The sequence below is a fragment of the Triticum dicoccoides genome, chromosome 5B, assembly GCF_002162155.2.
Source record: "Triticum dicoccoides isolate Atlit2015 ecotype Zavitan chromosome 5B, WEW_v2.0, whole genome shotgun sequence".
NCBI lineage: Eukaryota > Viridiplantae > Streptophyta > Magnoliopsida > Poales > Poaceae > Triticum > Triticum dicoccoides.
Window position 1 is genome coordinate 588,792,247 of NC_041389.1, and position 61,443 is coordinate 588,853,689.

Genomic DNA, 61,443 nt, shown 5'->3' on the forward strand with positions numbered 1-61,443 from the left:
GCATATTAAGATCTGATAAATTTGTTACAGTGGGAATTTTAGTTCATAATTTTTGGAGTCAGGGAAGTATTGATACTCTTGCATTCTTTACAGACTGTACTGTTTTGGTAGATTGCTGTTATGGTTGCATTGTTTGCATATGTTTGCTTGTTTAATGATTCTATTTGAGGATAGGAGTATTAAATATACACAGGCATTTAGTATGCAATGTTGAATAATAATTTTAGTGATTTGTTACAGTAGAAAATGATAAGGTTTTGCATTGGTTTATACTAACCTATCTCACGAGTCCTTGTTGAGTTTGTTGTGAATGAAGCTTTTGATAAAAAAGAAGAGAAACCATGATCTGAGAGGAATTAAGGAGACACAAAAGTTCAAGCTTGGGGATGCCCAAGGCACCCCAAGATAATATTTCAAGAAGTCTCAAGCATCTAAGCTTGGGGATGCCCCGGTAGGCATCCCACCTTTCTTCTTCAACAACTATCGGTTAGTATCAGTTGAGCCTAAGTTTTTGCTTCCTCACATGAGTTGTGCTATCCTTGCAATGTAGTTTTCTTTAGCTTTGCTTGTTGTTTGAATAAAGTGTCAAGATCTGAAATTATTAAATGGGAGAGTCTTCACATAGTTGCATAATTAGTCGACTACTCATTGATCTTCACTTATATCTTTTGGAGTAGTTTTTGTTATTGCTCATAGTGTTTCACTTATATCTTTTGAGCGTGATAATTTTTGCTCTAGTGCTTCACTTAGATATTTTAGAGCACTGTGGTAGATTTGTTTTAAAGAAACTATTGATCTCTCATTCTTCACTTAGATTATTTTGAGAGTCGTTAATAGCATGGTAATTTGCTTAAAATTAATATACTTGGTATTCAAGATATGTGAAACTTTCTTTTGAGTGCGTTGAATACTAAGATAAGTTTGATGCTTGATAATTGTTTTGAGATATGGAGGTGATAATATCAAAGTGATGCTAGTTGCACTACTAGGGAAAATCCTATACATAGAATCTTACCAGCAGCGCGCTTTTTATAAAATCAGGCGCTGCTGCTATGTAGCAGTAGCGCTCACTTTCAAAACTCGCTGCTGAAACAAGTTTATCACTAGCGCACACACTCTAGGACGCGCTACTGCTAAAATTCCCACGATGCTGCCGTGAGGCCAGTTATAGTAGCAGCGCGTTAATACAAAGAGTGCTACTGCTACGGATCGTAGCAGCAGCGCATTTACGCAATAATCGCTACTACTAAGGTTACTACAAAAATTTAGTCCCACCTCGCTCTGTGAAGAGAGTTTGTACCACCTTAAATATGTTACTTCTACAACTTTCACAAGCACTTGGTCTTCATTGAACTCTATGTGTAGGATTTGTGGCCGCAATAGGAATCCTCGCCTATTCTTAAACCAACCGTCGAGGATTCCTATTGACAAATCAGATTGTACACAAAAAGACAATTGATGATCAATGTATTTTTTATGTCTATGTCTAACATAGCAGTAGCGCGTTCTCGGCGAAAGGCGCTACTGGTAGGTCGTTTAGCAGTAGCGCATTTTGCTATAGCGCGCTACTGCTAAGCCATTCCATCTCCCCCCCCCCACTCACCTATCCGATCCAGATCACACTCACACACACACTCGATCTCCCCCTCAACCCCCGCGCCGCCAGTCCTCCCCTGTCGCCCCTCCTCCGATCTGCGCCGCCGTCACCTCATCCTCCTTGCTAGACTCGGTACCGGCCTCCTCCTCTGTCCTCCCTCCACTCTCCGTTGGCCGACCCCTCCTCGCTCCGCCTTCCTCCTCCATTCTCCCTCCACTCACCGCTGGCCAGCCCCTCCTCGCTCCGCCTTCCTCCTCCGTCCTACTCTCTTCTCCCTCCTCGAGTCGCCCCTCCTTCTCCCTCCTCCCTGCTACATTTTGATTTAGTAGGCGAGTTCATATGCAACATTCTGATTTAGTTGATATGCAACATTCTAATTTAGTTGATTTAGTGGAGTAGTTGATTTAGTTGATTTAGAACATTTTGATTTAGTTGATTTAGTAGGCTAGTTGATTTAGTTGATTTAGTAGGCTAGTTGATTTAGTTGATTTAGTAGGCTAGTTGATTTAGTTGATTTAGTAGGCTAGTTGATTTAGTTGATTTAGAACATTTTGATTTAGTTGATTTAGTATGCTAGTGGATTTAGTATGCTAGTTGATTTAGTTGATTTAGTATGCACCATTTTATTGTTATTTTTTCGGCAATAGGTGCCACCGAAATGCTTTGGTACGTGGTACCTTGTCATCTAATATGTCCATAAAATGGCGCCACCACCACTATGCTACTGTTTTTCTTTCCTGTGAAGTGAATCATTAATCCTTTGCTCATATTGCTTTAGGAAAATATCACATGCTACTGTTTTTCTTTCCTATGAAATGAATCATTAATCCTTTGCTCATATTGCTTTAGGAAAATGGCGCCACCACCACCACCACTATGTCGACTGTGCAAGTCAAGGTGCGCCAGCAGCCTTGCAACTGGCAAGCTGTTTGGCATCTACTTCCAGCCGAGTTTTCGTCATGCGGCGGTAAGAAATTAGATGAAATGTAACAACTATTTTATTTTTAGTGTTGGCATTACTGCATTGTGTCATTTTTCTTTTCTTACACAGACCGTCCCATGCAATGTGAGGTTGACATTCAACAAGCTGACAGGAGACACTGTGACATTTGAGGCTCCTGGGGGGTCATACACTATGGAGGTCGAGAAAGGACGCAATATGTCGCAGATTCGAGGAGATGGATGGGCCCGTTTCCTCACCCGCATGCGTCTTACTAGTGGTGAGTTGATCGGCTTCTCCTTCAGAGCAGAAAGACCCAAGCTGGATGTCATTTATCTCAACCTGGTGGAAGATGATGAAGATGACGAAGATGATGAAGATGACGAGGATGATGCAGATGAAGAAGATGATGAAGATAATGAGGACCCACTCTATGAAGATGATGAGAACCCACTTCATGAAGCCATCGTAGCTCAAAGAATGAGGCTGAGCAAGGAGGAGGTGTGCAACCTATGGGACATAATTCCACCACGTGCTGACTTTGTCGGGGTGCCGTTCGTGACCCTCCTGACAAGTACCATGGTCGATCGACATGATATGGTATGTTATACTTACAAATGCAAATTATCCGATGATATGCTTAGTGTATAGTTCAATGATATGTTATGTGGAATCTAGTCGTTGATATGCTTTAGTGTAGAGTCTGATCACATGCTTATTAGTGTAGAATCCAAGGAACTATTAATAGTGTAGATAATCCATATATACTTATTAGTAGAATTCATGATTAATTAGTACAAATGCATAGTACTGTGTCTTTTGATAGTGTAGAAATCTAGACTTAATAGAAATATATTTGCAAGAGTATGTGTGAGGCTATTTATTAATTGATATGTTTTTTTATTCAGAAATTGCCAAAGAACCTATCTGTGAGTTGTGGTATCGAGCCTGATGAAGAAGGCTCAGCTGGACTACGCCTTACCGCAAGGGGCTCCGTCACCACCTGTACTTACCGCATGGACACAGATGGTCGCACACACTTAAACTCGGTTGGGTGGAAGAGATTCCTCGTTGGCAAGAATCTTTGTGTTGGACAGGCCATCCTAATTACTATTAGGAACACCCACCACCCAGGCTTGAGGATGATGATCGTCGTCGATATCATCTAGAACTACATATGTGGGTGTGGCTATATCATCTAGAACTACATATGATGATCGTCGTCGATATCATGTAGAACTACATATGATGATCGTCGTCGATGTCATCTAGAACTAAATATGATGATCGTCGTCGATGTCACCTTGTACTGCTTGAGGATGCATGTTGAGTATATATGAAATTGTTATCTAGTACTCCCTCGGTTCCAAATTACTTGTCGTGGTTTTAGTTCAAATTAGAACTAAAACCACGACGAGTAATTTGGAACCGAGGGAGTACTACCTAGTACCTATAATGCTTTATGAAATTGATATCTAGTAGTACCTAGTATCTGGAAATTGCAGTTTATTGAAGCTGGAGTGGGGAAATGGTGAAAGATATAACAGTAGCGCGGGCTCAAGAAATTGCTACAGCTAACTAATAGTAGCGCGTTCCGAAAATGCGATGCTGATATAATCAATAGTAGTAGCACGGGTACAGACAGCGCTACTACTAACAGTTAGCTGTAGCACCTTATTGGTAGCGCGGGTGCCCGCGCTGCTGATAGCCTCAAAACCCGCGCTACTACTAGGGTTTTCCCTAGTAGTGTTGGGTGATTATGAATTTGAAGAATGCTTGTGTTGAATTTTGTGATTCCCGTAGCATGCACGTATGGTGAACCGCTTTGTGATGAAGTTGGAGCACAATTTTATTTATTGATTGTCTTCCTTATGAGTGGCGGTCGGGGACGAGCGATGGTCTTTTCCTACCAATCTATCCCCCTAGGAGCATGCGCGTAGTGCTATGGTTTTTGATGACTTCTAATTTTTTGCAACAAGTGCATGAGTTCTTTTGATTAATGTTGAGTCCATGGATTATACGCACCCTTTCACCCTTCCATTATTGCTAGCCTCTCTTGTGCCGCGCAACTTTCGCCCGTACCATACACCCACCATATACCTTCCTCAAAACAGCCACCATACCTACCTATTATGGCATTACCATAGCCATTCCGAGATATATTGCCATGCAACTTTCCACCGTTCCGTTCATATGACACACATTACTTTTGTCATATTGCTTTTTGCATGAACATGTAGTTGACATTGTATTTGTGGCAAGGCCACCCTCATAATTTTCATACATGTCGCTCTTGATTCATTGCATATCCCGGTACACCGCCGGAGGCATTCATTTAGAGTCATATTTTGTTCTAAGTATCGAGTTGTAATTGTTGTGTTGTAAGAAAAATAAAAGTGTGATGATCATCATTATTAGAGCATTGTCCCAGTGAGGAAAGGATGATGGAGACTATGATTCCCCCATAAGTCGGATGAGACTCCGGACGAAAAAAAAGAGTCCATAAAAAAGAGAAAAGGCCCAATGAAAAAAATAAGAGAAAAAGAGAGAAGGGACAATGTTACTATCCTTTTACCACACTTGTGCTTCAAAGTAGCACCATGATCTTCATAATAGAGAGTCTCATATGTTGTCACTTTCATATACTAGTGGGAATTTTTCATTATAGAGCTTGGCTTGTATATTCCAATGATGGGCTTCCTCAAAAGTGCCCTAGGTCTTCGTGAGCAAGCAAGTTGGATGCACACCCACTTAGTTTCTTTTGTTGAGCTTTCATATATTTATAGCTCTAGTGCATCCGTTGCATGGCAATCCCTACTCACTCACATTGATATCTATTAATGGGCATCTCCATAGCCCGTTGATACGCCTAGTTGATGTGAGACTATCTTCTCCTTTTTTGTCTTCTTCACAACCACCATTCTATTCCACATATAGTGTTATGTCCATGGCTCACGCTCATGTATTGCATGAAAGCTGAAAGAGTTTGAGATTATTAAAGTATGAAACAATTGCTTGGCTTGTGATCGGGTTGTGCATGATTAAATACTTTCTGTGATGAAGATAGAGCAACAGCCAGACTATATGATTTTGTAGGGATAACTTTCTTTAGCCATGTTATTTTGAGGAGACATGATTTGCTTTGATTAGTATGCTTGAAGTATTATTATTTTTATGTCAATATGAACTTTTGTCTTGAATCTTTCGAATCTGAATATTCATGCAATAATTAAGAAGATTTACATTGAAATTATGCCAAAGTATCACTCCGCATCAAAAATTCTCTTTTTATCATTTACCTACTCAAGGACAAGCAGGAATTAAGCTTGGGGATGCTTGATACGTCTCCAACGTATCTATAATTTTTTATTGCTCCATGCTACTTTATCTACTGTTTTAGGCAATATTGGGCTTTATTTTCCACTTTTATATTATTTTTGGGACTAACCTATTAACCGGAGGCCCGGCCCAGATTTGCTGTTTTATGCCTATTTCAGTGTTTCGAGGAAAAGGAATATCAGACGGAGTCAAAACAGAACGAAATCAACTGGAGAAGTTATTTTTGGAAGGAAACCCACCGGATAGACTTGGACTCTACGTCAGAAGATACGGGAGCTGGACACGAGGGTGGGGGCGTGCCCACCCCCCTAGGGCACGCCCCCCTGTCTCGTGGGGCCCCCGAAGCTCCACCGACGTACCCCTTGCACCCATATATACCTACGTAACCTAAAACTTCCAGAACAGAAGATAGATCGGGAGTTCCACCGCTGCAAGCCTCTGTAGCCACCAAAAACCTCTCGGGAGCCCGTTCCGGCACCCTGCCAGAGGGGGATCCCACCACCGGTGGCCATCTTCATCATCCCGGCGCTATCCATGACGAGGAGGGAGTAGTTCACCCTCGGGGCTGAGGGTATGTACTAGTAGTTATGTGTTTGATCTCTCTCTCTCGTGTTCTCTCTCATGTTCCCTCTATGGCACGATCTTGATGTATCCCGAGCTTTGCTATTGTAGTTGGATCTTATGATGTTTCTCCCCCTCTACTCTCTTGTGATGAATTGAGTTTCCCCTTTGAAGTTATTTTATCGGATTGAGTCTTTTATGAGAACACTTGATGTATGTCTTGCGTGCTTATCTGTGGTGACAATGGGTTATTCTAATGATCCACTTTATGTATGTTTTGGTGATCAACTTGCGGGTTTCGTGACATTGGGAACCTATGCATAGGGGTTGGCACATGTTCTTGACTCTCCGGTAGTAGCTTTGGGGCACTCTTTGAAGTACTTTTATGTTGGTTGGATGAATCTGAGATTGTGTGATGCATATCGTATAATCATGCCCACGGATACTTGAGGTGACAATGGAGTATCTAGGTGACATTAGGGTTTTGGTTGATTTGTGTCTTAAGGTGTTATTCTAGTATGAACTCTATGATGGATTCAGCGGATAGAATAGCTTTATGTTATTTTACTACGAACTCTTGAATAGATAGAACAGAAAGGATAACTTCGAGGTGGTTTCGTACCCTACCATAATCTCTTCGTTTGTTCTCCGCTATTAGTGGCTTTGGAGTGACTCTTTGTTGGATGTTGAGGGCTTGTTATATGATCTATCTATGTTATTATTGTTGAGAGAACTTGCACTAGTGAAAGTATGAACCCTAGGCCTTGTTTCCTATCATTGCAATACCGTTTACGCTCACTTTTATCATTAGTTACCTTGATGTTTTTATATTTTCAGATTACAAAAACCCATATCTACTATCTATTTTGCACTTGTATCTTCATCTCTTCGCCGAACTAGTGCACCTATACAATTTGCCATTGTATTGGGTGTGTTGGGGACACAAGAGACTCTTTGTTATTTGGTTGCAGGGTTGTTTGAGAGAGACCATCTTCATCGTACGCCTCCTACGGATTGATAAACCTTAGGTCATCCACTTGAGGGAAATTTGTTACTGTCCTACAAACATGTGCACTTGCAGGCCCAACAATGTCTACAAGAAGAAGGTTGTGTAGTAGACATCAACCCCCTCCTCCTTTGTTAGGTCGTCCGGAAAGAGCGTTTAGATTTGGCTGCGCCATTGCTCACCGCATCATGGATGTCGCTTAGGTTGTGGATGAACAGACAAAACTTCTAGTTCAGGGAGCAGTGCTGATAGCTGTGGTTCAGGCATGGATCATGTTGGTCCATAAGAGAGTTGTTCGTCGGAGTGATAAACCTCTCATCCGGTATGGTCCGATGTTAATTCGGGATCGGGAGAGGACAGCCAATCTGAAGTACATCTACAATTGCAACAACACTGAGGCTCTGTGAATGCTTTGAATGAAAAGAGCACCTTTTGCCAGGCTTGTCCAGACATTCAGGAGCATGGGACTGCTAGATGATAGTATCCACACCACTATGGAAGAACAAGTAGTCATGTTCCTCCATGTTGTTGGTCATAAACAGAGGTTCAGGGTTGTACACAACACCTTCAGAAGATCAATAGAGACCATCTCCAGGTACTTCAAGCAAGTGTTGTATGCTATTGGGGAACTCAGAGGAGAGATGATTGTGTCACCAACCAGCCAGACTCCTACCAAGATTCGCACTAGCCCAAGATGGCATCCATACTTCAAGGTGAGCACTGACAGTATGTAGTTCATGCATTTATGTGTTGTTATTGTTCTGTTGTAGCCATAATACCATCTTGTAGTGCCATTCTAGGATTGCATTGGTGTAATAGATGGTACTCATGTCACTACCAATATGCCGAGGTCACAAGCTGCAGCATATAGAGGGAGGAAGCACTACACAAGTCGGAATGTGCTTGTTGCTGTTGACTTTCATCTGAAGTTCACATGTGTGCTAGATGGATGGGAAGGATCGGCACATAATGCTAACACTCGCAGTGATAACATAGGTCGTCATGATGGCATCAATATCCCCGATGGCAAGTTCTACCTAGGATATGCTGGTTATGCATATCAGCCAGGTGTTCTTCCACCCTTTAGGAAAACCAAGTACCATCTGAACGAGTTCTCTGGTAGGAACTATCCTAGGACTCCTCGGGAACTGTTCAACCTCAGACACTCCAGCCTTAGGGTAATGGTTGAGAGGGCATTTGGAGCTCTGAAGAATAGGTTTAAGATCCTGGATCAGAAGCCATTCTACCCTTACCCTACCCAGGTCAAGATTGTTCTTGCATGTTACATCATTCACAACTGGACCCTGCAGTGGGGAATTGATGAACTCGTGTCGGAGGAGGAAGAGGCGACTCCTGATGAGGTGATCAACTCCAGCCATGGTGCGGAGGCGTTTGACAACGAAGCGTGGAGGAATAAAAAGTTGGAGTGGGCAGACAATGTGCGATAACAGAGGTCGGACAAGGATCTGGAGAAGAAGAAGAAGAAGAAGAAGAAGAAGAAGAAGCTGATGATGATGCTGATGATGATGATGATGATGATGATGATGATGATGATGATGATGATGATGATGAACTTCCACCTAGTTAGTATCGCTGAACTTTCCCCTATTCAACCATATTAGATCTTAATAACTTGACTGAGATTTGCTAGTACTCCCTCCATCCCAAAATTCTTGTCTTAGATTTGTCTAAATACGGATGTATCAATTCATGTCTTACTATTAGATTAATCTGTATCTAGACAAATTTAAGACAAGAATTTTGGGACGGAGGGAGTAATTAGGATAAACTGACATTTGTTTCCTAGCTAGGACAAGACAATGTTCAGTGTGCATGTGATGAGGTCATTGAGGGAGTCCTGGATTAAGGTATCCTCGGACAGCCGGACTATATGCGTATGCCAGACTGTTGGGCTATGAAGATACAAGATAGAAGACTTCGTCCCGTGTCCGGATGGGACTCTCCTTTGCGTGGAAGGCAAGCTTGGCGATTTAGATGTGAAGATTCCTTTTTCTGTAACCGACTCTGTGTAACCCTAGCCCCCTCTGGTGTCTATATAAACCGGAGGGTTTAGTCTGTAGGACAACAACAATCATAATCATAGGCTAGCTTCTAGGGTTTAGCCTCTACGATCTCGTGGTAGATCAACTCTTGTAATACTCATATCATCAAGATTAATCAAACAGGAAGTAGGGTATTACCTCCATCGAGAGGGCCCGAACCTGGGTAAACATTATGTCCCCCGCCTCCTGTTACCATTAGCCTTAGACGCACAGTTCGGGACCCCCTACCCGAGATCCACCAGTTTTGACACCGACATTGGTGCTTTCATTGAGAGTTCCACTGTGACGTCAAAGATAGGGTTGATGGCTCGCCTTGTTATCAAGGACAACATCACCTCCGGGGGAGCTCTGGCCTCAGGCCAAATCCTCCGGGTCGGCCGCTTCTTCTTGACCGCCCGTTCGGCCGTCGGGCCGACCATGACTTCTCAGGTCATCGAAAATCGTCTCCACGTCAGCTCGGAATACACTGAGCAGATGGATCCAATGGAGTTATTATCTCTAAACAGGCTCCTGGATCGCATCGCCACTCTAGGAGTCGCTTCGGACTATGATCGGATTGGGCTTAAACCCGATCAGAGAGAGATTGAATCTCCGCCAATCACCCATTAGATAGCGGTGGTGGAGGAGCGATGCAATAACTTTTCCCCCATATTGAGGACAAAATATGTCCAGACTTCCGAGCTCACCAAGTCGGATACATGCCCGCGGGAAGATGTGCCCCGAACTCCAAACTTAAAATCGGACTGTGGGCCAAAAAAATAGGTTTACATCCCGGAGTCCAAACTATTAAGCTCGGAAACTCCTCAAGATCTCGGCCACGAATCGGATCTGGGTTCGGACTTAAATCCACCCACCCACCAAGACTCAAGCGATCTTTCCCGCATCAGACAACAGTCCCAAGAGACGGTACATCACTCTTGGGCCAGATTCCTCATTGTTAAGGACAAGGTCAAAGACTGTTGCGATGAAGACGCAATCTCATTATTCTGCAAAAATTGCACGGACAAGGGAATCCTTAACGCCATAAATCACCGTCACATATCACGCTTCAATGACTTGGCGATCATAGTACAGAAGTACTGCGTGATGGAAAGCGCCTGGAAAACTCAGGCGGCCTTTTGGGGTCCACTGGCTCTCGCTAAACCCCTCGTCCGAACTAAAAGGGTGTACCCTCATAGGTCGCCCGATTCAATCACAAAGAAATCGAAGCCCACTGCAGGGTGCACAACTGTTTTGGAGGGGTGGCTCGATGGGCCATGGAAAATACACACCACACCGAATACCATACCAACACACAGCCTTAGAGCATGTTGGATACTTCGGCAGGTGGCCAAGAGCGGCGAGGATCTCCTCATAAAAAATACCTCAGAGCAACATCCCGCAAAACACAACACTACAGTATTGACAGTCTTCGAGACTTTCGCCTCGGGTAACAGGCGCAAGAGAGCACTTCGCGGCCTCGCCAAAGTTTGCCAAGTCGCAGCAATAAACCCCTGGAACGACACGGCCATAACTTGCCGTGCCAACGATGAACCGCAATTCAAAATAGTCCAGGCACCAGCCGCTTTGGTCCTCAGTCCAATCATGGATGGCTTCCGGCTTACCAAAGTACTCATGGACGACAGTAGCGGACTAAACCTCATTTACGAGGAAACTCTCAACAAAATGGAAATAGACAGGAGCCTCATTAAGCAAAGCAGCACAACCTTCTGAGGAATTATTCCCAGCCGGGAGGCATGATGTGCGGGAAAAATCACACTCGATGTGGTATTCGGCAGGCCGGAGAATTATTGGTCTGAAGAGATAACCTTTCAGGTGGCCCCTTTCTCTAGTGGATATCACGCCTTGTTAGGGCGGGATGCGTTTGCGAGCTTCCAAGACATACCCCATTATGGGTACATGAAGCTCAAGATGTCTGGGCCCAATGGAATTATCACTCTTGCCAGTGATCCGGACACAGCACTCCGTGCCGAAAATAAAATAGCCGCCTTGGCCCTCGAAGCATTGTCTGAAGCCCTCGCGGCCGAAGAATTAATGGCATTACGCTCCACAGTGGATAGGGACGACATGATACTCGATAAGCGATACAAGGCCACCTCCTTCAAACCAACGGATGAAATAGTCAAATTCCAAGTCCACCCAACGAACTCCTCGAAGACAGCATCCATCGGGGCACAGCTGGACCCCACAATCAACGCCGCACTGTGGGCCTACGCGAGAATTGGGATATCTTTGCCTGGCACCCTTCTGATATACCGGGGATCCCACGCAGGCTGGCCGAACATAACCTTAACATACTGAAGGGATACAAGCCGGTCAAGCAAACACTACGGCGCTTTTCAGAACCCAAATGACAAGCTATGGTAGAGAAACTAGCCAAGTTACTTGAGGCCGGATTCATCGGAGAAATAAAACACCCGGATTGGCTAGCAAACCTGGTGATGGTACCAAAGAAGGATAAATCCTGGCGCCTATGTGTCGATTTCAAAGACCTCAACAAGGCTTGCCCTAAGGATCCCTTCCCTCTCCCGTGCATTGATCAGATTATCGATGCTACCACGGGACACGACTCATTGTGTTTCCTCGACACATACTTCGGATACCATCAAATCAAGATGGCGGAGTCCGATCAAGCCGCAATGGCATTTATCACCCCATACGGGCCTTTCTGCTTCAACACTATGCCTTTCGGGCTCAAAAACGCTGGTGCCACCTACCAATGCATGATTCAAACATGCCTAGAGAAACAAATCGACAAAACAGTTGAAGCATACGTCGACGACGTAGTCATCAAGACCAGACATGCCAATTCTTTAATAGACGATCTAAGGCTCTCGTTCTATAACCTCCGATCATATGACATTAAGCTCAATTTGGAAAATTGTGTTTTCAGCATTCCCGCCGGAAAGCTGCTGGGCTTCATCGTTTCCAATAAAGGAATTGAAGCAAACCCAGCTAAAATCCGAGCTTTGTCACAGTTGCTACCCCAACAGATCTCAAACAAATCTAGAAACTAACTGGATGCATGGCAGCTTTAAGCTGCTTCATCTCCAGATTGGGAGAAAAGGCATTGCCACTTTATCGCCTTCTTCGACAAACCTAAAACTTTGAGTGGACGAACGCGGCGATGGCCGGACTGGAGGAAATAAAGGCCCTTTTAGCAAGCAACCCAATCCTGGCCGTGCCGAACATTGGCGAACCCATGTTGTTATACATAGCCGCAACACACCAAGTTGTGAGTGCGGTGCTCGTCGTCGAACGAGAGGACGAACACAAATTTTTGGTTCAAAAGCCGGTATACTACGTATCTACTGTCCTCACACCATGCAAATCCAGGTACCCACGTTACCAAAAAAATAGCATACGCAGTCTTCATGGCATCCCAGAAACTACGACACTACTTTCAAGAGTGTTCAATCACGGTGGCCTCCGAAGTACCACTTAATGACATAATGAACAACCGCGATGCCATGGGCTGGATTGCCAAGTGGGCCATAGAGCTCCTCCCCTTCGACATCACATATAAACCACGGCGAGCCATTAAATCCCAAGTACTGGTGGACTTCGTTGCCGAATGAACAAAGGCTGAAATCCCTAAAGAGTATGACACATACTCCAACTGGATCATGCACTTCGATGGCTCTAAAATGCTGGCAGGTCTGGGAGCAGGCGTCGTCCTCACATCCCCCACTGGAGATACAGTCCAATATGTACTCCAAATATTATACACAGACTCCAACAATGCAGCCGAATACGAGGCTTGGTTGCATGGTCTTCGGATGACCGTCTCCATGGGCATTCAGCACCTAAAAGTGCGTGGAGATTCAAACCTCGCAATATCTCAAATAAATGGAGACTTTGATGCCAAAGATCCAAAAATGGAGGCATATCATAATGCCGTCCTTAAGATGTCAGCTCGGTTCGAGGGGCTCGAATTTCATCATGTGGTTCGAGAAAACAAACAAGTGGCGGATGTCCTTGCCCGCATCGGCGCTAAGCGCGACCCCGTCCCGCCTAATATCTTTCTGGAAAGGCTTTTCAAGCCATCCATGGTGTGGCAAGGGGAGACCAGCAACATCAGTCCGAATCCGACCACAACCCCAGAATCCAAACACACTGACATAATCGGGGGCTCTGCCACCGAAATAACACCCTCGGTCCATCTCATCATGGATGTTATCGCCCCATGACCGAACCCTTCTTGGCCTACCTTAACAGGCACGAACTCCTCGAGGATCAAAATGAGGCACGCTGCATTGTGCGGCGCTCTAAAGCCTACAAAGTCCATGAGGGAGAGCTTTATAAGAAAAGCGCTACCGGGGTACTTCAAAGATGTATCTCCGAGGAAGAAGGGCGGCAGCTCTTGGCTGAAATTCATGCCGGCCTCGGTGGTCACCATGTCGCAACTCGGGCATTTGTAAGCAAGGCCTTCCGTACAGGTTTTTACTGGCCGACGGCCCGAGCAGACGCACAAGACCTTGTCCAACATTGTGTCGGATGCCAGCTTTTCGCCAACCAAAGCCATATGCCACCCACCTCCCTACAAATAATCCCCATAACTTGGCCTTTCGCGGTCTGGGGGCTTGATATGGTCGGACCCCTTCAAGGAGGAAGCCATAAGAAAAAATACATGTTGGTCATGGTGGATAAATTCACCAAATGGATAGAATCCAAACCAGTTAAAAAGGCTGAATCCGGACTCGTGATAGACTTCATATCGGGTGTTGTACACCGTTATGGTGTCCCCCATAGCATCATCACTAACAACGCCTCCAATTTCACAGCCGACGAGGTGAAAACTTGGTGCGGCAACATGGGCATTAAGCTCGATTACGCCTCCGTCTATCACCCTCAAACAAACGGTCAAGTCGAACGAGCCAATGGTCTTATTATGAGCGGCATTAAACATAGACTAGTGCGATCCTTAACAGAATCAGACACGCACTAGGTTGAGGAGCTTGACTCTGTACTCTGGGGGTTGCGGACCATGCCAAATTTCACTACCGGATACACACCCTTCTTCATGGTGTACGGCGCAGAGGTTGTGCTGCCCTGCGATATTATTCATGACTCACCTCGAGTGCACATGTACGAAGAGAGAGAGGCCGAGCTTGATCGGCAGGACAATTTAGATGCCCTGGAAGAGGAGCGCGACGTCGCAAAAGCCTGTTCCGCATTCTATCAACAACGAGCTTGCAGGTATCAAAGCAGAGAAGTACGGGCCAAGACATATAATATTGGCGAACTCGTTCTACGCCTACCGGAGAAGAAAAAGGACAAACTTAAGCCCAAGTGGGAGGGTCCCTTCATTACTGACAAAGTTCTCACAGGAGGAGCGTACCGACTGCGTGATGCATCTAATCATCGCCTCGAGCCGAACCCATAGAATGCGGCCAGACTCCAAAGATTCTACAACTAGCACCGAACTCCCTGTTTGTCTCCTCCACCGTTCCTATTTATTTACTTTTCAGCTCTCTTCTCGCCTTTTCTTTTGAAAAGCTCTAAAGCTTTAGTGTGGCTAGACTACACACTTGTGACGCACTAATCTTTAAGTGTGCACGCTCATTATACCTGGGGGCTTCTTATACAGAAGCTTAATATAATTATCCGGGCATCGAGCCCACTGCATATGTGTCCTTTTTCCATATGTACCTTTTCTTCACCATTATATGCATCGATAAGACTTAAGTTTTGGCCAAGCTGGGTTGCCTGGCTCCTGTGCTTATGCCCTACGTTCCTGTTAGTTCGTCTAGGGTATAAAGGGAGCACCTATGCGATTGCTACTGCCGGGTACTCCGGACGTGTACCTCGGACTAGGTGAAGCCAAAAGCTAGCATTCTTAAGGGAATATTCGGTCGGTGGACTAAAGATGTTTTTTACCTGTCACAATATAAACCCCCAGATGTTACATATACTGCGCATTTTGATCACAGTTCGGACATGCACATTAATGCATGCGCACCCAGGGAAAGGAACCCTTAACAGAACTATTCTCTTTGGAAGATGTTTCTTACTAACCATGTAATATAACATAGCTAGTTGGGTACTTGTCTGTTCAAGCAATTATGACCCCTACGCCTGGTTTCCATGCATACCCCGGTTTATATTACCGAGCGGGTATTCGGAAACCCTCCGGACTGTCGGGTCCAGAGGCTGAAGCGAAAAGGTCCACCATGACAAATGTTTTACAATCTGGCTAGGGACAAATATGTCAATTGAAGTACATAGTCATTTAGACTCAAATGCTTCTTCTTCTATGCCATCCAACAGATTGTCTAGCCTACAATCCTGTTGGGAATATTTTGCGGCTAATCCTACCTGTTCATATACCAGACTAACGGGAACTTCTTTCCCATATGACCCTACAGGTCCGACCCGGGCCATATGATTCGGATCGAGCTTGGTATACCGTGTTTTCACCATGGGCCCAAGCCTCTCTCGCTCCTTCTCGACAGGCAGATATCTTCCATAGTCGGAAACGCCGCCGCGCTCCCTTGAAAAGCTATGCAAGCTCCCCCATACTTCCTAGCAGGGAGGCGGATGGCCATAAGGCCTTGGCGACACTTCGCATGACCTGCCGAACTTGTTCGTGCAGTTGCAAAAGCTCTTGTAGCAGATGGCCTGAGGATCCGGGCATCTCCTCTTCAGGACGGCCAGTCAGCATACCTATATACATAACTCTATTAGTTCCTATCTTTGCCGAACTATATAAATGTTCGTTTGAGAACATACTAAAAATGTCGCGCTGAAGCCTCCTATTTTCCTTCACGGAGTCAGCCAGCTGGGCCCGAACATCTTTCAATTCTTCACCCAGCTGGGTATTAGCATCTTGGAGCTTGTTTTCCTTCTGTATGACCCGTGTAAGTACACGCTCGCCAGCAGCTGCTTGCCTTTGTGCTTCTTGTTCACCCTCTTGTGGGATTCCCGGATTCTGTTCCGGATTATCTGAGGATTTTGGTCATCAGATATTGTTAGCGTTACTGGTTTATAAACACAATATTGTTTTTTTCTCAATTCAGGAATACATACCAGTCGATGCCTCTTCGGATCTTGACAGCTTGTCCATAGCGGCAGTTAGCTGGGTTTGACACTCTTCCAGCTCTTGAGACAACAGGTTGTTTTTCTCGGAGAGAAGCTATTAGTACAATGATCCTTAAATCAGTTGTACCAACTGCTTCAAGTCTCAGGGGCTACTGATATACATAATTATCAGATTTTTATACTTACCCATATATCTTTCAAATACTGGTCTGTGGCTCTAGCAAGCCCATCCTGAGCGGCTCGGATGTATGCATCACCCGAGTTGAAGGCATTAAAAGCCTCTTCTGAAAAACCAGGGTCGCGGAGTGTGGCCCGCCGGCGCCGATGATTCATGGCGCTCTCCACTTCAGAATTTGTAACGGACATTCTATCTGAATCCTCTGTATGAGGATAGTCCGATGTCGCTTCCGTGTTGGCCTCCGTCCTCAAGACCGGGTCTGGAATCCAGCTAGTAGAGGTACGGTTGGCAGGATCCCCGGACATAGTCCGGCGGATGTTCTTTCTGCTAAAACACAACGGATGGTGTCATACTTTAAGATGACAACCGCGGGGCGCGTTTAAAGCCATACCTCCTTGACGACGGCTCCGCCATGTTTCTGTTCGCCTTTCTTTTTGAAGGCCTACCCGGCACGGGCGCCCCTTGTTGACGAGTCGCCTCGGGTTCGGCTTGGTGCGTCGACCGTCTTCCCTTTAGAGCATAAGAATTGTGTGGTGGGTAAGACGGAAGGAGTGAATCTTTCCCAGAAGATAAGTCTCTTGTTTACTTACATGCGATACAGGAAGGAGGCCGGGATAGTCAGCAATGATGGCCACCTCTGTGCCATCACAGTTCGCCTGGTGAAACACCCCTTCCACGAGCTCCACGAATATATCCGGATCCTCTTCGAATCCCGGGTCAAGGGCCCGGTTACGGCCCTCTGGCTGTGGTGCCGGGCTATGGAACTCCCTGGTTATTTTCTGACATTCCTGTTATAAGTAGACGGAGTAAATATTTATGAAAACAAAGGCTCAGGGAATGAATAGAGTAGAGTAATGGATGGCAACTCACCCAGCTGGGAGGGTTGTACATGGAAAATTCATCCCGTGGCTTAATGCGGACGAACTCCTCTCTTTCCCCCTTGTATAAATACGACAGTATTTCCACCAAAGCGGTGGTGGAGTCCGGACCCTTTCGACCGCAGTGGGTGGCGTCGTCTTCTCCATTGAAGTGCCACATGGGATGCCCTCGGTATTGGACTGGCTGAACCCCCAGCATTATGGATATCGCCATAACCTCGACCATTGATAATCCAGACTGAACAAGTATTCTTATCTTGCTCATCAATTGAAGGACCTCCCTGCTATCTTCCTCTCTGGGGTTCCGGGAACGCCAATTAAGGTGTTTTCTCAGCGGAACGTTTGTAAACTCAGGAAGACCCATTCGGATTGGGTCAGGGAGGGAGACGTCCTCAATATAAAACCACTTGGAGGGCCACTCTTCGGGTGCCTTCTTCGATGTGCCGGATAGGTATCCGGTCCCGGCGATGCGCCATATCTCGGTTCCGCCCACTTGGAATATTGATCCCCCTTGATTGTAGGGGACGAGGCAGAACAACTTCTTCCATAGCTCAAAATGGGCTTCGCAGCCCAAAAATAGCTCGCAAAGAGCAACGTAACCTGCGATGTGCAGGATGGAGGCATGTGTGAAGTTGTGCAGTTGGAGGCCGTAGAACTCCAGAAGCCCATGGAGGAACGAATGGATTGGAAATCCGACGCCCCTTAGTAAAAAAGGAAACAAGGCATACTCGCTCCCCTGGATGGGTTGGGAAAGTTCTCCGCTTGCTCCCCACCATCGAAGGAAGCCGATCCGGCTTGAACGGGGACTAGATATGCAGGAGGTAGAAACCCTTGGGTCTGCAACTTCACTAATCGGTCATGGGATACGGTACACTTCTCCTAATCGCCCGGCTTGGTGTTGCGAGAGCAGGAGGAAGAGCTGCGAGCGCCGGCCATATTGGAGTGGTTTTTTCGGGCATGCTCTGATGATTCCTTGCTTGGGAGAGATGGTGTGGATTGGATCTGAAGATCCCCGTCTCTTTAATAGACAATTTATTTACATGGTCAGGGTGGCAAATGTAAAAATGCCCCGACTTCTCGCATTTGCTCGACACGTGGAGGCTCTGACTATTAAGGTGCAGAAGCCGATGAGCATAACATTAAATGGGGAACCGGGCACTGCTATTTACAACAGGTACTTTGAAGAGTTCGGAGAAGGAACCCGCCTTGCAATGCCGAAGACAATCTGCGCGCCGGACTCATTATCATTGAAGCCTGGTTCGGGGGCTACTGAGGGAGTCCTGGACTAAGGGGTCCTCAGACAGCCGGACTATATGCGTATGCCGGACTGTTGGACTATGAAGATACAAGATAGAAGACTTCGTCCCGTGTCCGGATGAGACTCTCGTTTGCGTGGAAGGCAAGCTTGGTGATTCGGATGTGAAGATTCCTTTCTCTGTAACCGACTCTGTGTAACCCTAGCCCCCTCCGGTGTCTATATAAACCGGAGTGTTTAGTCCGTAGAACAGCAACAATCATAATCATAGGCTAGCTTCTAGGGTTTAGCCTCTACGATCTCGTGGTAGATCAACTCTTGTAATACTCATATCATCAAGATCAATCAAGCAGGAAGTAGGGTATTACCTCCATCGAGACGGCCCGAACCTGGGTAAACATTGTGTCCCCGCCTCCTGTTACCATTAGCCTTAGACGCATAGTTCGGGACTCCCTACCCGAGATCCGCCGGTTTTGACACCGACAGTCACCACTTGTGAGAAGTGGTGATCACATTTTTAGCTGTTTACTACCAAACAATGTGTTGTTTGTCTAACAACAGTGAGGCAGACAACCAAACAACATGCAGATGTTGTTTTCTAGCATGCATTAGTTCAAACAGGTCCAACCAAAACAAGTACGCAAAATGGCCTAACACAGAATTGTGAATCGAACGCACCTTTTTTTAACACAGTACAGACGCAAGCGCTCATACATACGCGCATATAATCACCCCTATGAACGCACACACACACACACCCTGCCCCTATGAGCACCTTCGAGTGACTGAGCCGGCATATCATCTTGATGATTTACAAAGTCACCGTAGGCGCCTCGTCGTCGATGGGAATGCCTTCTCCCACCGAAAGCGCATCGCCAGAAATCCTGAAATAAATATGAAAATAATGCGAGCATCAGAATTTGAACCATGGTGCAGTGGGAATACCACTTTCTCTTTAATCATCCAACCACAGATTGATTTTCAACCGAACGCACACTTGGAGGTGCTCTTTATTCACATCCGAGAATTGGATAAAAGAAGAGAAAAGAAAATTTCCCCTCGGGGGTCGGTAGCACGCCCTTGGCACATAGCATGAGCACTCCATTATTTTTGTTTGGGTGTTGCTTGCTTGTGCGGCATGGGTTACCCAAAGTAGCGGCTGCCGGGTCCCGCATGTGCATAGATATGTTTGAAAATCTAATCTGACCCCACAGATATGCCGTTTGCAATAATTCATGCAACTTGATCCAAAAAATCACGCATTTCTCGAACGCGGAGAACGGCACGCGACGCACGACGGCCATGGCTCCTCTCGCCGTCACATGCCCCGCTCCTCTCTATAAATTGTTGCACCGTCCTCGGCTCCTCTCGCCGCCGACCGCGTCCTGCCTCCATCACACGCCATGGCAGACGGCGGCCACCCCGGCGTTGCGCTCGCCGCGCTCCTGCTCTTCTGGGCCGTGCTCGGCGCTGAGGCCGACTACGCGCTGTACAAGGACGCCGCGCAGCCCGTGGAGGCGCGCGTCGCCGACCTCCTGGGGCGGATGACGCTCGCGGAGAAGATCGGGCAGATGACGCAGATCGAGCGGCTGGTCGCGACGCCGGAGGTGCTCAGGGACAACTTCATCGGCAGCCTGCTGAGCGGCGGCGGGAGCGTGCCGCGGAAGGGGGCCACGGCCAAGGAGTGGGCGGACATGGTGGACGGCTTCCAGAGGGCCTGCATGTCGACGCGGCTCGGCATCCCCATGATCTACGGCATCGACGCCGTGCACGGCAACAACAACGTCTACGGCGCCACCATCTTCCCCCACAACGTCGGCCTCGGCGCCACGAGGGACCCCGGCCTGGTGAAGAGGATCGGCGAGGCCACGGCGCTCGAAGTCAGAGCCACCGGCATCCAGTACGCCTTCGCGCCGTGCATCGCGGTAAACTAAATTTCTGAGCAACGCCTCCTGAATTTTGACTTGCGTTTGCCGACACCATCACTCACTCACTCACTCATCTGCTGTGCTGCTTCCCTTGTCGTGAACAGGTGTGCAGAGATCCGAGGTGGGGGCGGTGCTACGAGAGCTACAGCGAGGACCGCCGGATCGTGCAGTCCATGACGGAGCTCATCCCGGGCCTTCAGGGCGACGTCCCCAAGAACTTCACCAGCGGCATGCCTTTCGTCGCCGGGAAGTAAGATCCAATCCACGAACACTTCGGAACTGCCACTATCACACTATGTAGAAAGAATTCAGTACAAATGCTTTTGGGAACTGCAGGAACAAGGTGGTGGCCTGCGCGAAGCACTTCGTCGGCGACGGCGGCACGGTGAACGGCATCAACGAGGACAACACGGTCATCAACCGCGAGGGCCTGATGAACATCCACATGCCGGCCTACTTCGACGCTCTCGCCAAGGGCGTCTCCACCGTCATGATCTCCTACTCCAGCTGGAACGGGGTCAAGATGCACGCCAACCAAGATCTGGTCACCGGATACCTCAAGGACACGCTCAAATTCCAGGTAAAAAAGAGTGGAAAACAATTGCACGCTCAAATTCAGGTGTTCTTCATCTGTTGGATTCTTGTTTTTAGTCTTCAGATGTTCATTGTCTTTGATGCATCTTAACTGCAGGGCTTCGTGATCTCAGATTGGATGGGCATTGACAAGCTCACGACCCCTTATGGGGCGGACTACCCCTACTCGGTCAAGGCTTCCGTTCTTGCCGGCCTTGACATGGTGAGCAAAACTTTCTTCTCTGTGGAAGAAGACTGTGTCTCTCTGTGAATGCAGTGCTGCTTGCTGAGATCGATGCTTTTCGTGATGTTGCAGATCATGGTGCCTAAGAACTACACGCAGTTCATCAGCATCCTCACTGGCTACGTCAACAGTGGAGTAGTCCCGATGAGCAGGATCGACGACGCCGTCACCCGGATCCTGCGCGTCAAGTTCGCCATGGGCCTGTTCGAGAACCCTTACGCCGATCCCGCCCTGACTGAGCAGCTAGGCAAGCAGGTACTGAAGAACAAACTCTGATGCCGAGCTCTGAAATCTGGTTTCATTTATGATTTGCTAGCGGATTCAGAAAGTCTGAATTTATGGTATGCAGGAGCACAGAGATTTGGCGAGGGAGGCGGTGAGGAAGTCGCTGGTGCTCCTGAAGAATGGCGACACGAGCGACGGGCCAATGCTGCCGTTGTCCAAGAAGGCGCCCAAGATCCTCGTCGCCGGCAGCCACGCCGATAACCTGGGCTACCAGTGTGGCGGCTGGACGATCGAGTGGCAGGGCGACAGCGGGCGCATCACCGTGGGCACGACCATCCTCGACGCCGTGAGGGCGGCCGTGGACCCGTCGACCACCGTGGTGTTCGCGGAGAACCCGGACGCGGAGTTCGTCAAGAAGGGCGGCTTCTCCTACGCGATCGTGGCGGTGGGCGAGCACCCGTACACGGAGACAGCCGGCGACAACCTGAACCTGACCATCCCGGAGCCCGGGCTGAGCACCGTGGAGGCGGTGTGCGGCGCGGTGCGGTGCGCCACGGTGCTCATCAGCGGGCGGCCCGTGGTGGCGCAGCCGCTCCTGGCCGCCGCGGACGCGCTGGTGGCGGCGTGGCTCCCCGGCTCGGAGGGGCAGGGCGTCACGGACGCGCTGTTCGGCGACTACGGGTTCACCGGGAGGCTGGCGCGGACGTGGTTCAAGTCGGTGGACCAGCTGCCGATGAACGTGGGCGACGCGCACTACGACCCGCTCTTCCCGCTCGGCTACGGGCTCACCACCGAGGGGACCTCGCACGAGGACGGGGTAGTGCTGGACAGCAGCATGTGATGGCGGTAAAGAGGCTTGCACATGAACCGTGGACCTTGCTTCCTGCGCGCCATGGCTCTACCGTGGCACTGCGCGAGTTACCATTCTTTATAGAACAAGTTACCATGGTGGTAATATTATTCATCAGCACACCATGGTGGTACTTTTCACCAGACGGAGCGGTGTGGTAAATGTATCCTCACTATTATATGATGGTACTAAAACATACGCAAGCTGTGGCAAATGTATCCTCACTATTATGATATACTAAAATATACAGAAGCTATGGCAAATGTATCCTCATTGCTAGTAGTAAGATGATACTAAAAATCATGACAATTAGTTAGTACTACCATTCCCGCAAAAAATATTACCACAATGATAAAACTTACGATCCTATATTGTTACAAGCGAAAAATGCTAAATGGAGGACGAGTTCCATGGAGCCCTTTATTTCCCGCCGAAGGATGCCGCCGGCCTATAGCCCGGGGGCTGACGGCGGTGGCGGGGGCCTTCCCTTTTTCCTGCGCCATGGGAGCGGTGCGGAGCCCCGTGGCGTGGGTGGCACGGTCGATCTGGCCTTGGTGGCACGGCGGGCCCGCCTTCCGGCGGCGGCGCGGCGGCTGCCTCGGCCTTGGGCGGCGATGGTGGCGGGTGCGGCGGCCGACCCTGCTTCGGGCAGCGGCCTTGGCGGCGTTCGGCGGCGGCGGCTGGGTCTGTGGCGACAGACCATCTGACCTCGGATCGACGGTGGCGGCATAGAGGGCCTGGGGGTTGGGTCGGCACCATGCGTGGTGAGCCCTCCGGACAGATCTGATCTGGCCGGTGCGGCCTGCTCGATGTGCGGCGACTCAGATCGGCAGCGACCCGTGCACACGATGCTTGATGGAGGTTCTTCGAGCGGATCCGGGTGAAAACCTCGTGCTCGGCTTGATGCCAAGACCGGTGTTGGCGGCACTCTTTTGTGTCATTACCTTCTTGAAGGCATCGCCATGGAGAAGCTCCAGACCTCTATCTGCTACCTCCGGGAGAAACCCTAGATCAGTAGATCGGATGACGGCGGCGCGTTGGTGTCGTTTCCTTCTTGGGAGCGTCATTTTTGAAGGTGTACACAGGATCGAGAGACCAGTGGGCGGCTCTTTTGGTGGAGCGGTGCTTCATCCTACACATTGATGAAGGCGGATCTCGGCGGCGTGGTGGAGTGGAGACTCAACGCCCGATGCGCGGTGATGGACTCGCGTAGGAGGAGGCAGTTGTCTGGCGTCATGGTGGCGTCGATGGCAGAGTGGTCTGACAAGGTAGAAGCCTCAATATCTGCTCTGAAGACGGACATGTGGAAGATAGCATCGACGATACATGTGAGTGCGTCAGACCAGTTTATGCCCCAGACCCGGTATGTGGCTCGGCTGGGGCTTCTGGCTTTTGATGATAGGCTTAGGTGAGTGGTCCGGGTATTTGGCCCAGGTAGCACCCCTTCATCATATGGATAGGAGTAGTGACATATGTTACCAAGATGGCGGATTCAGGCATATTGTTGTAATACTTTATAAGGTCCTCGAGAATAATCTATAAAGTGGCCATATGCATCTCCCAGATGCAGAGGCCGGGGGTCATCCTCCTTTTCTAAAAAAAAGTTCCAAAAAAATCTAGAAAGATCACACAAATTCATACAGATGTATAGTACATGTGTGCAAAATTAGAAGATGATATACATTATGGTCGGAGCTAAAAAAAAGGAAAATCATGATTTTCAAATGATGAACAGTACATGCACTGTTCGCTATGAAAATGTATGAACTTGTCTTTTTTGTGCAACTCTCACGATAATATATTCCATCATCAGACTTTACACATATGTAAAACACATCAATATGAACGTGTATGCTTTTTTTCAGAATTTCTTGACACTTAAAAGTTATTCAAATTTTTCAAAAAACAAGCTCCATCTCCTCCCTCCCTCTTGACCCGTAGGGCTTCGGCCGCCGCGGCCCCTCTCCTCGTCGCCGCCGTAGCGACACGGGGCAAAGCCAGGCAGCGGATGATGGCGGCTGGGGGGTCTTCCTCCACCCAGGGGCGGAGCCAGGATTCAAACATAGGGAGGCGAGATTTTTCTTATAGTGTAGTGGTTGGCCGAGAAAAAAAATGAGTAGACAATAGCCTAGGTTAACAAAAGTAAATTTCATCAAAGAAAGAAAACAAGTGGCGACTCTGAACAATTCAATTTTCACTAAAGTTGCCATAAAGTAAATGCAAAAGGCAATTTTTCATGTAGTGCATCTCGAAAGCTGACCCGCAAATGAAAACAACAAATGTTTATTTTTATGTCCGGGCAACGATTATATGAATTGATTCTCTCTATCTCTTACGAATGCTAGTTGTACTTGTACATGGGCTAAACAAAGGCTGGTGGGGATAGGGGGCGAACCAGGCTGCAGACACGTACGCAGGTAAAAAAGAGTAGCGAATATGTGATCGATGTCAAGGGACGACACAATCGTCGCCCCCCCCCCCTCCCTCCCCATTTATTACCCTAGGAAAAAAACCTAATCCTCGCCCCCGTAATCCGTCCCTGCCTCTGCCGTGGCTCCGGGACGCAGTCGCGGTGGATCCGCACAGGTGTCCTGCTTCGACGTGTGTGTCGTCTGGCGTCGGTGGCGCAACGATGCGGATTCTTCCGCCATCGATGGCTCACCCAGCCGGAGCGGTGGCTCCGGGTGGTGACACCGCTGCGACTCCGGTCGTCGGCGGTTTCTGGCGGTAGGGACGTCCCCATGGGGCGTGCTGGATGAAAGTGGTGGAGAATCTGGTGGACCAACCAGTGATGGGCGCGAGGTTGCCAGTGAAAGCTTGATTCAGGCTCAGCCGTAACTGTCGACGGCGACACCCGTGGGCCTCGTTATCTTGTTGGAGGTGTTGTGGGGAGATTTTGCGTTCATGTGTGCCCTGGGGGAAACCCCAAATTCGAATTCCAGATCGGACGAAGGTGAGGTTCCTCTGCCCTCACCCCTATGGGGGCATCATCTTTGGGGTTGTACATCGGCTGGAGGGACAAGTGTTTGGCTTCGATGGCTAGGCGCAGGTCTCTGCATGCTTCTCGTGTGGTGACCAAGGTGGAGCGGTGTGCCATCTACAGTATCGACAGCGGCGAGTCTTGGCGGCAAGGTGCATGAGGGTGGTCAGTGATGTTGTCTGACGTCGTGGTGGCGTCGACGGCAAAAAGGGTCTAACAAAGTCAATGCAGTGATTACTCCTGAAGATGGGATGACGGAAGATGGCAGCGACGGATTCTATAACGTGCACTTGCGGTGTACGCTGAGAATCTGCTAGACTAGTTGGTGCTCCCGGCTAGCCGGCAGGCGGCTTGGTGAGGCCACTGAATTTCATGGTGTGCGTTGACGCGAGGTCAAGACATATAATCAACCTTGTGGGTAGGATGACAATTTTCGTTAGAAAGATGGCTTTGGTTGATTTGTGTATTTATTTTGTAAGATCTTGTTAAATAATGCAATAATGATGGTTGTGTGCATCGATCGATGCAGGTATCCTTCTTTAAAAAAATAGAGCTCATATCCAAAAGCTGCTATTGAGTGTTAGTAAGCACAGTACTACTGCAGTTGTAACTGTTATCAGATCGTCAAGTGCAAATGAGAGCGTCATGGTACTAATGCTAAGAGCAGCTTGTTCATATTTGGTTGTCCAAATTTTTATATAGACAGTGGTCTGAAAAGATTCCGAGTCAATATCTCATTCACCTCTATATTCTCTCTATTGTTTCAATAATATTTTGTAACTACCATTTCAATATCATCCTTGTTCGGCACAAACATTTTACACAATAAATTGAACAAGACGCCAGGCCGACATGTGTAGCTATCAAATGGATCAACCTTTTTTTATGAAAATCAAATGGATCAACTTACATGAGGTTGAGTTCAATCTACTTCCTTCATAAAGAAACATAAAAATGTTTAAATCACTAAACTAGTGATCTAAATGTTCTTGTATTCTTTTTTACAGAGGGAGTACTTCGTAACAACTAGCAATCCAGATAAATGGAGGGGATTTGGGTGGCCTCTGTTGAAGAGGTTGTTTTGTCCTTACACTATCCGACCTGTTTGCTCGGACATATAGGAAGGTTTCGATGGTTCATTTGAAGATCCTCTAACAACGGCTGGGTACCGCCCTCTTTGCCTCCAGTGCTGATTGGTCAAACTCAACGTTGCACTCGATTTCCCTCATGTCCCACAATGCTCCTTACTGCCCCCACACGACCCATCAACGAGAACTTTATACACATAGTGGTATCTTTATTTAGAGAAAATGAGGCTTCTACAATGGATTGGCAAGATTATCAATGAATCTCTGAGATTTTTCTTTTGGAACCCCTTCTTCTTTTAATGGTGATATGGTCCATATATAAGCATACTGAACGCAGTCATCATGTATCTTTGGCTATAGCCGGTGGCGACGATCCTCCGCCCTAGGTCCTCCTCGCCCCGCACCGTTGATGTCCTTGCTCCCACCTTGCCAGCTCATATGCCTCTTCCTCTTTCCCTCCCCGACAGCGCGGATCAATGCCCCCTACTCCCCCTCCTCGTCTCCGCGCCAGCCCCATGCTTCTCCCCTCCCCTTCTGTCCAGAGTCGCACGGAGTGATGTGGCGTCATCTCAGTGCTCCACCTGCTCCGAATGGTGACGGGAGGAAAGGGAATTGGCGTTTGGACGATGTGGATGCATCGTCTAGATTTCAACGATGTCAACGTTGATTTATCTATTTGTTTTGAGGTTGCTTACCAAATGGGCCATGTGATATGTCAAGGCTGATTTATACTATATGGGAGCACGTTTTTTTAGAGGATCATATATATGAGCCGCTAGAGATGCTCTAACAGTATGGTAATGATATCTCCATCATGGTGGTAACTTCAGTTATAAGACAAGGTTTAGCCGTGTCCATGCTAGTGTTTTCATGCAATTAGTTCTTACACATGTACACACAGACTGAAGACTCCACTATGAATACAGCTAAAACAAAACGCATCCATTGATTTCTTAAACCAACCTACATATGGTATATTAAGTGATATTCTAGTAACATTTCAGAAAACAGAAATCACTCGAACTTGTCTATATAGGATGCAGTTTTAAAGCTCATCACAAAACTAAACTAAATGTGAAGATATATCATAAAATACATTCAAAGTTTAAGAGTTGAAACATTTAATTTGAACTAAAGGAAACTCAGTTTCGCGCATGTATAAAATACCTTCTACATGCATTCCAGCCGCAGTATTCCTCATGCCCTAGGATTTTTTTTCCGATAATCATGCCCTAGGATTATTAGAGATTATTAGGTTGACATTACGCATCAAGGCCATTATAAAACAATGTAACCACATAAGTCTCTTCTAAAATATTTTGTTAATAGCTGCAAAATCGAAACCATATAAAGGTGAAATACATACGTAATAACACTAACTGTATACTCCCTCCGTCCCAAAATAAGTGTCTCAACTTGGTTGAGACACTTATTTTGGGACGGATGGAGTATCAAATGAACCACTCTTATTTAGTTACTTCCTCCATCCATGTTTATCAAGTCCCTCATATTTTTTGGTCAAACTTTGATTATCTATATGACTAATGAAATATAAGGTATATGCTATGAAAATTATACTATTGAATTTGTATTTGTATTCAAAAAAGGATTTCCACTTGTGACACATAATTTATATTTCATTAGTTAAATTAAGGGTTTTTATCATTTATGCCACTAGTTGTGTCCCACTACTCGGCTTTGCCATTAAAAGTTACAACTGCTCAAAAATGTTATCGTTAAGTGAGATGCTTGCTCATAAATGCCATTAAATAGCTCAAAAATGTCATCTTTCCATTAGATGTTTGCTCAAAAATGCCATTAGACATCGTTATTGTCAGGTCAAACCCATTGACCATGTATTATAAAATACCCCTGAACCCACATGTCAACTTTCTCTATCTCACAATGATAAGTGTGAATCCCACTTGTCAAGAGTAAGCGAGCGAATGATTTTAGAGGAAAATAAAAACCCTGTTGGGATCAAGTGAAACCCATGCTTTATTATAGTGAGATAAAGGGAGAGCAGCTGTGTTGGTCCATAGGTATTTTGGTCAGTAACATGGCAAACGAGATTCAAGCTGAAGCGCTGGCATTTTTGAGCAGTTCGAATTCCTAGTGGCAAAACTTAGTGGGACATAACCAGTGACATATAAATGATAAAAACCCTTCAGTTAATGGTTGGACTTTGACCGGAATAAGGAGGTCCAATAAACCCTAACTGAGGAAGCAGTTGTTGATCAAAGCTTTCAACTGACCACACCCAATTTAGACAACCGAGATAGAACGAACATATCCGGGCGGACATAGTGCATCACAAAGGTTTTTGTGAACATCGACGGTTCCCATCTCTGATGAATGTGTGTTTGGCAGAGCCCAGTCCCTCGTGGACCGTACGAATAAATACAGCCTTTAAAGGAACCATCAGCAGGGTCGCTAGCAAAAACAAACATCCCATTACGCAAGGAGGGGCGGCACAAGAGCATCAAGAGAAGTGCATGCCCCTCAAAACCGATGCCCTACTTCCTCTAAACTGAAAAGAGCAGACATTGGGTCATCGCAGTTTACGAGACCAACCCGAAATGTACAATATGTACAGTTACACCATTTGGGAGTGGCTGCCCAACCTCCAAAAAATCCTTCGTCTTGTAGTGTAGTCATGCCCAGACGTGCAGTGTCTACCTCTTTGCATAAGAGAGATAAGGATCTTGAGCTATTGACAGAACGTCTGGCCTCTCCGATTGATTGTATGTCAAGCAACGGCGTATCAGTTCCTGCATAAGTTGGAAGTAAAAGGTCACAAATTGACTCACAAGAGATGGGAGCAATAATGCTTCGCATTAATACAACAGAAGTTTGATGTGTGGTTATTTGTATTCCAAGATCAAAATATTTCCAAACTAGCAACATTCCCTTGCACAATTCATGGCAATCTACAGAACAAACTTGAAACCAAACTCGTGGTCTCCTGTCACATGTACATAATCTAGCAAGGGAATAACTAGAACTACAAGTGATGGCTCAGAAGGTGAAATATGCCATATGAACAAACAGGAAGCATACCTTTGCTTCGTTTGATACAGTTGGCTTCGAAGGGAATTCCACCTTGCGTGCGTTGATAATTGTATCTTCTCGAAGTATTCTCTCTTGGGTCTGGTCATGGCCAAAAGGACGCCTCCCATATAGCATCTGATAAAACATCACACCGGCTGACCAAACATCCACCTGCATAAATGCAACAACAAGTTTACACACCAATCAGAATGAAGCTACAGTTACCATAACTGGGTATTTAAATCAGAAGTTTGGGAAGCTAAAAACTTGAAGAGGGTTAACTAGGGATCATGTCCCCAATTTTGTCCAAAAATGCATATCTGCCCGACCACTTCCCCCTCTCAGTGTCACCTTTCACTTCCCAGTTCAGACCTACTGTTGCATCCTCCCACGGACCACCCATGGATGGGCACCTCCACCACTGTTTGCCGGAGCCATACTCCGCAACCCCGCCCTCCGCAGCAACCCCCAGCTAACTCTATCACTGACAATCGGCATATCAATCCACTGACCGCCAGCAGACCAGTATCCTCATCACGTCTGGTGACCCAATTACCCAGCCTCCCAACAGCCAAAGATTCCATGTCGCTGAGTCGAGTTCGATCCCAGGGCCCTATGTCGACATAGCACCCGTCATGGCGACAAATAGGCTTTGAGGGAAAATAAGAATAGACAATATTTATATGGCAGAAAATTATGCCCCGGCATCAAATTCCAACCTTATGTGCCAATTAGGACCAACAGGAATCCCTGAGCCAGCCCATTAGGTCCAACAGCCTGGCCTATATGACCCAACAGAAACCCTAGCAGCTCTAAATCATCACTCACAGCCTCTCCCACCCAGCTCCCTTGTACGGTGCCACCTAGCTAGATCTCTCCCCTTATATGTTCCTACCATGTCACCCCTATCTGCCTTCTTTTTCCCAACAACCAACCCCACCCCTACCGCCGGTCCAGCTGCCGTGTGGAGATTCAGCAACCCCCAAATCAGTGAGCTTCGGCAAGCTCCAGCAACTGCCCCGTCTGCGTCTCCTCTGTCTGCAAGCAAATCGGCCACGCCAGCAGCGCCCTCTCTCTCTAGTGGACTCTTGCTCACTCCAAATCCAAAGTTTTCTCCCATTCTTGTGCAAAACGCAAGATGCAAACACTTGTATCAGGAAGGACGTTCTAAAATATGTAGCAGGTGAACATGCATCCCTGGCAGCTGAGGGCATATTTAAAGCAAATATATCCCTGGTGACTCAACTTTGCACTAACTTTATTTTGGGATGGCGGGAGTACATTAGAAGGTAAAACATGCTGGCAAATATCAGTACCTTAGATGAAATAAATGGTGTTCTGCTGAGATCAAAGCATTCTGGTGGAAGATACCTGGAGAAGGAAGAAAAAAATTAAAGCAGAAAAGGAAGAAAGAATTTTTAAAACAGAAATATCTGTCATTAAGAAATAACATTGGTGCAGCAGACACAATAACATGAACAAGAATTAAATGTATAATCCAACCTGCTTACATAGTGTACTCCCTCCGATCCATATTACTTGTCGCTCAAACGGATAGACGCACTAGATACATCCGTTTGAGCGACAAGTAATATGGATCTGAGGGAGCATTTATTTTGAAGGTTATACAATTGTACACAGGTACAGCAAATCAATGGCGGCAACTAAAACATTCCACAGAAACATGATCTGGCCTCGTAAAAATCAACTGGGAAAGTGAATGCACTCAGTCGCTCACCAATAGGTTCCAGCTCCCTGAGAAGTGAGTTCCATTCCCTGAGACCCAACGTCATCCTCCACTATCTTGCTAAGGCCAAAGTCTGTGACTTTCGTAACACCAACTTCGTCGAAGAGGACGTTGCCTGGTTTGAGGTCATAGTGGATGATCTTTTGAGCCTTTTTGTTAAGATAAACAAGGCCCTGAAATACTTGAACAATTATGATTCTTGCTTCCTTTTCTGGAAGAATTGGCGTTGCTTTAAGGACTGCATCGAGATCCTTGCCTAGGTAAAAGATGAGCAAGGAGATAACATTATTAGATGCCACAACCTCCTAATATGAGAGTTCTAGATTTCAGTAGTAAAATCATTATGAATAACTACTGTAAAACTAGAATGGACTGTGCGCCTACCGAGAAGAGAACAGCAGAAACGTAGAAACTTCAATCTACTATATGAGACATGATCTATCATGTTTCGATATCTATGCACTGAAGCCAAGGTCATTGGGTCAATGCCATGCTCAGCAACTACAAATGACCACTTCAGCCTCCATTAGATATCACTAGAATTGCTAATAATCTAGCTCAAATTCCATGGCATCATCAAAGCATTATGTATTCTTTTTGCGCAGTGATCAAATATGACAGTTTTCCATACCTCTTAAGCTCATAATGTGGTATGGGTGATCCATATGTTACAAGATTATAAATGGCAATGTGGACTGTAACTGTAAGAAACCATGACCAAATCACTGGAAGCATGGTTTAGATGTCCCTTTTAGTTCCTTATATCGCTGTCTACTCCAGGACACCTAGAGGCAACTATGACTAAATAGTAAAAACTGGAATAAGTTTAATGACGTAAGAGTTCATCATAGATATATGTATCTGGGTTACACCATGCATGCCTGGCACAAAACCTAACTAGCATTTTCTGTATTACTCCCTCCGTTTCTAATTAAGATGTTTTAGATATTGCAATATGGAGTACATACAGATTAAAATGAGCGAATATACACACTAAAACGTGTCTAGACGCATACGAATCTGAGACAATAGAGAAAAACTAAAACATCTTATATTTAGGAACGGAGGGAGTACAAAACTAAAGGAAACATGAGGCAATGGGCATCATCAGGGTGACATAAGACTCCAAGCAAAACAAAAATGACAGAACCAAATTTAGACAGTCAAAATGTCAAAGAAATTTAAGAAATCATTATACCGCTGCAATATTCTAGGACAGTGCAGAATGTGTTGTGATCAATCTCGAATATGTCCCATAGCCTGACAATGTTTGTATGCACCAGAGTCTTATGGATATTATATTCACGAATCGCATGCCGTATGTAGCTTTGCTTTTTCTCCTCACTCCACTGAGCATTCAAACCATGAAGCTTACAGGCCACGTACTTGTATTCCACCAAGTCAAAAGCCTGCACAGAGGAACAGTTGCATGTTACTATTTGTGGTGTCACCAAACTCCAAATTTCTACAGATCAGATGTGAATGCTATATCAAAACACATTGAAATGACGTCACAAAAGGAAGGCTAAAAACTAGGTAATATTCTGGCAACAAAATTAATACAACATCGAAGCTGGTACAAGATGGTATACCCTGCATTTATTTATAACACAACACCTTACATTTTTCAACATAAGAGGAACATAAGGACCTGTGCGCTTCACGGGAAAAGTTTAGGAAACTTGAAAGGAATCGTTTCCTACAGGTTTTTTCACTGTAGCTGTGTTCAGAGCACAGGAATCGCTGCTTTCCAATCCTTTGTAAAGTTTTCTAGGCCTTTACTTTTGAAGAAAACCAAGAATCCACTCCCAGATCTTTTTTTCTGCTTTGGCCCAAGGCAGAGCACCTCAACCATACACATTGGGACCAACATCAAGTTCAGAATGAGATGGATAAGTGCATGGTGGGGCCCATTAACCTAAACTCTCAACCAGCATGTTAGTTTTTTTACATAGAAAAAATCATCGGGTGTGACCAACTTATCTAGATTCCCTGTACTCCATTTTCCTGCATTCCGAACACCTACGCCGTTCCTACATGGTCTATGTATTCCTGTGTTTGACCCCGTGTTTCCTTTTCTTTTCCCTCATTTCCTCCCAATCCTTTGGTTTTCCTCCCTTAGATCCGAACAAGGCCTAAGTTGCCACAGGCAAGGATCAGAAAATGAAGGTTATAGTTGTGGTACGAAGCACCTTTGCAAGGCTTGGACGGCACCGTGATAGAATTTCAGTAGAGTAAATAGCAGCTCAGTAGGAGGTCGATGGATAGGGAGGAGATAGAAAAGAGTGTAGAAATTAGAGAAATATCTCATTGTTGGCATGCTTTTATAGCATTGCCTGATACACAGACTGGGCCAACTAACAACTTCCTAAAAAGAATCAGACTCATCTTAACTCACCTAATTCTTCCCTTCCCTAATTGAATTAACCTACCTAAATTATTCCTTCCCTAACCAACTACAGACTAGGACCTGATAGGCAGCTGGAAACTGAATCCAGTTCTCAGCCACTTGCACTGGCTCCTGCCACATTGCACCTGGTGTACTGACTTCCCCATGTAACATAAGCCAAAGAACATTCAATGCCAGATGTGTTGCTCCAATGTTTCCATATAGATTCACCTACTCCCTCCGCTCACTATTAAAAGATGTTCTAACTTTTTTCTGATTCGGATGTATATAGAAGCATTTTAGTGTGTTTGTTCATTCATTTCAGTTTGTATGTACTCCCCGTAAAGAAATATAAGAGCATCTACATCACTAAAGTAGTGATCTAAACGCTCTTATATTTCTTTACAGAAGTAGTAGTTTATATTAAAATATCCAAAACATCTTATATTTGTGAACAGAGGGAGTACTATTTAAATACCAGGTTTGCATACTTCTTTCTTATCCTTTTAAGCCCATTTTGGATAGGCCAGGATCCCAGCCTTCCTGTCCACCCAAAATGAAGCTATTGATAGGAGCATATATAGAGACAAATCTAAAATAATGATGGTAACGTTGAGCACCTCTTTTACCTTATTAACGCAGAATGCATTTGTATTTCAAGATGGATTATCGATAAACAATGGTTCAGAGCCTCCTTTTAAAAAGAAATATATAACTGAAGAAAGAATATACCTTGTACACCTCACTAAACCCTCCCTTTCCAAGAAGATTTAACAGAGCATATCGATGGTGAAGAATTTGAAAGTTATTAAAGCGGGATCCATCCTCATCTCTGAGACGCTTCATTTCACGTATAAGCCTACCCTTTTCCAATTCATATCGATCTCTTTCTCGCAGATACTGTTCTTCCTCCTGCAATTCAATTGTGGAAAGTAGGTTAAGAGGGGAAGAGGGTGTATTTAATAACCAAGTAAAGGAAACCACTCACCCGCTTGATACTTGTTAACCGAGATTTACATATCTCATCCTGTAAGAGGAAATCTTCCTCGGACATGCTATTTTCAGCATCACTCCCGTCACCCTTATCTACACAATAGCAGACCATCAAGCAGTGAGTGTAGAACAGTGACAACAAAAGTATCATGTGTGTTTGTTTATCTCTTGCTTGTGTGAAAGAGTTTTTCCTCGTATAAAATAATGAACTTAAGTTATATACCCATACATCAAATCTTCTTCAATGTGCAAGATAGTTCAATCAGCAACTTATAAAGAATTTGAGTTAGCACAATATTTGTTTTTGAGCTAGCACAATATTTGTTTCTAAAGAGTAGCTCTTACCAGATGATTGTCTTTTCTTTAGAGACTTACGATGTCTTTCAACAGCCTCTTTAGTTTCCAGCAATGATTTCTACATAGAGGTCCAACATACATGAGCAATTCAACAAAGGGATGGTATGTTAATGTGACTGTCAAGAACTGGAATTATATAGATGAGAGCAAAACATGTAAAAGACCAGAGCTGCAAGTTACGCAATGTGCCTTAATAGACAAAGCTTATGAAATGTAAACTACATGTCCAAGCCAAGCCAGATCAATAAAAATAAAGTATGAACAACAAAGTTTCCCTTTTGAACATGATGCTCAACTAAACAAGATCAAGATGTCCTATAAGATGCTAGGATGGTAATGACTTAAGAGCATCAGGTAAAAAAAACAAGATCTGGGTGACCTGCACATATATCATCAAAATCGCGAACAAGACAAAATGAAATAGAAGTTGTCTAATAAGAGCATCAGGTATGCCTTCTGAAGTAAAGCTGTTAATGGTTGGGTATCAGCAACTGGACAGGTCACCCAGATCACAATTCCACAGTAAGTTCTTAACATTATGATCAGCTTTTACAATGGAATATACTATGCCTAATAGTCTATTGAAATAAACAGATCTACGGAGCGGCAGAAACTCACAAGATGCGCATTAAGGTCCTTTATTGCCTGGCCATCCTCCCATGTTTCAGATATGACAGTCCCAGCTCTGAGTTATGACAAAGAACAGTCAAAGAAAAGGTTGCAATAAATGGTCCATACCCAAAACAGGAAATAGAAGTGAGAAAAACATCCAAACTGCAGAGAAGTTGCCAATACTAGAAAGCATACTGAATATATGAAGTAACTGACAGGTCATGCCACTAAGCCTATTTCTGGAAGACAATATCGCAGCATACATGCCAGTATAACAACGACCCATATACAAAGTATTATTCTTTAGGTAATAGGAAATCCAGACATATCCTTCCTTTATTCCTCATTAAGTGTTTGAAACTCGGATCATTGAGAGATTACCTCATAACACCAATGTTCCCGAGTCTGAAAGATTCCTGCTTTAACTTCATCCGTGCTTCTTGCCTTTCTGCTTTTGATACTGCTATGAGCAGATCAGACAGGACCTTCATTTGCTGTATCAATGAGAATAGACACGTAAGCATATATGCTGCATAATTATAATAATGGCTATTACTTCAGGATCTCTGCATATACAAGAAGCGAGTTGTTTCCTTCATTTGTCAATAATGATAGGCTTAAGTGGTAAGTTCCAAACCTTCAGAACAAAAATGGTCCAATCTATAAATAACAATGAAGGGTAGCTAAAACATATGGTTGGTAATAAAAAATGGTTTCTAAATGACACCTTTGATTTCTTTTGTTGATCTTGATCCTTGAAATCCTTCAATTCCTGGCAGAATAATGCAAAGGCAACAAGTCAGTGACCTAGGGAAGTCGGGATCAAAGAAAGCTTGCAGTGAGTATATCCTTACCTTAGCTAACCTATCACTAAGTTGGCGATACTCCGTTGCTTCTTGACGCGATTTGTTAAGCTCCTCCTCCAAAAATGCAACTTTACCACGTAACAGTGATAATTCTTCCTATTCAATTGGGAGTGCTTAAGATTTAAATTTGAAAATGAAAGAAAGTATCCTAGAACATGTTTGTATGGTACACTATACTTCGTATCTCAGATTGACTGATTCCCTGTGAGATATGGCTTGTCCAGTACAGTATTCACCAAAGCTGCACATGCTTTCACAACGATATCTTAACGACATCATATTACTTTATGTAGTTAAGTTGCCTATAGGTGCTAGACTCGGACAGAAGTACTGAACCAAACAGAAACACTTTTCCGTGAAGGAAAGGGCCTGGATGCATATATGAAAGCCATAAAAAATATACTTATTTAGTTAAGATGCTTAGATGCTAAACTCAAGTGGAAGTATTGAACTAACAGAGACACTTTTTCTTGAAGGAAAGGTCCTGGATGCATGTACGAACACCCTCAGAAGTATTTTCAAGTGTATGTACAAGCTAAGCCCACACACATTCGGAAGCAGGCAGGAAATGGTATGTAAGGAAAATAAAAGGATGCATTAGCATTATCAAACCAAGATGTGTGCATCTCATTGGAAGTGGTGCAAATAAATAAGTCTTACGTGTAAAGCAGTCCTGTCATCATTCCCAGGTAGAACACTTGTTCGGGAATCCTGTGGAGTAAATGGTATGTAAGCTGGTAATTTAGCAGATAAGGAAATAGCGTACTGGTATTGTATACATATGTGTATGAGATTACAACAAATGAAGCCCTCAAATGCGTCGATATCGCCAAGCCTTGTATCACTTGATCACGGAATGTACAGTCCTTTAGGAGATTATCATAGAGCCAAGGATTGCAGCCATTTAATCAATTTTATTCCAGTCTACAAGATTACCAGATCCCTGGTGAAGTGATGATGGAGTGATGCCCTAATGTGGAATTTTAATATGTTATGCAACATGAACCTTATTTGTCAATATAAGTTGCATCAGTTAGTAAAACTCAATTGCTGAAGTGCTTATTGTGCGATGTGGCCTATTTCAGCAATTCGCACCCCAACTGAGCAAAAATATAATGGCTCTATTTCAACATTCTCCAATTGATATATTTTATCCGCATCGGAGAAGCTAGTTGTTCTTTATCATTGATACACCCTGTTCAAGAATTCATCCGATTAACCAGTTAATTTGCCGATTAATCCCTACTCCTAGGGTCACCGAGTAGCTGATTAATTGATTAACTTGCCGACTAACCTGCTGATTAGTCTATTAATCCCCTACTCGCCAGCCAACCAAGCAGCTACCAGTTATGGATTTCCTCAACAATGTTAATACATCTAATAATTTGATCAATACCAAACTAAGCTGTAGGAATTTCTACACTGTGATAATTATTTTTTGCATCGATCAATGGCCTTAAAAGGGTTCTTCCAGAAGAGCGCAGGCAATGACGTGATCTATTCAAGTGCAAGATAGTCATTACCCACCACTGCCCGTTGATGGGTTAAAAGCTAGAAGATCGGTCAAGATCTTGAGAATAAAATTGCACAGCATACCATGTTGTTTAATTTGTCATGTTGACCATTTGATGCAGTTACTGAGGAAGCCGAAGTATGGCGTGTTTGATCAACCGTCTTTGAGCCACGCCCTCGGCCTGTTCCACCACGTCCCCTTCCACGGCCTTGCTTTTTTCTGCTTGGGTTTTCCGAAGGCAGTCGTGCGTCCGCGACATCTAATACTTTTGCTGCCGCATTAGCTGATCCCTGGAATTCACAATCATGAAAGAGTGCACCAGACAGAATTTTTACTACAAGGAACGGAAAGCAAGTGCAGAATAGAACTGTCCGTGTTTAATTCTAGTCAATTAATGTTAGAAGATCACACCTCAAAATTTCCAAGAGCTAGGCCGTGGTCATCGTCCGGGGATCTCGGACGCTTCAGTGTGTTCTTCTGTATCAAGAACTCCTCGCCATTCTGGTGAGCAAATACAGCAAACATTAGTCTAGGTTAGATGAAATGAAATTAGGAATGGGAATATCAGTAACCTGTAATTAGCTACAATACAGGTTTACCAATAGAGACATTACAAATAGTTCTAACCAGGATGATTGCAGCAGCATAGGTAATATACAGGCAAGGTAATCGAAGGTAGATAAACATTATGTTTATGTAATACTAGAGCAGTAAAAGGGGAGGAGAAAGAACAGAGGGAGTAGGAGGTTTAGGGCTGACATCATCATCCGAAGAGGAGGAGGACTCGGGCAGCTCCTCCTGGTCCATGAAGGTGGGGGCCGAGGCGGCGGAGACCACCGGGTGGTGCGGCGGCGACGGGGGCGGCACCGAGACGGCCTTGCCGGCCATGCGCGCCTCGAGCTTGGCGAGCTTGGACGAGGACGGGTTGGAATTCGACGAGAGGTGCTGCACTATGTCCTCCCCCGCGGCCGACATTGCCGCCGCCTGCTCCCAGACCAAACCGGATCGGGCCGTGCCGCGCCCCCCGAAGCTTCCACGAGAAGCAACCGCCGCGCCGGTCAGCGCCCCCTCCTCACCGCACGGAGCAGGCGCGTCCAAGGCGAGCTCGCGGGTCGATCTGCCGTGGTCGCGCGCGGGACGGGAGCCGGCGAGCGGAGGGCGAGCGCGAATGCTACCTCGGGAAGCGAGCGGCCAACGCAGCAACCGCCGCCCTTCTCCTCCCTCGGCCCGGTGGCTCGCTGGCCGCCGCGGCGCGCACTGAGGACGGCGCCGCCGGGAGGAGGACGGGAGATGCGGAGGCGATTGGGGTTTCGCAGCTCGCCCGACCGGGAACGGAGGCGCAGGCAGGCGCACCACCTCCCCCCTCGCTTCCCTCACAGTCCCCCCCTGCGATTCCATTGCCACTCTCTGCTTTTATTTTCCCCTGCTCCCGCTCCACTGGGCCCCGACGTCTCGGCCCGCATCAACCGAGGCCCCGACGTCTCGGCCCGCGTCCACCGAGGCCCCGACGTCTCGGCCCGCGTCCACCGAGGCCCAGAAACCGGCCCTGAGCCGACTGTGTTTGCTCCGTGAGAGCTTCCCTGGCGCGCCGCCTCCTCTCCAGCTCGGCAAGAGAGCAGAGAAAACTATGGCGGGCGGCGCGGAGGAGGAGGGGAGACCGGGGCGGGAGGCCGGGGAGGAGGAGGAGGAAGACGACGACGAGCGGCCGCAGCTGAGCGCGGCGGCGGCGGGGGCGCTGCGGGAGTTCCTGGAGGAGCAGCGACGGCAGGAGCGGGACGAAGGGGAAAAGGGGGAAGGAGAAGGGGTGGAGCTGGTCGCGGAGGACTGGCGGCTGAGCCAGTTCTGGTACGACGAGGGCACCGCGCGGGGGCTGGCCGAGGAGGTCGCCCGCCTCGCCTCCGGCCTGCCTGCCGGCGGCGCCGGTGCCGCCGTGGCCTGCGTCGCCTGCCCCACGCTCTACGCCTACCTCCGGAAGAGCAGCCCGGATGTGCCCGCGCGGCTGCTCGAGTACGACGAGCGGTTCGGGCAGTACGGCGACGACTTCGCCTTCTACGACTACAACCAGCCGGAGGCGCTGCCGCCCGCCATGAAGCACGCCTTCAGCATCGTCGTCGCGGACCCTCCTTACCTGGTATGCTTTCCACCATAGATTGCCTCCTTTGATTTATACTTCGTTCTTGAGCACAGAAATCCAGATTTGATTGAATTGTGGTGATTCGTTGTTGGTGCAGAGTCAGGAGTGCTTGGAGAAGGTTGCCAAGACGGTCTCCTTCCTCGCGCAGCCTGAAGGCTCATTCCTGCTGTTACTCACAGGTAATTCAAGTCAACTGAACCCTTGGATCAGCGTCGTCTTGGATCTAACTAGAATCCGATGCATCTGTTCTTGCTTGATAGTACTTCATGGCATTGTAAAAGGGGTGCCGATTGTATGTGCTTCCGGGTTGGATTTTGTTTTGCAATCAATGGAAAACAGTATGATTTCGGGTATCACCTATTACTATCAACAATCCATGCTATTACTTCTCACAAGACTTTTAACATTCGTCGTACCAGGAGAATAGCCATAGGCGTTCGTAGGTTGGGGGTGTGGTTGTCAACAAACCAAACCCACTTTGCTTTGTAACACGACCTATGTGAAACTCCTCTTTATCAATGCAATGATACACAAAGCTTTTGTGTATTCATGGGGAAAAAAGCTTGAACAGTCCGTATTACATCTCGGTAGATCGAGTGTAGTTGCAACTTGCAAGTACTGTGGCATTTTAGCACAACTTCAGCAGTTTATTTTCATCTTTCGAAACCTTACATGATGTGCCTCTTCTTGTATGCAAATGGTCTCTCTTAAAAATTGTATGCAATCGTATACTTACGTGTGTTAGCATCAGAATGTGTAATCCTCACTAGTTTACAATTTAAGAACCCGTGATGCCTCGTAAGCGTGATTGTAACTTTGCTGGGAACATTACTAGTGTTGTTCTGTGAGATAACAATGTGTACCGAAATTTGTCTTTCCGAATAATTCGTTTGTTCTCTAATGCATATGACTTCAACTTCTTCTGCCAGGCGAAGTTCAGAAGGACCACGCGCTGGAGCTCCTAAACGTGCGCCCCTGCGGTTTCAAGCCCCAGCACTCGAACAAACTGGGGAATGTGTTCCGGCTGTTCACGAACTATGACCCGGTGGACAGACTTGGTGGCTGGGATCGGAGCGATGGCGCCTCCATTTAGCCTTCTGAGGAGGCTGCCTGTGGCGCTTGTCGAGATGGGACAGCGATGTTCGTCCTATGGATACTCTCGCATGATGCATCTTTCAGTCTGGTAAACACGAATTTAGCACGTAACATTTTTGTTTGATACATATGTGTACTCTCACGTATTAGGTGAACCAGATTCTTCGCAATTGTAATCTACCTGTTTTGAGCCCCCATTGCCTTGAAGGGGCACCACGGTTCGTCACAACGTTACCACTTTCCTGGGACAACTACACGATTGAGATTGAACTTCTGAACATGCTACATACACATGATGGAGCCTACCGAACATACTACACGGCTATACACGGGAGCTCCATCGCTACATCTTTATTGGAAGCACAAGTCGCTAACAAGCCAGTGCTACTAGTACTACTCCGTCCGTTCGGAATTACTTGTCTCGAAAATGGATGTATCTAGAACTAAAATACGTCTAGATACATCTATTTCCGTGACAAGTAATTCCGAACGGAGGGAGTAGTTGACAAACGAGCCAAAAAGGTAGCCTGTGTAGAGCTTCTTCACTTGTGGTGCGCCTTGTTGGGTGGCTTGACGATGAGAACGGGGCAACACGCGTGATGGGCGAGGTAGTCGCTCACGCTGCCTAGCAACGCCCTGCACAGAGTCACAAAAACACGATTGATTTAGCACAGCCGCTCACGTCAGTCGGTAGTGATAGCTCGATGTGGAAGGCCATGGCGATGGGCGCGTACGTACCTCTTGACCATGCCGAGGCCGCGGCTGCCGAGGACGAGCAGGTCGGCGCGCATGTCCTCCACGGCCTGGCAGATGGCCTCCTTGGGGTCGCCCTCCACCACCGCCGCCGTGGCGCTCGCCTGCTTCTGCCTGCACACGTCCAGCGCGCGGGCCACCGCCTTCCGCGAGTTCTCCTCCTGCGCCCTCCTCATGGAGTCCAACGCCGTGGGCGGGGCGTAGGCCAGGCCTGCTACGGCACGATCGCGTCACGCACAAAAAGTGTGTCAGGGAGGAGTTCACGCGGTTGGTGCGCGCGCGAGATTGTGCACCGTACCGTGGGCGGCGCCGGGGTAGGCGAAGTGGTCGACGCGGTGCTGGGCGTGGACGACGACGACGGACGCGCCGGGGTAGGCGAAGTGGTCGACGCGGTGCTGGGCGTGGACGACGACGACGGACGCGCCGGGGTAGGCGAAGTGGTCGACGCGGTGCTGGGCGTGGACGACGACGACGGACGCGCCGGGGTAGGCGAAGTGGTCGACGCGGTGCTGGGCGTGGACGACGACGACGGACGCGCCGGGGTAGGCGAAGTGGTCGACGCGGTGCTGGGCGTGGACGACGACGACGGACGCGCCGGGGTAGGCGAAGTGGTCGACGCGGTGCTGGGCGTGGACGACGACGACGGACGCGCCGGGGTAGGCGAAGTGGTCGACGCGGTGCTGGGCGTGGACGACGACGACGGACGCGCCGGGGTAGGCGAAGTGGTCGACGCGGTGCTGGGCGTGGACCACACACACTCTCTCCCCCCTCCCTCTTCCTCACTCTCTCCCTCTCTCTCTCTAACACACACACATAGCCTATTTTCCCCGCCAATAAGACTTACTCAATTGGCATGGGCTTTTTAAAAACTTACTTATTGCGTATATAAACATAATGCATGTCAAATTTCAGATGTGTAGAAAAATTGAATTCCACTTTAATTGCAATGTATTTAGATAAAAAATGTAATTCAATGACCTATACTGACTCATCTGATGCACAAAATAAAATAAAGTGTAAGAATATACAACAGTTTTGCACGGACTACATACGGAGCAAATAGTTTAACATGTCATATATTTGGAGTGTTAAATACTTCAAACAAAAGGCAAACAAGCCATCGCGTTTGACCACATAGATTAAAATATCTGAACCATAAATTTCACATATTAACATATGAGATTTAAAAAGGTAGCGTTACTTATAAATATTACCATGTATAAATAGTTTAACATGTCACATATCATTCTGAAAAAAATACAGATAGATCAATGCCTTTCTATTAAAAAACTTAGTTGCGTAATACGACAACCACAAGGTTTTGGTAACCATCTTATGGTAGACTAAAAAAAGAACCCAAATAAAAAAAGAAGACCCTAAGGAAGAGTCCAATCAAAACACATGTGATTATGTTCAATACCAAAAAGAGAAGTCAGACTCCTGCTTCTTTCTTATAACTTACTCAGCTCTCTAAAAGAAAACTTTATGTACTTAGATTGGAAAATAGATTTGTAGTATACATATCAAAAAAAGCTTGGCAAAGATCAATTGATCTAGATTACAATGGTTGAGATCTAAAGTCTAATAATAGTTATGTACCATGTAATTTTTTGGAAGTTAAAAACAAAGAATTTAGTTTTGGTTCTTCGCCTTCTGGGCAAAGGCCGTGACGCAAGACCCTTAGGTTCTTGTCGCTAGTCCTGGCCTTCTCCTCCCTGAGCCAAGCAAAGGAAGCAAGCAAACGAACCGAGCGATGCAGCGTTGAGCTACACAGGAAGAGCAAGTCAGGGGAGGAAATCCAAAGCAGATCAAAGCACAAAATCAGTAAATAAGCCATCCATCTCACTGGTCCTGTCTACAAAAGCAATTTTCCTCATATCCCAGGTTGGCAACCAATTTGTTCCACATACCAACACGAACCTCAAGCCAGAGCCTAAGATACTAATGTAAGATCTATGAAATAATTAGAGGAAATGGACATTGTAGGTTTTAAATAATGCGGCCTAGTTTGGCAACGACGTTTTTTCAAAACCATGGTATTCCAAAACCTAAGTATTTCAATACATGGGCAATAAATACTTCAGTTTCTAAAAGTCATAGTTTGTCTCAGTTTTGATAAAACTGCCGAGGTGTTTGGCAAGTGACTGTTTTTCTCAGATTTCTTTGATTTGCATCGACTGTTACGTTGTTGCATGCATATTCAGCTACACTCAGGGATCAGCTTGTACTCAACCTTGCACGAGCATGTTCTCCTAGATGCTAGGATCTGTAGTAGAGTTATCTCTTGTGATCCATCAAAGACCGTGATAACACATGCGCTGAAGGTCGACGTTTGCAGCTCGTGTATGTGTACGTCCAGCTAGCTATCGATTTATGCATCACTGGTTGATGGCCAGAAGTTGGACACAAGAGAGACCAAGCAGCCAGCACTTTCTTGGTTTTAAAAAAAAGAGGGCATGGCCTCTTTTTTATATACAACAAAATTACCACAGTTTTAGAGATACCATGGTTTGTCGAACTGCAGTATTTTTTTCATCCAAACGACTCAAAGTATTGAATACCAAAGTTTTCTCGAAAACCACAGTATTTCTAAAAAACCACAAAAATACTTTGGCTTCCAAACGCACCCTAAATTGCATGGGTAAACTCAGGAGCGTGTATTATTTTTTCTTGATATTCCTCAAAATTAAATTCACCTGTTGTACTTCAAAATAGGTGTGTCCCTGAACTAAGAGATACAAAATAAGGCATCAATTTGAGAAATCCAAACGATGAGGATGAGCCATCTAGCATAACACAAACACACACAGAGAGAGAGAGAGAAGAAACGGAAAGCATGAAGGAAGAAAAGTGAATATAAATCACACATTCAGTTATGTTTACTATACTGCAATAAATCATACACCCACATAAGACCCAAAAAAACCTACACTGTAAGCAACAATGCTAGATACAAAATAAAATGGATATACTGCATAATTTCTCATGTTTGAAGGTGCCACCTCCATTAGTAATGACAAATATGAACTTTACATGAATTAAATAGGATAATTGTTTATTGAGATTATTCCATCTATGCCCTCAATTCCTTAGTTGTGCTCAGTTTTCCCCACTCGCTCATTTTGCCTTGGTTTTGAGCAACTTTTCAGGGGCAAAAGTGAGGAAAATGTGAAGGTAAAATTTTTGAGTCATGGGGAAAAGTGAGTAAAAAGTTAACGAATGGGGAAAAGTGAGCACAACTAAGTGACAAGGGGCATAGATTTAAATAACCCTTGTTTATTTGCTTCACTTCAACCTATGTAGAAATATAATGACTACTTCTTGTAATTAATCTAAATGGTTCCAATAAATTAATATTTAAGGTTGACTACATGGAAAGTTGTATTTGAAATACATCCATAAGGAAGTTGACTAAAAGGTGAACAATGTACTAAAAAATATCATTAAAAGTTAAGACTTGCAGGTCAATACATATCATTAAAATCTCTAAGATGTATGTTATAACCTACTGGTAGATTTTGAGATTAAAGGGAGATTAAGAGCATATGCCATTCTGTTTCAATACCAGTAAATTTCGATAATGGCTTACAATCCAGTCAGGATATACATGCATATGAAGGCATCTACTTGCTGAACAAGATGTTGTCTGCAAGACTGCAATCAAAACATTGTGTCTCTCACTTAGTCTTTGCATATTAGTGAAGAATATACAATCTGCAATCAAAATATTGTATCTCAGCCTTTTGTAGGCAGCATCTAAGATTTTGTAAGCTCTGATAGTAAAAGACCAACGAGTGCCAGAGTTGAAACATAGAAGAATCTTACTTGGGCATGATGCCATCAGGTTCTATGCCAAGATCGAGGTAGTAGAGCTCCCTCAATCTCTCTTGCCAAGCCCTTCCTCTGACCATCAATAGAACAGTCACTCTCGCTTGCCCTGCTTTTGAAATCTCCTTCTGCGCCGCCGCAGATCAGTTGGCAGCATAGGCCGAGCTCTCCCATGTATCATCACATTGAACAAAATACGCATCTATGCTTACTTCTCTTGTATCATCACAACGTATGCTATAAATTTGCTTGTGTCCTCGTCATAAATCTGAATCCTGCACAATATGAAAAAGAAAGAAAGTCAGATTTGTTAATACAACATAATGATAGTTCTTTGGAAACACGTACTACGTCGAAACTGACCATGATAGTACGGATGTCATGTGGATGGACGTATTTGTCCAGGAATAACCAGGAAGAGTACTCAGAGCTCGACAACCCACCGGAGAGAACAGTACACCCTACTTTAAACGTAGTTTCATGGTTATGGCCGAGGCACATGTCGCCGCGGTGGTTGATATTGCAGCAGTACCTGAGTCTGGCTTCAAAATTCAAAGAACATGGCGCCGTCGACAACATCCAAGGATGCAGTGAGAGCACGGAGACCGCTCTGCCAAACGGGTTCAACGCCATGTTCAGCAGGAACAGGTACTACCGGCCTCTGGCACGGGTCGAGAAGGCTTTGAAGCCGTCACAGAGCTGGACCTCGACGCACACCCAGGCCCGAAGCTCAGTCGTGCACGACCACCCGTGCACGTCGGCGAAGTGGTCCAGGAGCGCCGCCGTGGAGCAAGCGAAACCGCAGTCCGCCTGCGGGCAATAGCACGACAACCTGAGGGGACGCCTTGAGGTGGTGGTGGAGGGGGGTGGTCGTAGTAGGCCGGCGTGGCGGTGCAGCAGTGGGCGGCGTTGGCGCACGGCACCTGGATGGACTCCATTAGCCTCTCCAGTGCGATGTTCCAGTTATAGCCGCTGGTCAACCGGACGTGATACACATGGCACCTCCTTGCAGCCATCATCTTGTCACGGCACCGCGAGCATATGGTATGACCGAAGCCACACTGCACCCGAGCAGAAATGACGTTCCAGTGTTATTGGTACACAAACTTGTGATGGATCAGCCTAGCATGAACGACGAGCGTACGCACTTGGAAGACTGGTGGCTTGAGAGGGAGGTAGCAGATGCCGTAGTTGAGGGTATCGGCGTCATCCACTATCACAGTATCATGTTTGCAAGCGCCATGCGCTTCGCTGCCGGCTCCATCGTACCTGGAACCCGAGATGGTCGTCGTTCTTGTTCTTCTTCTCTTTTTTTTCCCTCTGGAAATACTAACCACATATCTTCCCTCTTCGGTGGTCTTGGGCCAACACCTTGAATCTGGAGGTGTCGCGGGCGCTCCTCCTGATGCCACAAACCCTCGCCGCCGACTGCCTCACACGGATGGCCGTCCTGTCCTGCATCCTGCCTTGTACCGCAACACCGACACCGGCACCACCGATCCCCGTTCCCGGCGCCACCCTGCCATCGCAAATTAAATAGGTACATAAATGCTTTCATGATGAGGTTTATTTGTCATGATAGGTATATGCACGTGTGTTGCATCGGGCGTTAATTTTTTTAAGCGACAGGGGAACATATGGGCACACATCATGATGCAAGTCAAATAACAAAAAGAAGATTATGTTTAGGTTATGAAGCATAGAACTTCTGACAACTTTGTCCTAAGATATACTAAAGCCAAAGAATATCATAGAGGGAAATCAAATTATCTGAACGACATGATGTTATTTCACAAGTTAAATGTACATTTAAAATTTAAAATTTCCAATTGGTTATCTTTACATGTAAATAAAAAGGTGGGAGTCAATATTACAATACGCTTACCAAAAATGTTCCTCTACGAAAAATTATCATGAAGAATCACCTGCCAAGAATAAAAACTGAGAGCAAGTCTGCAAAATAACAAATTGTTAACAATATGTTCAGTAATATAAATCTCACTGTTCTTGCACACCCTTGAGACTTGAGAGCATACCATTTTTTCCCTTCAGACTGTACTCTCGTCTATGAATAGAAAGAGAAAACCATAGAAACTAAATTCAAGTCTGCAGAATAACACAAAGCATCACTCACAGTTCAGTACCATGTGAATGGAGACATATCATACCATCCTTTTTACCTTCTGACTGCACTTCTATTTGTGAGAATTCCAGTAAGTAGATGGGCAATTTAGCAAAATACAACCATTGGAATATGGAAGCCGTATAAACTGAATAATGTAGATAATATCACATGTGCATTATTGGCCTCTAAGATAGAACAAAAGTGAATACTACCCAAAACAACACACAAATCTGACTGACACTTTTAAAATTTCATATCTCTCCTATACTACCTAATAAATTCAAGTTGTATACACCTTTTCCAATTGCACAAAAATTTAATTCAGCTTCTAAAATCTGCAATAGCCCCATAATTCAAAACAGTCTGCAATACCCCCATTACTAACTCTAGTTCAGCAAATCCCTGAGGAAGAGTCATTGGTGAGGATGGACTAACTCCGCCATATACCATAACTATTCTCAACTACCATATCCAGAAAAAATATTGTTAATTTGACAGGATACCAAAATTGAGTTACAAATAGAAATAACAAAAGTAAAATATCAAGCATAAGTAGTCTATTCAGAGGAATCATTCCCAAAAGCAATTTTGAGCCGAACACCAGAGCACAGCAAGTTGTGACAACTCACATCCCAAATGATAGCAGATTTATTTAAACTGCCAGTGGCATCACAGTACAAATGTTAAAACCAATAGCATCACACAGGAACACTGTACAGTCAGCTAATGCATGCATACCTGCCGGTAACCTTGCTGCCATCACCGCTCACACTCCTCTGTGTGTCCTTCATTGTCATCTTTCCTTCGATCTAATGCTTCGGCAACTCCAACAACACGTTGCTGCTCCAAGAAATCAGTGAATACCATAGAGAGGGGCGTACTTGGATCCTAAACTCCAAGCAAACAATTAATTAAGATCCCTTGCACACACACAGAGAGAGAGAGAGAGAGAGAGAGATCAGGGTATCCTAGGGTGAGGGATGAGAGAATCTGACCTACGGAGCGCGGCGCCAGCTGTGTGTCGCCGACTCGCCACTGCCACTGCAGAGATAACACGACCATCGCCGCAAGACGCAGAATCTATCGGAGCTCGCTCGCTCAGAACCGGCGAGGAACGCCGCCGCTAAGAACTTGGAGTTCAAGCCCCGCCACTGGACCTCCTCCCGCGCCTCCTAGATCATCTCCACACCGTCCCCTAAATAGGATCCGACTCCTACTCGCCTCCTCAGCCGGATCTGGCCGGAGATCGCCGTCGCCGCGCCCGGCGGTGCGCAGCAGCGTGGCGGTGGGTGGTGGGGCACTGGAGGCGACGCACTGGAGGTGGGGGGTGGCGCGCAACAACGTGGTGGCGGGTGGCGGCGCACTGGAGGCGTGGAAGGGGTCGTGCGGGTGGGGGCTTCTTTTTTTATTTTCTCTCTTCGTTAGGAATATATTGCGTACTTTATTAGTATGGAAGGAGATCGGTGGGAGAAATAAATCGGAGAGGGAGGTGATTTGTTTGGAAGGTGATCTTCTGTATATGGTATTATTTTTGAATTCTTAATTATCAAATATTTACATGATTAAATTGAATTGACACCTGCCAGATCGAGCATGAATAAATGGAAGAAGTATCAGACATGATTCGGTTTTAAGTGTGAAGAAAAAAATTAACGTGGGGTGGTGGTGGGAGGTGAGATGAAAATAAAGCGGAGGAAAAAACCGGTGAATAAGAAACTAACGTCGATAGGGAGGTGGGAGGAGGGACGAAAAAAACCCAGACGAAAGTGGGAGGAGAGACGAAATAAAACCAGTGAAAAATAACCGGCGGACTATTCACCAACTGCTCCATTAGGAGTAGAGATAGACAGAGGCGAAACTTTTGCATCCATTTAAAAAGAAATATGCTTAGAGTTTAGGGATGACGGTGACACCTCTAAGGAAGGAGTAAGGAATGAGTAATGACGATGGCGCATGCGTACCGTTTCGACGAGACCCTTTTTGAAGTGGTGTGTATGGGATATATTGTGTGTGCCGCTTAGCGTTTGTGACGGTTTTTTGCTCGGTTTTCTAGAATTAACTAGGCAACTGGTTTTCGCCCGATTTTTCCTAATTAATCGAGCAGCTCTTTTCTTTGCTCGGTTTTCTAGAATTAACTAGGCAACTGGTTTTCGCCCGATTTTTCCTAATTAATCGAGCAGCTCTTTTCTTCTTAATGAATGCAGGAATCCTGCCATTTCGAAGAAGAAAACATGCTTGTTTGAAAAAAATCATGCTTGCTTAGTAACGCTTCGACGATCATTCATGCTCTGCATTATGAATAGGAATTCTGAATAGTTTTTTAGAGCGAATTCTGGAGCATTTGTCTTCAATAGATCTTGCATTGGCCGTGTATTAGGTGAACCGAACTCTTGGAGATGTGCCTGTTTCTCAGCAGCATCAGCGCACTCTGCATTTCAAGGAACAGGACGTCCATGGCAAATTGGCAATGTATGCATCGGAACAGCTGCACTTTAACAGCTGCACTTACCAAGATTAAACTTTTCAACAAGTGCCTGCGGCCAAACAACAGTTTATTCACTACTTTCTATGTACACAGAGCACTGCACATGAGCTCCATCACATCTTTATTGGAAGCACGATGCACTTTAGACATTCAGTCGACAGCAGCAGAGTTGGAGCTTCACTTGTGGTGCGCTTTGTTGGGCGGCTTGACGATGAGAACGGGGCAGCACGCGTGGTGGGCGAGGTAGTCGCTCACGCTGCCCAGCAACGCCCTGCAACACACCACCAGCACAGTGTCAAGGCGTGGCTTGATGATCAATGGAATTCTACATGACTACTGTCTCGATAATAAAGGTTTGCTCTCATAGCAAAGAAACATGAAAAACTACAAAACAACTGTGTGTTTTATTAGATTTTTTTAGCCATTTTATCCTGAGAAAAAAACTACTAGTATTGCATATCTTTCAGCCATGCATTTCAATATACTACCAGGATAAAATGGGAAGGCGCAAAGAGAAAAGCAGAAGAGGAGGCAAGCTGCAAGGGGAAACGAAAAAGGAACAGGAATAGTATAGCCCATGACGTGGCTCGGTAAGGCCTGCTACGGGCTCTCAGTTTCGGCCCAAACAAGCAGCGGGTTCAGGTGGCTGGTATTGCGGGATATCAGAAGTGAAGCTAGCACGTTTAGTACCACATCGCGGACGGAGAAGCAGCGCAGAGGAAGGATGGCTATAAAAGCAGACCTAGCTGAACACTGCAACTCATACCTTTCTCGGCCTTTTGGCTAAGATCAAGTGTAGTATCTGTTCTTATCAGTTTAATATCTGATATGTGGACCAAGTGTTCACAACGATATTAAATTTATTTTTTGTGGGAGAGAGTCCATCACGGTAGCTTGCTGCCGGGGCTCTCACGTGTCGCCCAGTCGTTGCACTATTGCCTGGGCTTGGCGCACCCCAACCAAATCAAAGAATTAAAGTTTTGAAATTGGGGGAAATTAAGTATTGCAATTTTGAAATTGGGGGTAGTTCAGTATATTTTGCAATGCAAGTTTCTTTTACATTGAAGAAAGAGCTAAGCTAGTTCAGCGCACATTGTTTGAAAACGGCAGAAATCTTGAGGATCTTAGGTTTTGCCAGTTTAGTGTTTATTCTGCACTACAAGATGATATCTAAGATGCTCACGCGTGGTAAACTTACACGTAGTACGTACCTCTTGATCATGCCGAGGCCGCGGCTGCCGAGGACGAGGAGGTCGGCGTGCATGTCCTCCACGGCGCGGCAGATGGCCTCCTTGGCGTCGCCCTCCACCACCGCCGCCGTGGCGCTCGCCTGCTTCTGCCTGCAGAGGTCGAGCGCGACGGACACGACTCGCCGGGAGTTCTCCTCGTGCGTCTTCCTCACGGAGTCCACCGCCGTGGGCGGGACGTACTGTAGGCCTGCTTCCGCATGCACAAGCTCGGTCAGTTAGCATGAGCGTGTCATGTGGGTATAGTATGCGTACGCGTGTGAGCTAGTCAGCTAGCTTGTTGTACGGGACAGGCGGTACCGTGCCCGGCGACGGGGTAGGCGAAGTGGTCGGCGTGATGCTGGACGTGGAGGACGACGACGGACGCGCCGGGGTGGGGCCGGACGACGTTGTCGAGCGCCCACGACAGCGCGTGCAGGCTCTCCTCGCTCGCGTCCACCGCAGCCACCACCTTCATCGTCGCGCCCTCCGCGCCTCCAGCTCCGGCGCCGGTCGCCATGGCCGCGGCCTCGGCGCTCACCTCCTCCATGACGATGCCTTCACTCACTCGAAGTAAGACCAGTACTGACACTCTGAGTGACACAGCCTCGAGCGAGCACATCGACTGTTGGCTTGGCTCCTAAATATATCAGCACCAACGGGTGGTAATAAACGCGGCGTTTGGCTGTGTTGGGCGGCGGCACGACATGGGATAGGCACGGCGGGTTTCAACTCGTAGCTCGGTGCGGTGCGGTGCGTAGATATCTTGTCTTCGTTGCGCGTGGCAGCCATGTCCACGGCAGCGGCCTCCAGGCGAGGTGGCGACACCTGCCGCTCCTCCGGTTCCGGTGCGCCAGCGCGTGCCCGAACCCCAAGTCCCAACGCACCAGCGTGTCCTCTCTCTTCAGTGGGTTGGATGACGTGATACTAGATGAACCTTTCAGGATGAATGTCACGATTCACGGGGAGCACCAAAAGGTTAAATCATGCCCAAAACCAAAATTGAGCAACATAACCGCATCGAAATCAGTATTCAGGGCATACAGAACAGCTAAAATACAGTTGTTTCTCCCTCTAGAAACGCACTCCTGAGCCATCAACCAAACAGTGATTGGACCTTGGGAGACACACAAGTGCTAATTAAAGCACAACTCATTTTCTCTCAAGTAGTATAACCTTCTAGGACCATACAGCGGTTCACAATTGCCAGCTTCTCTTTCCTGATCATATACCCATAGCACCCTTAGCCTCTTCCAACGAATATGGTGAACTGAACTACTAAACTGCAGCTCTACGGCAAAGACCAATTCCCAGCCTTGAACTTCGAATAGAAGGCGGACTTCCTTGAAACCACAAAGAACACTGCACGCAGGAATTAATGAGAGCTCTTATTTGCACTGAACAATGGCAAGCATTTTATATGTAAGAATGTGAAAGTATGCACAGGTTGAAGGAACGGACCAGGTACAGCGGGGATGATGTAGTCTTTATGCTGCAGCGCTTCCTGAAGAGTTTTCCCTTCTCTTACTTTGATCCACTTACCGGAGGAGCCCTGGCCTGCTCACATTGAAATGGAATACAACTTCTTATCAGTGCAGCATAGCAACGTTATACCAGCATGTTGCAGTAAATGTAGTTCTGCTAGCTAGTAGCAGATTGGATATGTTACATGCTGAATTTGACAGGATCACAGCATCATTAGAAATTTCGAGAAAGAGAATGCTAGCACCGTGAATCACACCGTGCTGTCTTTTTAACTGTACTGTATGTAAATGTAGAGAAAAAACCTACAGAATATGTTCTACATACTTGATGATATAGCTGTGCTGCCCTTGACAGTACCATGTTCTCCATCTTCCCCATCAAGGCTTTCTGGGAGCGACCCTGAGTCGACAGTTCCTTCCAGAAGATATTTTAACAATTCACTTCTGGAAAACGGTGTGCCATCACCAGCCTAGTGCATCAAATGGAATAATCACTTAACCAGCAGAGCAATGAAATGAAACTAGAAAGTTTCTCTATCCTGAAGCTGTGTCAAAGTACTGACAATGGTATGTTGACTGTAATACTAGTTGTGAATGAAAGAGCAAAAATCCTACAAATTTGTGAAATTTCAAGATAACTTCAAAAACTGGACTGAATGATGCTAATGATGATCAATATGATAGCATTGAAATCTGAATTGTCAATAACTCCTAGTTTTCTCACATGAGTCTGACACTGTTAAAATTGGTAAAGGATAATGCTAGAATTTTCAGAATGTTGCCACAGAGGCTAGAGCTATCATCTCGATATTCTATTGCCAGATAATCTATTTACCAACAACACTTAACTACTTCAGTGTAGCAATAACATAACTTATATTGCATCCCCCCAAACTTAGTAGCAAAAAGGTATGGATCGAAAAAACTTGGCCCAGTGGAAAATAAATCAGAAGGACAATGTCTGTAGCACATACACATCACAGAGGCATCAGTGTTACGTTTTAATGTTCTATGAAGCATGTTCCTAATGCCATTTAAAAGAAAATCTGACATCTGTAGGTGCTAGCACTTTGCAGAAGGTAGATGTTAACTCTCAAGTAGTGACAGTTATGTCGACTGTAATACAAGTTGTAAATGAAGGAGCAAGCATCCTACAGATTTGTTAAATTTCAAGATAACTTCAAAAACTGGACTGTATGCTTCTGCTAACGATGATATGATGACATTGAAATCTGAATTTTCAATAGCTCCTAGTTTTCTCACATGAGCCTGCCACTTCTAAAATTGGTAAAAGGACCTACAATTTTCGGAATGTGGCCACAAAGGCTAGAGTTTACCATCTTGGCATTCTACAATGTGTGTAGTATATACACATCACAGGGACATCCATGTTTTGTTTTCATGTTGTATGAAGAGGTTGTGACTCCTGCCTCGTGACATTTAGATACAGAAAATTTGATCATCTGTAGGCGCTAGCACTTTGCAGAAGGTACAGCCTTACAGGTTAAACCTCAATTAAAATTCAAAGTGTGCAAACAAACCTGACAATACAGCTCAATAGCGTCCCTTGTGTAAGCATGGTTCTCATCCCATGGCAAAGGTGGAGAACTTTCTGAGAACATGTTTGATAGTTAAGAATAACAGGAATTCAAGAAACCAAGTAATGTATCTGTGTTCTATTCATTCCTCCTTCTTCCTTTTGTGATGAAAGTATCTATGCATATTCGTGTACATACTATCAGAAAAAGTATCATGTAACTTTCCAAGGATATGAGATCAAGGTGCTCCGAGAACATATCAGTCTCCGGAAAATCCTCGATAAAGTCACTCGACATGACCTCTGGGTAGAGCAGAAGAACCGGCCAGTGGAGCACGCCCTGCTCATCCAGCTTCGGCTTCTTTACCCCGGTCAGCTGCTGGTATGCTGCCTTCCCCAGCCTCAGCCCTCTCTTCTCTATAGCAGCAGCAAGATCCTATATGCATCTAATACAGTCAATCTCACACATCGGAAAACACTAAGGCAATAATACTCAACTCCCAATTCACAACAGAAGAGACCTTTGCTGCGGATATGGCCTGTGCAACCTTGGCCCTTTTAAGATCTCGCTCGCGCTGCTGCGCCTCCACCTGCGCGAGGAATTTCTTGAGCTCCTCGTTGGCGGGGTCCTGCTCGAGCCCCCGCCGGCAGAAGGACGCCGCCTGCGGCAGCAGGTCGAGGGCAAGCGCGGCCTTCGCCGCCCGGTAGTGCGCCTGGCTACACGAAGGTCACACATCACACGGCGGCTTCCTCGCCAAATCCGACAAATTGAAGCAGGAGAGGCGTAATCTAGAGCGCGCAAGCGAGCGAGCGTGCGGACCTTGAGGTTGGAGGGGGAGAGGCGGACGGCCTGCTCGGCGTCGTCGAGGGCGCGGCGGTGGTTGCCGAGGAGGAGGTTGACGTGCGCGCGGTTGGCGAAGAGGACGGAGGCGTCGGGGTTCGGCGGGGAGAGGGCGCCCATCTGGGCGATGGCCTTGGTGTAGCAGTCGACGGCGTCGGGGTAGTGCTTCCGGCCCTTCTTGACGAACTGGTTGCCCTCCTCCCTGTACTCGCGCGCCGCCGACTCCTTGATGGCGGCGATGGCGTCCAGGTCGGCCTTCTCGCCCTCCGTCAGGGGCTCCGACCCGGGCTCCATCAGCAGCGCCATGCCGTCGGCCAAGGTGCTCTCGGGCTCGGTGGATCGGCGGCGCCGCCTCTTGGCTTCTTTCCTCTCCTGTGCTGTCCCCGCCGCCGCTTCCGGTGTTTCTAGTAGGCTTCGGAAAGGGTTTGTGCTCCGTCCAAATAGGCTTCCGTAGATGCATCTACAAGGTGGCCGTGTTAAAAAGGTTTCATTGCATCTCTCATCACGAAGCGCCTGTAGCTCAGTGGATAGAGCGTCCGTTTCCTAAGCGGAAGGCCGTAGGTTCGACCCCTACCTGGCGCGTTAATTTTAATTTTTGGGTCGGTTTCTACAATTTTTGTTTAAATGATTCGGAAACAAGCTGTTTGTTTAATTAATACGAGTGGTATTTTGCACTAATTTTCGCCCTCCGGTTGGTACCACTGAAGGAAAATGAACTACTGATGGGTTGCTATCCGGATTTACTTTTGTGTATAAAATCATTTTGAACATCCCTTGCTCTTGGGCCGAGCTGTTTTGAGTAAAAAAATGTTTTTCGACATCCATACGCCTCGTGGCTGAAGCCAAAACATTGGCGCTCTAACCGGTAGACGTGAACGAAGATGATATATTATAAACTGCTACTCCCTTTTTAAACTAATATAAGAGCGTTTAGATCGGAAATTCCATGGCGCGGATCGCCTGGTCACAGTATCACCAGGCGTCCAGCGGTTACGAGAGATGTGCTGGATGCGGTAGTACAGGGTGTGTACGGTCGAAAATTAAATGCGTATGCTAGACGGATGCGGCGACGTTTGCACGGCATGCAGACGGACATTGAGGACATTGTTTGACGTCGGTTTGGTACTGTATCAACGTTTGTGATAGGTGCAAACGGCATGGTAACGGGTGGAGCGGGTAGAAGACGGGAGGGGGCCCGGACCACCAACTGCATTTAACCCCGCTTTCCCCACCCGCGCTGAATAACGGGACTGAACTTCAGTTTCTCTGTCGTGAGCTTTGTCTTCCGATGATATACAGTCATCTCTGTCGTCCACAGAATCCTTCAAGCAAGCAGCGGCAATCATATATCTGCAATTTTCGCGGCGCGCTCTATGCAAGGGGAGCGCGAAAAAATAGAATGAAAAAGAAATACCATCATACCTGGACCACCAGGAGGACATGCTGCAAACAGCAACTGCGTGGGCAGCGACAACATCACCATGCTCGTCAGAACTTACGTTCTGAAGATGGTGCCATGACCACCGCCCATCGCAAGGTGCATTGGAGCTGCATCCAGAGGAGGCAGGGACGACCGAGCTGCCGGTGGGAGGAGGGGTAGATATCTTCACTAGTTAACAGCCTGTCTGATTATAAGTGGGAGGTAGAAGAGATAGAACGAGACTACGACGTGATCTGACTCGGGCGACAAGTGCTCTGCCACTGCCCAGATGTGTGGAAGAAACAGATGGATAAGTAAGGCGCACAAATAAAACCAACTGATTTGTTTTTTCATGACAAGGAAGTAAACAATTCTCTTTTTTTTTAATTGAAAGGAAATGCATTCAAAATGTAGGCGATCATGCACACATCACAAATGTTCATCAGACACATGGAAACTAAGACACACAAACTAATTACAACAGTTCAGATTGATCGACGACAGTTTATTATTTAGATATATTAGTCTTCTACATAATGGCTACGGAACCCTCAACAACATACTACAAATTTCTAAGCGTAACCAAGTCAGTTGTAAATCGCATGTCATTCTGAAGTTGCATTTTCAACAACATGCAGAACAACCTTAAGATAATTGCAGGTGTTCTTCCTGTGACCACCGGCTCCACAGTTCTCGCCACATTTATCTGGAAGCGAGTGATTGTGGAATGTTCTATGCTCACTTATGTACCATCCTTTGTCCTTTGACCGGAGCAAATTGTATCATGGCTGGGCACCTACAACGGCAGGACTGTGTGTTTCTTCTTTTTTTCGGCACCCCCTACAAAATGTTTGTAGCAAACATCTATATGTCAGATTTCCTTTGTTGTGGTCATAAATCATTAATTTTGATGCATCAGCCAAGGTTTGTTATGTCAATCGGAAATCAAAAAATAGTGCTCACGGAGCAGCCGCAAGCTATCTCCTGCATACATTTGCTTCTCTCAACATTCAATCCGTTTTTCCGTATCTAATTCCAAAGTCAATTTCCCGGGAACGCAGTTTTACGTATCTAATTTGAAAGCCAATTTCCTGGGAATGCAGATTGTAAAAGTCATACGCCTCTCCAAGTGAATCAAAGTTGTCTCTGACGGCAGGAATTACGATAGTTTCAGTCTTCTTCTCTGCATAGCATCTCAATGTTTTTTCGAGGGCACTCACCCTTCCAGCACAATGTGGCTGTTCTAGAGGTGCTCGCCCAACATGCACCCTGTGCAATTTCCGAAGAAATCACTCCCATGCAGTCAAAATGAAAATTTTCTTAACTAATTACTCAGTTTTAGCATACAGTAGCTACATAGCAGCAAGCAGTCTCATGATTCAACATTTTTGTTATGCCATGCATTCAATCAAAAAACAATATACTCCCTCCGTTCCTAAATATAAGTCTTTGCAGAGATTTCACTATGGACCACATACGGATGTATATAGATGCATTTTAGAGTGTAGTTCATTTATTTTACTTCGTATGTGGTCTATAGTGAAATGCCTCCAAAGACTTATATTTAGGAACGGAGGGAGTACTTGATTCATGAGCAGAGAAATGCATATACATACCTTTTCGTCCAGCCCAGGGCCGGTGGATCGTCTTTGCCAGCTGACTGCTCTGAGTTGGGGGATGACAAAATCAGCCCTTCGCAACTGCTTTTCAAATCTAAATGCACTGTCAGGGCCATGTCGCCTACATCACCAATGCTGGAGTGAGCGGTGGTGCACACCAGACTTTGCGTGGTTTCAGCGTCCAGTACGGACTCGCCGCCGCGAAGATCCGGCAGGGGAACCTATGCGAAAGAAGGGAGCAGAGTACTAAGTTCAGGCGGCGAAATCAGAGGCGGGCAGCAGTACGCTGCATGAGTGGGAGATATGGAAGGTAGCTGTCAACAAGATCTGATAGAAACTCCAAGCCGTCGCCCCCGCATCCGCCATCGCCATGGCTTTCGTCTTGCTTTCGCCTCCTGCGGGGTGGGGTGAAGTCGTCGGTGCCACATATGCTTATCCATTCCGAACTCACCGTTTTCTTTTGACGTGCTCACTCGTTATGTACCGGTACACCCTGCCATGTACCGTCAGAACATGTAGACGGTGCGTCGTCACGGCATCGTCACATTAAGCGGCAGTGTTAGCGTATACCACTGTTCCATGTTACGTACGCTGCTCCTGGTCCCACGTTCACATTTAATACGCGACCCAACATGTCGTTGTTCGATTGGCACGCGTAGCAGGAGCAAGCGCGCTCGTCCGCTACATCGCCGCTCTCGCGTTTAGATCACTATTTTAGTATTCTAAATGCTCTTATATTAGTTTACGGAGGGAGTACTTGTTCAGGGTTTTTATTCAGATTGTCTTCAGCAGCCTTACTCCTAAACATTGGCAAAAAGTGGCTTTGCCACTGCGTCCGGCCATTGAGCTAGTACTCGGTTCTCAGAGCACCCTTACTCCTTAAGATTGAAGAGCTACATCTCTATCTTCGGCTAGAGTTTTTTTTACAATGACATCATAATTTTCATGTCATAGAGTAGATGTGAAAAAAAGTGAACAATTGAGAAAGCACATTGGTGAAAGTGCAAAAGATATGTTCATTAAAGACATGAACTTATTTGGCCACATTGGTATCAAGAATTTTAAGAAGCAAACCCCGCCATCGTAGGTCGTGAGGACCACTGTTCGCTTAAATTCTTGAAGAGCTCTGGATGCTAGCAATTGGTGTGGCTAATCGGGAGGCAGTCTTGTATTCACCAAATCTGAATTAGTTGGTTGCCCATAGAGCATTTACACATGAGATGCATGCCATAAACATTACATGGTTTTATTGATGAGATTGAGATGGACCAAATAACATACGAAGCACAACTGCCACATATTTATTCAACATGTATGACTCAATAGAAATTATTACATGCTTATATTATCGATGAGATGCAGATGTCCTGAGTAACACAAGGGCGACTGCCACCATACAACACGCTGCGTCAGTGTTGCATGAGTGCTTGTATTTTTGCGTTATGGACAAGTCCTCCTCGAGATAGTGTGCTCTTCCCTTTTTGCATGACTGATGCAGAGGATAAATGCTTACAACCATAATGCAATGACCGATGCAGGACGCTTACGACTAGAATGCAATCGGATTCTTCCAGAAGGGTGGGATCAGGTGGCAGCGCCATGACCTCTTCGTGGGCATGTTGCACTAGAGTAGTTGACTCCTGGTTGAGGAGGGAAGAGCATGTGAAACTTGCGAAAATCTAACTTGAAGAGACTGCCGCCAACACACACGTAGACCGAGGCAACAACCATCCCTTTTGTTCGAGGGCTGAAGGTCAGGGACCAAGTGTGAACGTCGAAGACCGAGGCGTAGCACTTGGGCGTCAGGTGTAGGGCCATGATTTTGGTGCCAAATACCACTGCGAAGTGCAAAGGTCCATTGTGTGGAGCCCCTTAGGCAGAGGACCGAAGGCGGTAGACGGCGCGACCCTTGCGCATCTGCGTCAGAGTAGTTAGTTAGTAGCTTATCTGCGTCGGGTAATTATACATCCAACCGTTGGTTGTAGCTTATTGCCATGTTAGCTAATAGCCGACATCTATAGTAGCTAGTTGCATATATGTATTATTTTATCGATAATGATAATCAACTGGCGTTCGCTGGGAGGGATGTCAATTGCGAATGTTTTGATGGCAAATTTAGTTGCCATGAGGATTGCAAGCACCACTAAAGTCTGAAATAAACCTTCAATTCGTACTCTCAGTCCGAGTTAAACCCTGTCCTATAAATCCTTGAAACTGACACCCTATACTCTTTAATCCTGGTCTATTCCTGTTGATTTCTGCTAAATACATGTTTGGCGCATAGTGAAAAGGAAAATCCTGAGCAAGATCACATGCTAATGTCACTGACTACACGGGTCCATGTGTCATATTCATCTTCTTCTTTCTCTCAATCTATGTCATCCCCATTTCAACAGTCCCGCACCAATTTCCCCTGAAAAATCTCTCTGCCCCCTCCTAGCGATCCAGAAGGCCCTGACCTTGTTCTTCTCCCCCTCCTCTTGACCGAACCGCCTAGCCCCGAGCCTCATCTCTACCTCCCCTCCTCCAACACATCCTTCAAGCCACACATGGTGGAGCTACTACGTCTCCAAGCCATGGGTCACAACTTAGGATGCACTACGGTTGGCTATACATGTGGTG

The 61,443-nt window shown here is 46.3% G+C and overlaps 6 protein-coding genes and 2 non-coding genes across 8 annotated transcripts; 4 read left to right on the plus strand and 4 right to left on the minus strand.

The window, feature by feature from the left end:
- The first annotated feature begins 20,218 nt into the window (after nucleotides 1-20,218).
- LOC119311826 (beta-glucosidase BoGH3B-like) lies at nucleotides 20,219-22,951 on the plus strand. The gene is made up of 6 exons (XM_037587538.1): nucleotides 20,219-20,783; nucleotides 20,891-21,036; nucleotides 21,123-21,366; nucleotides 21,478-21,582; nucleotides 21,676-21,858; nucleotides 21,953-22,951. Exons 1-6 carry the CDS (start codon nucleotides 20,262-20,264, stop codon nucleotides 22,667-22,669), a joined length of 1,917 nt encoding a protein of 638 aa, XP_037443435.1. The 5' UTR covers nucleotides 20,219-20,261; the 3' UTR covers nucleotides 22,670-22,951.
- A 6,028-nt stretch (nucleotides 22,952-28,979) lies between these two features.
- On the minus strand, nucleotides 28,980-39,655 carry LOC119311827 (serine/threonine-protein kinase TOUSLED-like). The gene is made up of 16 exons (XM_037587539.1): nucleotides 39,034-39,655; nucleotides 38,686-38,775; nucleotides 38,358-38,564; nucleotides 37,422-37,472; nucleotides 36,750-36,857; nucleotides 36,623-36,667; nucleotides 36,277-36,389; nucleotides 35,902-35,968; nucleotides 35,272-35,341; nucleotides 34,922-35,019; nucleotides 34,666-34,845; nucleotides 32,743-32,953; nucleotides 31,536-31,800; nucleotides 31,114-31,168; nucleotides 29,807-29,968; nucleotides 28,980-29,517 (listed from the first exon to the last, which is right to left on the minus strand). The coding sequence occupies exons 1-16, from the start codon at nucleotides 39,247-39,249 to the stop codon at nucleotides 29,422-29,424; spliced, it is 2,034 nt and encodes a 677-aa protein (XP_037443436.1). The 5' UTR covers nucleotides 39,250-39,655; the 3' UTR covers nucleotides 28,980-29,421.
- A 190-nt stretch (nucleotides 39,656-39,845) lies between these two features.
- On the plus strand, nucleotides 39,846-41,732 carry LOC119311828 (EEF1A lysine methyltransferase 1-like). The gene is made up of 3 exons (XM_037587540.1): nucleotides 39,846-40,405; nucleotides 40,506-40,587; nucleotides 41,338-41,732. Exons 1-3 carry the CDS (start codon nucleotides 39,902-39,904, stop codon nucleotides 41,499-41,501), a joined length of 750 nt encoding a protein of 249 aa, XP_037443437.1. The 5' UTR covers nucleotides 39,846-39,901; the 3' UTR covers nucleotides 41,502-41,732.
- A 15-nt stretch (nucleotides 41,733-41,747) lies between these two features.
- Nucleotides 41,748-43,002, minus strand: LOC119310213 (universal stress protein PHOS34-like; the record flags this gene model as incomplete). The annotated part of the gene is made up of 3 exons (XM_037586031.1): nucleotides 41,748-42,139; nucleotides 42,242-42,467; nucleotides 42,555-43,002. Coding segments are annotated over 3 exons (768 nt in total), but the record flags the coding sequence as incomplete, so codon positions are not given.
- Nucleotides 43,003-50,775: 7,773 nt separating this feature from the next.
- LOC119311830 (universal stress protein PHOS34-like) lies at nucleotides 50,776-52,516 on the minus strand. The gene is made up of 3 exons (XM_037587541.1): nucleotides 52,242-52,516; nucleotides 51,906-52,131; nucleotides 50,776-50,965 (listed from the first exon to the last, which is right to left on the minus strand). The coding sequence occupies exons 1-3, from the start codon at nucleotides 52,468-52,470 to the stop codon at nucleotides 50,872-50,874; spliced, it is 549 nt and encodes a 182-aa protein (XP_037443438.1). The 5' UTR covers nucleotides 52,471-52,516; the 3' UTR covers nucleotides 50,776-50,871.
- Nucleotides 51,457-51,653, plus strand: LOC119313145. The gene has a single exon (XR_005151531.1). It is a non-coding gene; the product is annotated as a U2 spliceosomal RNA (small nuclear RNA).
- A 383-nt stretch (nucleotides 52,517-52,899) lies between the features above and the next one.
- LOC119311831 (tetratricopeptide repeat protein 4 homolog) lies at nucleotides 52,900-56,188 on the minus strand. The gene is made up of 7 exons (XM_037587542.1): nucleotides 55,762-56,188; nucleotides 55,463-55,654; nucleotides 55,177-55,377; nucleotides 54,946-55,026; nucleotides 53,730-53,874; nucleotides 53,382-53,477; nucleotides 52,900-53,282 (listed from the first exon to the last, which is right to left on the minus strand). The coding sequence occupies exons 1-7, from the start codon at nucleotides 56,086-56,088 to the stop codon at nucleotides 53,212-53,214; spliced, it is 1,113 nt and encodes a 370-aa protein (XP_037443439.1). The 5' UTR covers nucleotides 56,089-56,188; the 3' UTR covers nucleotides 52,900-53,211.
- A 103-nt stretch (nucleotides 56,189-56,291) lies between these two features.
- On the plus strand, nucleotides 56,292-56,364 carry TRNAR-CCU. Its single transcript has one exon. It is a non-coding gene; the product is annotated as a tRNA-Arg (tRNA).
- The last annotated feature ends 5,079 nt before the right edge of the window (nucleotides 56,365-61,443 follow it).

Coding starts and splice junctions, on each gene's coding strand:
- LOC119311826 (XM_037587538.1), top strand. CDS start 20,262: ATGGCAGACGGCGGCCACCCCGGCGTTGCGCTCGCCGCGCTCCTGCTC. Junction 21,367..21,477: donor AGGACACGCTCAAATTCCAG/GTAAAAAAGAGT, acceptor TCTTAACTGCAG/GGCTTCGTGATCTCAGATTG. Junction 21,859..21,952: donor CTGAGCAGCTAGGCAAGCAG/GTACTGAAGAAC, acceptor TATGGTATGCAG/GAGCACAGAGATTTGGCGAG.
- LOC119311827 (XM_037587539.1), bottom strand. CDS start 39,249: ATGTCGGCCGCGGGGGAGGACATAGTGCAGCACCTCTCGTCGAATTCC. Junction 36,668..36,749: donor TTAGTGATAGGTTAGCTAAG/GTAAGGATATAC, acceptor TTATTCTGCCAG/GAATTGAAGGATTTCAAGGA. Junction 32,954..34,665: donor GGTTTAGTGAGGTGTACAAG/GTATATTCTTTC, acceptor TCCTCTGTGCAG/GCTTTTGACTTGGTGGAATA.
- LOC119311828 (XM_037587540.1), top strand. CDS start 39,902: ATGGCGGGCGGCGCGGAGGAGGAGGGGAGACCGGGGCGGGAGGCCGGG. Junction 40,406..40,505: donor TCGCGGACCCTCCTTACCTG/GTATGCTTTCCA, acceptor TTGTTGGTGCAG/AGTCAGGAGTGCTTGGAGAA. Junction 40,588..41,337: donor ATTCCTGCTGTTACTCACAG/GTAATTCAAGTC, acceptor TTCTTCTGCCAG/GCGAAGTTCAGAAGGACCAC.
- LOC119311830 (XM_037587541.1), bottom strand. CDS start 52,470: ATGGAGGAGGTGAGCGCCGAGGCCGCGGCCATGGCGACCGGCGCCGGA. Junction 52,132..52,241: donor CTACCCCGTCGCCGGGCACG/GTACCGCCTGTC, acceptor ATGCGGAAGCAG/GCCTACAGTACGTCCCGCCC. Junction 50,966..51,905: donor GGCCTCGGCATGATCAAGAG/GTACGTACTACG, acceptor GGTGTGTTGCAG/GGCGTTGCTGGGCAGCGTGA.
- LOC119311831 (XM_037587542.1), bottom strand. CDS start 56,088: ATGGCGCTGCTGATGGAGCCCGGGTCGGAGCCCCTGACGGAGGGCGAG. Junction 55,378..55,462: donor AGGCCATATCCGCAGCAAAG/GTCTCTTCTGTT, acceptor AGATGCATATAG/GATCTTGCTGCTGCTATAGA. Junction 53,283..53,381: donor CATCATCCCCGCTGTACCTG/GTCCGTTCCTTC, acceptor TCCTGCGTGCAG/TGTTCTTTGTGGTTTCAAGG.